At 39.7% G+C, this 72,089-nt stretch overlaps 1 long non-coding RNA gene across 1 annotated transcript; it reads right to left on the minus strand.

Moving 5' to 3' along the window:
* Positions 1 to 1,797: 1,797 nt before the first annotated feature.
* On the minus strand, positions 1,798 to 58,415 carry LOC110344862 (uncharacterized). Its single transcript, XR_002387782.2, has 6 exons — positions 57,903 to 58,415; positions 39,743 to 39,867; positions 27,006 to 27,118; positions 22,284 to 23,736; positions 5,744 to 6,005; positions 1,798 to 5,270 (listed from the first exon to the last, which is right to left on the minus strand). It is a non-coding gene; the product is annotated as an uncharacterized LOC110344862 (long non-coding RNA).
* Between the last annotated feature and the right edge of the window lie 13,674 nt (positions 58,416 to 72,089).

The raw sequence follows: 72,089 nt of genomic DNA on the forward strand, positions 1-72,089 counted from the left end.
AGCTCTAAATATCTCAAGTTTATCCTCAAAGCTTTTGTAAATACGGAGGGAAAGGAGGATTGAAGAGAGGGGAGGACAATGAGGAAAAAAGAGGAATCAAGATACGTACAGGAACAAATTCCCTATGATGACTGTGATCGTTATGTATATCTAAATTGTACCAGTAAAATTAATTTTAAAATAACTAAAAGGGAAAAGAGAAGGAAAGGAAAGGAACTACTTGAACACTTATCACATTCCTAGGAGTGTAACAATCTGAATAGATCATTTTGTCTTCACAGTAATCATGCGAGGCTGGTGTATTTAATCCTCCTTTTACAGATGAAGAAACAAAATGTTGGAGAGTTCAATTAACTGTCTACGATCACACAGTTCCTAAAAGATGTAGCCTGGATTTGAACCAGATTCTCCTGAGTCTTTCACCCATGCTTCTCCAAGGAGAGTTCGAATAATCTCAGGTTAGTGGGGTGTGGAGGGGATACCTGGAGACAATTTTCTTAAAGCTGTTGGAGGAAATACTAGTTGCGTCTACAAAACAAAACCGAAAAATTAAATACATGTATTGTATAAATATTTAAGATAACGAAAGACCTAAAACCAGATGTTTTCCAATCCAGGACTGGCTGCTTTGGGAGGAGGCCCAGGTTTCTAGGTTCTAACCACTTTTGCTCTGGGGTTCAGCATCGCTATGAGGAAGTCTGGGGGCGCTCTGGAAAGGCGTCCAGAGAGCAGCAGATGTGAGCCGAGGATGAGGAGGAGTTGGATGACATCGTTGCTGACAGACTGTGGGATGGCAGCAAAAGGGGCTCCAGCTGTGGCTCACAGAGTCCAGGGTGGGAGAACGAAGTAGCAGGAGCTCACCTGGCCGTTCAGCAACTCAGATGAGTTCAACAAGACATTTCTAAGCCCCGAACCCAGACATCTCCCTTTCTCACCCTGAGCTCAGGGATACAGTGACTTGCCAAGGAGACTGAGCAAAGCCAGTGTCATCCGGACCACCCAGAATGAGAAACTATGTGATGCTTAAGGTTATGTGTCTGCTTTATTTCTCTTAACATTACGAGGCACTTATTTATATTACTCTAATAATTGCATAGTATTTCATTGTAAAACATACACAGTTTATTTAGTCAATATTCTTTTACTGGAAATTTTGGCTACTATCCAATATTTACATTCATGTATAAAACTCTAGTGAATAACTTGTGTACACTTTTATTATTTTCAAAGAATAAATTCCTAAAAGAATTGCTGGGTCAAAGATTAGAAGAATATCATTAAATATCTTTGTTTTTGTTTGTTTGTTGAGACAGGGCCTCATTATGTAGCCCAGGCTGGCCTTGAACTCACAATGAGCCTCCTGTCTCAGCCTTCTGAGTGCTGGGATTATAGGCAAGTGCACCATGCATGCCTAAGGAATATTCTTATAAACCCATTAATTTATAAGCACATAACTTTTCGGCATTTTCATCTGAAAAAGAGTATGTCAGTGAAATGTTCTACCACCCTGGCAACACCAGCCCAAACTAGAACACCATAAGAAGTAAAATAATAAGATACCAAGGTGCCACTAGAGTAGATCCCATCCAACAAATGGCCAGGGTCTGGATCTCTGAGTGAACTTGGACACACACGGTGCTTCTTTAGTCAGCTGGGCCATTCAAAGAGCCAACAGAGCCAGCTGATCTTTGTATCTTTTCTTTTGCAACCCCCAAACCAGATTCCAACATATTTAAAGTGGGCTGGATATTTAGCTCAGTGGTTCCGCCACCTGCCCTGCAAGCACAAGGATCGGAGTTCGATCCCCGGCACCAAAAAAAAAAACCCAACATATTTAAAGCATCTAGACCCCTAGGGCCCATTTCAAAATGAAAACTTCCAGATACTGCAGAAGCACCCAGATCCAAAGAGAACACAAATCTGGGTCGTAAATTTCCACAAAACTGTATACCTTATGATCCGTTTCTATGTATGGTACTTGTACATGCTCCTTTTCCTGACAGTAGTAGTAACACTTGTAACTGATCTCCTGCTTGTCTTTGTCTCATAATTTATTACACATCTCCCTATGTTCAACTTTTAACAGTCAAATGCCTTTCTTACACATACATAAATAAATTTTTAAAAGTCAACTTGACATGAGGCTGAGGATTTAGCTCAGTGTTTCTGTCACCTGCCTCGCAAGTGCGAGCTCCAGAGTTCAATCCCTGGTACAAAAAAAAAAAAAAAAGTCAACTTGACAGTCTGTATTTGATGGAATAATTGTACTTAATCATATTTAAGTCACTTTATGCCTTCCATATTACTCTATGATATTTATTTTAAGAATTTCCACTTTTCTATTTTGCTAATTTTTTTTGATTTAAATAACTTGATGAACATTTCACTTCACCTTGTAAATTTGAAATTTTTAATATACTTGCCCTTTCCCTTTAATGGTTACCTTTTTTATTCTGCACTTAAAATAAAACTTTTAGTCAGGTTTGGTGGCACATGCCTGTAGTCCTAGCACTCTGGGAAACTAAGACAGAAAGATCCGAAGTTTGAGCCCAGCTTAGGCAATTTATCAACTTAGGAAGACTTTGTCTCAAAATATAAAAAAGCCTGTGTTGTAGTCAGGGTTTGGCAAGGGAATACATTAAGTACATGACACATAATTTCTAAGATTATTTTATGATAATTACTCAAAAAGTCAAATGCAAAGGAGTGCAAGAGATTAACCACACACTAGAAGCCCACAGAATCCAGCCAAGGGTCTGGATCCCAGCAGCATCCCACACAAGTTCAGCTAAAGGCTTAGAGTCCAAGGCAATGTCCTCCTTGAGTCCAGCCAGTGGCCTAGAGCCCACAGCAATGTCTCATGCTTTTCCCTATTGAGGATCTGCACTGGGAAGGCCCAAAGGTCAGTGGTGGAAGCCAGAAAAATCTATGCCGGTGAGATGAAGGATTTGTGCCACCACTCTGAGGGATCCACATTGGAGCCAGGAAGTGATGCTCATGGTGAAGATCCGATCTCCCCTGACGAAAACAGCATCCATTTTGAGCAACAGCAAGGCCCCGAGCTCCTCCTCTGACGAGAACAGCCTGATTTGCATCAGGAAAACCATCCGAAGCAAGCTTCTCCTAGAAAATCAACAGGCCACCATCTGCCCCTCCTGTTCTCTTTTTATGGCTATTGGTAATAATCCTCAGGTGGATCCTCCATGCCCAGACCACGGTGATTCAATTCAGCTGGGTGTTACAAGTTGACCATTAATCAGTCCTCTACAGCCCGGTAACGTAGTTCAGTGCAAAGACCTTGGACTCAATCCCCAAGGTACTCCAAAATTACTTCCACCAAGATGCTGTATTTTGCCCTTTCCTTTATCATAGCCAATTAAATTAGATCTTTAAGCTGTCTTTAGAATACCCTCACTTCCATTACCCTTCCCTCTCACCTCACTGGAAGATGAAACTTTACATTGTTTTCCTCTTGCCCTTCTTTGCCCCAAATTCTGAGATTCTTTCTTCAATTGTCTAGAGTTTTTATACTTAAGACTTTTATTATAATTCCCTTTATTGCTCTTGCAATGTTCCTATACTTTGTGCTTTCTTACATTGCCCACTCATTTCTTAGCACCTAGAAAGATTCCCCAGTCAATACTGCTTTCTTCTTTTTGCCTTACTCATTTAAAGTCTGTATTCATGACTCCTTGCTATTTTGTTAGAGTTTAGTCTTGATTCTTAAATCTTGCTGACATTGGGAATGGGAGCTCTCTAAATCTTATTAAATTTTATTTGAATATGTTTGTGATACATAATACTTACATTCCTCTTGGCGAAGTGGTACACATACATGTTTCATCTTAATCACTTCTCCAACCTCAGGTCTCCTACCATTTCCATAAGGGCTCTTTATATTTTTAAATATCAAAGATTGTTTCAATTGTGCCTTAGCAACTAATGAGGTCCATATAGGTTTACATTGGCTCTTTGCATAACTGCCTTTCACTCTGCAATCTGTCGATGCTACCCCGCTGTCTTCCAGTCTCCAGTGTTACAAAAGGGAAGTCTGGTTTTTCTTCTCTATTGTAGGTAACCCGTGCTTTCTACCTGAAAGATCATAATGTAGTCACATCATCTTACACCTGCCCTGTCCTTGGCCTTCAGTCACTTTCACCTGGACCCATTACTTGTTAAGGAATTAATAAACTCTTTTTTAAAAATCTTTTTTTTAAATATGGGGCTTTTTCACTAAGCTACATCCCCAGCCTTTTTTATTTTTAATTTTTAAACAGAGTCTCACTTAGTCACTAAATCACCCAGGCTGGGCTCAAACTTGCAATCCTCCTGCCTCAGCCTCCCAGAATGCTGGAATTACATGCATGTGTCACCACACCTGGCTTTCTTTTTCAATTTCTGCACCTTGTGTTTTTCACATAGTAAGTCTTTGAGGTCCCTCTCATAAACTTTTCTTTCCCCTTGTAGCTTTTTCCATTATATTTCTTTGCTCTGGGACCTCAGCTACCCCCTAATTTGTCTTCTCAGGACTCATCCCCTCCCTGGATTCATTTGCAAAACTGTTTAACTGGAAGATCCTGAGCTGGCTCCGTGGTGAAGTGCTCGAGAATCCCCCCAGCAGGCTTCTGTAGTTCTGGCTCAGTCTGCCACTGCTGTGTCTGGCAGGCTCCCACGTGATGGGATGAGTCCTCTTAGTGTCTCCTTCTTCTCTAGGCACCAGAATCTCTTCGCTGTGCTTCCATTTCCCTTGTCTGCTTGCTCATGCTCAGACCTGCTCATTGGGGTCCCCCATTTGGTGCCAGTCACACAGATGGTGGGAAAACATTTTGTGCCCCCAAGGAAGTAGCAGCTTAGAAACCAACAGATTCTCTGTCACTGATGAAAGCTCCAAGAGAGGTCTCCATTCTCTGACACAAATCAAGTCCTCCTACGCTGCCACTTCCGGGTGGGCGAGGCCACAGCTCCAGACCCAGCTCCCACCTGGCCTCAAAGGAACCAGAAACATTGGGCGCTCTCCAGCAGATGTGGCCACGGATCTCAGAATGAGCATTTTTTTTCCCAGGATCCCAGCCTTTCTTTCCTATATGCAGGAGCAGCTCCAGGTCAGCATTGGTCTGGAGGATGAAAGCCTGCACTCAGCCCTCATCTCCTTCTCTCCCAGCTCTGAAAGTGAGGAATTGGGAGCTGGGATCCAAGGAGAAAAAAGCTGCCGTCAGGCGGCCATCTTCCCCAAATCCTTGCTCCTCTGTGTCTTAGAAACAGTCTCGTGCCTATTTATGAATAAGAGGAAGAAAAACAAAATAAGGCAAGAAGGAGAGAATGAAATTAAATCATTGAAATAATGAAAAATAATCATTGTCATATAGGGGGAAAAGTTCATCCCTGGAAACCAGACAGCTGCTGCCCTCTGGCTTGGGGGCCCTGGTAGAAGAATGTACAGTCCCACACTTCAATTTTCCCTTCTTTTCAATGAAGATGCCAGACCTAGTCATCCCCAGGGCCCATGCCCACGCAGCCTCCCTCTGTCTTGTGATTCCCTGAAATGAGTCACAGTGGCCAAGGAAAGTATTACTGGTTACAACAAAATAGTACAGAAATTTTTGTAATAAATTATAACGTGGGTTTGAGAAGTGGTTATATCTTATGAGCCTTATAATTCACTTCTGAAGCATTGCTCCTTTATGCTGCAGCCTGTGCCACAGAATCTCAGGATGTCAGCTACCCAACCAGTCATTGAGCATACCAGTCAAATCCAGGAGGAAGAAAGATTGCCTCGTTGGCTCATTTTCGGGACTCAGAGTCATAAGCGTCGAAGCTGAACTCCTTGGAAGCCAAGTCAAGCTCCCTTAGGATGCAGAAGTTGGTCTCCTGATTCACACTCAGCTCAGTCTAAGCTGACTCAGAAATTAGAAGTGCAACAGAGCAAGAGTCAGGAGAAGCAGAATCTGACTTTCTCAAAAACTGAAGAATCAGGTCTTCCATCTGCTCAGCTGTTCAGGAAACCACTGCAGCAAACAGATACAAAGAGTATGGTCTGGAGTTGTTTGTGCCTGTGGTCACACAGAATAAACACAGAAAAGAACAGAGAGTCACAAGGATTAGGTCACTGGGCTCTGTGGTCCTTGTGTCCCTCCCTCCCTGCCAATCACAGATACTGTGGAATCTGATCATAGCGTGCTACACTACTGTTCTACAGAAGGTTAGGAGCCCAGCCCAAACCAGCTAGCCATCATATGTAAGTGGACTCCTCACACTAGTTAGGTTCAAGATGAGAATCTCACCCCTTTTACCCACTTGTCTCCTTCCAGACTTGTTCCCAGTCTCCTTAACTCCAAAGTTCTCATCTGTGTTTATGTCATCCATCAGGTCTGAAGCTTGGCCCAGGATTTCTAGAATGGGCCTCCAACCTCCTCACACACTGGGTTGGGATCTGTTCCAAGAGATCCCCAAGAGCCCCTCTACTTTATTGAGCCTGACCTCCAAGACCGTATCCTGGAGCAAGCCTGCTAGGGCTGTAGCAGTGGTGAGGGTCTCCTTGAACAAGGTTAAGAGTGGGCTGAGACAGCTCTCAGGGCAATTAGAGCAGAGCCCGATGAGATAGCGGGTTAGAAAAACAGTTGGAAACAACTCGTGAAAAGCCTTGAATGCTGACATTGAATTTCATTCTAAAGAACACTGGGAGCTTTGAAAGGTTTTATAAAAGAAAGCATGCTTGATCAGATCTGCCTACAGCTGTAAAAGGCCCCCCTGGGGACCATGTGGAGAACAGATAGGAGCAACACCATGACAGTGAGGATGGAGAAAAGTGAGCAAAATCTGAGTAGAGTCAGAAAAGCAAGTTCTCTGACAGATACAGCTGCTGGAAAACCTGATAGGAGAGAAGAGCCTGGGCTGGTAGGCACAGTGGGTTGTATATAGTCTCACTATTCACAGCCACTCAGAAACTCAGAATGTAGCCCTGTTTGAAACTAGGGCCTTGGCGGATGTAATTGTTAAGGAACTTGGGATGATGTCATGCTGGATTGGGCCCAAATCCGATGACGGGTGTTTTCACAGGAAGAAGAAGGGACACAGAGACTGAGAGGGGGCCATGTGGACATGGAGGTGGCAGAGATCATGGTGATGCTAGGAGCCGTTATTAACTCGAAGAGGCAAAGAGGGTTCTTCCCTAGAACCTTCAGAAGGAACAGGCCTTTCTGACCAGTAGATCCAAACTTCTACCATCCAGATTTCTTAGACAATAAATTTATGCTGTTTGTGGCATTTTATTACGGGAACCCTCGAAAACCAGTGTCGTAAGAAAGGAAGAGAGAGAAACAGGCACGAGAGAACTGGCATAGACAAGAGCTGTGTGCAGAGAGGGGCGATAAGAACAGGAAGCAGAACACTTGCTCTTTCTGAAGTATTGCACTGAGAGCTTTACAAGGCTAGTTCCTTTAATCTGAAAAAGAACCCTGTTAAGTAGATGTCCTTATTATCCCCTCTTTCTAGATGAGGTGACTGAGAATTAATTGCCTCTCTCAAGGGTACATGGCTAGTGATGCAATTCAATATCCAAGCCTGCCTGTCACAATTACAGATACAAACAGGAGACGGAAATCAGGCTAATCTGATCACATCAGTGAGTCACAAGAAGAATCCTGAGATATTAGATCTGACAGATGTTTCCAAGACATATTGTTCAAAGGAGGAAGCTTTCAAATAAATACAGCCTCTTGGGTCTGGTTTTTTTGTTTTTGCTTTTTAAATGATCATCAAGAAGCCAGTGCAATTTCACACTTACTATTCTATGTTCACTAGTTGGGATTAACAGGCTGCCTCCTATTGTCTTCCTCATCCAGAGCCAACAAGGTGGGTGGGTGAGGCGGGGTCTGTGTATCTGAAGTCGACAGGGGACAGTGTTCTCCCGCAACATGAGCTGCAGGAGCTGGGTTCCAGGAGAAAGACCTCCACCAGACCGAGGGGAGCTGTTCACATCTTTAAACCATCCTCTGCCAAAATTCCAGCCAACTTTTTGCTGTATACATATATACAAAGAAAGATATAATAGAACAAATAAAATAAATTATAAGATTGTTTTGGGGTAAGGAAAAGCAGGCTATGAAGAGGGAAATGAAAAGAGAGAGGCTTGCAGTTCTCTGGCTGTAAGCATTCTACATACATGACACACATATGCACAGATTCACGTATGCCCATTACATGTACATATCAGAACCCCATGCATCAGCACATGCAGCGCCCCCCCCCACATGAGTCTTTCTTCCAAGATAACTCCATGACTTTTATCCTTCCTAGTGGATTTTACTTCTTAGAAGGATGAAATTACTCTTAGCTCAGAACAACAACCCTGGGATACCTGTAGGGCAAGGGAAGAGAGTAGAGGTCAAGCTGAGTCCCTCAGGGCCTGGTGAATTTATGGCCTCAAGTTCAGAACTCTGAGCCCGCTGGGATAGATCTTGTGTGGGAACATTCTCAGCTTAATTCCCACTGGATTGGTATGTGCATTTTCTAGCAGGGATAGAGGGAAGAGCTGGTTATTTTTGAGAAGCAAAAGGAGGGAAGAGGTTGCCTCTTTCCACTGAAAGCTAACCAACAGCTGTAATTTTAGTGGTGGTAATGGACAGTAACAGCTTGGTGGGATCATGTTTAATGGGAAGAGGCCAGCTCACTTCTGCACTGGTTGCTATGTATGAAGATCCAAGGAGCACATAACAAAGGCTGTGAGAGTGACTACTTTGGATAGAAGGAAATAAGGCCTTCCTAAAGAAAGGGACTGTGTTTGTTCCACCCTACTAGAATTTACAAGATCTACCACATGTAGTTTATGGAAGTGACCCATGAGGCACTCAAAACCCCTAGGAATATCTCAGATACCATTTACTCTTATGAAGCTTCTTTAAGTATATTGAACTTAGAACAAGATAATTAAAGAACACAGGCCTCCCACAACCATGTATTTGCCTAGTGGATGACCTTCTGGAATTTTTAACATAGCATCAGTTTCCTTTTATACCCTCAGGCACAATCTGACCCAACAGCAATTGGCTATTCCCTGGAGAGGGATGAGAAATGAGCCACATCATGAGACTGTGAAAACCAAAGGTAAGACCCAGAGTAGCCACGAACCCTGAAGGGAAAATGAATAATATATTTCAAGAATAAATATGTGTGAGTTTTTTTAAAAAATCAGCATGCAGATTTTCACTGTTTCTCACCGCACAACCCCCCTGAGGAGAGAAATTGAGGACACGAGTCGATGAGGCCTCACTGTGAGTGACGCTGGCCACAGTGTCACTTGGTTCACTTCAGAAGTCAGTGCTGCTGATGGAAATGATGGCCAAATATCCAAGGCAGGGGGCTGACAGATCGAGTAGCTCTGAGTCAAGATCTCAGCCTGCAGGAACTCTCCAAGCAAGAGAGCAGGCAAAGGACACGTGTTCTGCCACTAGTGGGGACAGAGTGCTGGTGTGCGGTAATATTAATATACACGAATAAACTATGAACTAATATGAATAATAAAATATGAACTAATAAAGCAGGGCAAAATTTCTCGTTTCCTACCCTATAGTGAGTCACACTTTTCTTTAGTGTCAAATCAGAATTTTCCTTATTCTATGTTGCCGCCAGAAGGAGCCCAGTCTTTGATCAAGTTTCCCACCCCAAGTTTGTTTTTTTTTTGAGACTCCCTCAGGCATGTTAGGCTGTCCCGTAGGTCAATCCTGTCTGTCCCTTGTCACCTCACCCAATCACCTGAGACCTAAAAAACTCTCCTTAACCTGTCATGAGCATCTTCTCAAACTCATCATCCCGGGGAAGGACACTGTTCTTTCCTTCCGTTCCTGAACTATAAGCAAGACCACTTCATTTTATTGAAGCCATTGGGATCTCACAGAAGGGAATTGCAACACACACTCCAGAGGAGTAAAAGCTTGGTCATGGATATGGCCATTCCCAATATGCAGTGAGGTTACCCATCCCTTTTCTTCTACTTCTTCATCATGTTGCAGAAGCCAATACCCTCAATACGAATGTTGTCAACCACATCCCCATTTCTGTTTTTTTTTCTGTACCTTCTGTGCTTTCTCCCTGAGCTATATCCCCTGCCCTTTTATATTTTTTATTTTGAGGTAGGGTGTCACTAAGTTGCTAAATTGCTCAGTCTGAGCTCAAAATTGAGATCCTTCTGCCTCAGCCTCTCAGAGTGCTGGGATTACAAACGTGCCACTACACTGAGCTCAGATCTCCATTCATGAAGCCTATATTCTGAAATCCTCTGAGTAACCAACTACATATACCTAGCCCTAAAGGAAAAGAAACATAATCTCAGTGATGTGATTCTAAACACAATGAAGATAATCTTTTTTGTTACAAGCACAGCAAGATGGCACCCTTTTATCCAGGACATCTCACTGCAGACTGGAGAGGCAGGCTTGGCTCTAGTTCTCTATTACAACAGTAGCAGGAATAATCATACTAGAAGTGATGGTTTGCAGAGTTTCTACTCTATGCTAATAACAGTGCTAACCTTTTTAATACATTATCTCTAATCTTTATAGTGTTAGGTATCAGCCCCATTTTATGGATAAGAAAACAAAGGAGAAATAAAGTCACTTGTCTGAGTGCATAGTCTTGGAAAAATTAGAAGATTAAGGCCAAGATAGTCTAAGACCCTGAACCAGTAGGATAATAATTCCTTTCTCCAAGGAACTGCAGAAGAAAAATCCTGAGAAACTTCCAGGCAATCTGGACTTTGCTATTTTGGTCTGAGGAGTGGAGAAGCTTTGATCTTGAATAAGAACCAGAACTGTACACACTGGGAGGGTACAATATCAGTGGGATTCGCAGTGTTCTGTGCTTGCTGTCCTGTCTCACTGCTTTGGAGAAACAACTTCTGCCCTCATACTTGTGGCTCTGGGATCTGATCCATATGTGCAAGGAATACAGGTAGCACAGAAAGTCTGTACTTAAGAGGCACACACACAAACAAGGGTGGAAACTAAACAACCTTGAGCAGAAATTTTCCATTCCTCCCTTTCTAAACTCTCAGGGCTGACTAATTTGTATAATCTAAAGATGTCACTTTCTGGTGGGGAAATAATGAAGCCCTGACTTAAGGACTAAGTGACTGCTTTTCCTGCACCTGCTTTTTTCCTCCACAAGGTTTAGTGCCCCAGTGTGTGTTAATTAGGGCTGCTGCAGCTTAAAGTCTACCTTTGTCTCACTACATTGTCATTATTTCCAGGGGAAAGTGGCTCTCATGGCAAAAGAAGACAAAAAAAAATATTTCAGATGAGACTGACAGAGATGCATACTATACCAAAGTGGTACTATCAAAACCTAAAATTTAAGTTTACACAATAAAAATATTAACAGACAATAAAAAATAATTGGCAATTTGAAACACATAACATAAATTAAATAAATACCATGAATTAGTTAAAGATGGTTTTGAAATTAGAAAAAAATCAATTGAGAAAATTGAAAAGGCAAGGAAAAATAAAACATCAAAGAAAATATAAAAGATGGGAGTAAAAAATAGAATTAAAACTAATAATGTCGGAATAATACAAATCACAAAAATGAAGCAGCAATGATGAAGAGGTAACATTTGACTAAACAATGATTAATTTCCCTAAGTGAAGGAGAAAAAGGAGAAGAAAGAACCATCATATTGAAAGGGCCAGAGACTTCCAGAGAGATGTAAAGGAAAACCCCACAATAGATATCTCTAATAGGAAACTGTGTGAATATAAAAACAAAAGATAAAATTATGAAAGCTTTTAGAGAGAAAGATTCTGAATTGGTGCTAAAATCAGGTTAATTTTAGCCATTTCAACAGCATATTAGAAATAATTAGCAAAAAGGAAAATTCTTAAAAATAGGTAACATTATTAAAGTATTAGAAGAAAGTATCTATAATCAATAAGTTTACATTCAGCCCAAGTTGTTATTAATATGAGAGGATGCCAAAAATACTGTGAGGCATGAAAATCTTCAGACAGCCACTTGAGGACTCATACTAAAATTAATATTGTATTGAGTGCTTTAATTAGAGGAGAAGATTCTGGAAGATGTTATAACATTTATATGAAGTAATACTGATCAAGTACCTTGGTAGATTTTGATATTTAAAAATTAGCTACACCCAGGCATGGTGGCACATGCCTATAATCCAAGTACTCGGCAGGCTGAGGCAGGAGGATTGCCACAAGTTCCATGCCAGCCTGAACTACATAGTGAGAACCTGTCTCGGAAAACAAACAAATTAACAAATGTAATGATGATGATGAATTTCTTAAACTAATTATGAATATAATAGTTTTTTTTAAAAAAAATACAAATTAGCTACAGAGTGACATCAGCAAGATGGTGGAATAGACCTCACTTCATCAAAACATTGACTTAATAACAATATGTGGTCCAAATGCTCTTATGAGAATGCCAGAAACCAGTTAGGAAGCTGTGGTATCTCAGGCACACTCAAAACCAAGAACATCTCCATCAAACAGGTAATGAGAACATTTCATGGCATCTGCATCAGCCTCTCCCATAAATTGCCACTTCTAGGAGCAGAAGGCAAAGTCCAACACACAGCTCCTCCCTTGGAAAAGTAAGAGAGGACAGGAGGGTAAATCCAGCCTCTTGCCTCTGTCTGAGGTTAGGATTAGAACTCTACTCACAGCTTCACTGGAGAAATACATACTCTTTGGATGCCTGGTGTCCACTGAGAACAGAGACTTCAGCATCTTGTAGTAGCACCAGAGAACTTGCCATACTGCAGATAGAACCAATAGACCACCCAACAGGAACTTGTAGTATTATAAAATGTGAAGTACCATAAACATCCACCAGAGTAATAGATAGAATACAGCAAAAGCTCCTGAACAAGAAAGTAGCAAATCTTTCTGTTTCAGAAACAACACTCAAGTGTGGATCCTCATAAAAAGCTTTAAGAGACTCCCAGAATCTCTAGCCAGGCTGGTTGATGAGAAAGTCTTACCTGTGTACAAAATCTGTCCATAAAGAATGGGAGAGATGCTATTTTCTCAAATGCAAAAATCACAACAATCAAAATAACAAAGCACCCAAAGAAACAAGGAAACACGGCCCATTCAAAGGACGAAAGTAACTCCAGAAACTGACTTTACAGAACAGCAAGTCTGTGAATTGTCTGACAAAGAAACTAAAATTATCTTAAAGAAACTCAGATGGAGAACTCAAATAGACAACTAAAGGAAATTAAGAAAAATTAGTGAACAAAATGAACACTTTGGGAGGTCGAGGCAAAAGAATGGCAAGTCCACACCCAGCCTGAGCAACTCACCAACTTAGCAAGATTCTGTCTCAAAATAAAAAAGGGCTGGAGATATAGCTTAGGGTTCAATCCTGAAAAAAAGAAAAAAAAATCCACATAACATAGAAACTATGAAAATACATTTTGAAAATGTAGAATACAATAACTGAATTTAAAAATTCTCTACAGGGAATCAGTAGCAGCCCTGATCAGTCAGAAGAAAGCATCAGTGAACTCAAAGATTGGTTATTTGAAATTACTGATCAGAAGAACAAAAAGAAGAAAAAATGAAGAAAGCCTAAGTGATTTATGGGACACCATAAAGTGTCATATAGTGTCAAAGAGATTCTGGGAGACTCGAAAGCCCTTTATGAGTACCCATACTGGAGTGTTGTTTCCTAAACAGAAAGATTTGCTACTTTCTTGTCCAGGAGCTTGTACTGTATTCTATTGATTACTACTTGAAATGAAAGAATTAGAAAAGAGAGAATGAGTCAGACAGCTTTTCAAAAAAAATAATGGCTATTTTCCATGAGGATGGAAATGCAGATTCAAATAACAATAAGTTTCAAAGTCCCAGCTAGGATGAGCTTAAAGAGTCCTACCAGATACATTAAATAAAAGTATTGTTAGGGTTTATGTCTAGATGTCTCCTAAAGCCTCATGTGATCACAGAGGGTGATTTTGGAAGGTGATTGCTTTATGGAGGCCTTTTAGCTGACTTGCTGTTAGAAGATGAGGTCCACTTGCATGAGGCAGGTGACTTGGAGCATGACCTGAATGTGTTTATCTCCCTCCCTGGCTCTGCCTTTTCCTCTCTGCTTCCTGTCTACCATGAAGTGAGCAGCTGTTCCTCCACCATACACCTGTGTCATGTTGTCCTGCCTTGGAGCCAGCCTTCTATGGACTGAAATGTGAGCCAAAATTAACCTCTCCTCTTTTTAATTGCACATGTTGGGTACTTTGTCCCAGCGATAAGAAAAGTGACTAAGACAAGTATAAAATGTCAGACGATCTGGAAAGCATCAAGAAAATGTTTTTCATATATAAGTAAGCTCTAAAGAGGCTAAAAGCAGATTTCTCAGCAGAGATATTCTAGGCCAGAATGGAGTAGCATCGTATGTTCTAATTCTTGAAAGGTTGGGGGAACTATTGTGAATATCATGTCCAACAAAACTGTCCTTCAAAAATGAAGGGAAAATGAAGACTTTTCTATATAAGCAAATGCCCAGGGGTTTCATCTCCGTAGACCAACTTCACAAAAATTACTAAATAGACTTCTTCACATTGGAATGAAAGGACACCAATAGTTAACAGCAACAATGAAGCATATGAAAAACAAAGCCACGTTATCAAGGTAAAAATATAGACAAATACAGAATCCTGTAAGGTTTCAATTGTGGTTTATGAATCACCTTTAATTCAGATACAGAATTCAAAAGAGAAATCATAAAAACAACTAAAACTATATAACTACATTAATAGAAAAACTATAAAAATTTGTAGTTTGTGACATCAATAACATTAATAGAGAGGTGGGGGTGTAAAGGAGTAGAGTTTTGTCTGTAATTGAAGTTTTGGTTTTTTTTGTGGTACCGGGGATTGAACTTGGGACCTTGCTGTTTTGAGGCAGGTGCCAGAACCACTGAGCTAAATCCCTGGCCCTTGAAGTTGTTATTATTTTAAATAGATTGTATAAACAGATGTTTTATGTAATCTTCTTGATAACTAAAATGAAATACAGTACCTGAGAAGATACTTTTAAAATGAAGGAGAAAAGAAAGCATGTCATTGGAAAAAAAATCCCAATCAATGAAATATAAAGGCAGCAATACAGAAAAATGGAGTAAAAATAACGACAAGAAATAAACAATTGATAAAGGGTCAATAGGAAGACCATCCTTATTAGTAGTTACTTTAAGTGTGAATGGATTTAACTCCTCATTCAAAAAACGTATTGTGGCTGAGTGGCTTAAACACAGCAAGATCCAATTATATGCTATCCATTAGAAACTCATCTTTGGATAAGATGACATACACAGGGTGAAAGAAAAAAGACAGAAAAAGACATTCCATGAAAATGGTAACCCTAAGAAAGTAGAATTGGCCATTCTTATATCAGAAAAAAATAGACCGGTAGGGGACAGAGGAGAACGTTATATAGTAATAATGGTTATAATCACCAGAAATATATTAAAGTATAAATATATATGCACCTAAACTCAGAGCACTCACATATATGAAGCAAACATTAACATAATTGAATGGAGAAATTAACAGTAACACAATAATACCAAGAAAATTAATATCTGACTTCAAATGAGAGATAAATCAAACAGACAAAAACACAACAAGCAAAGTAAAAAACTTGGACAACATTACAGCCCAAATAGACCTAACAGACATATATAGAACATTCTGTACAACAGCAGTGGAGTACACGTTCTTTTCAAAAGCATATTGGAAATTCTACAGAATAAATGATATTTGGGACTATAAACATAGACTTATCAAATTTAAGGTTGAAATCATGTCAAGTATCTTTTCCAACCACATTAAAATGAAACTCAAAATCAATAGAAAAGTAGAAAAACTCAAAAATATGCAGAACATAGGAAATCCATCCTTGAACAGTGAAGCAAAAAAGCAAAACAAAATCACAATTGAAACTGAAAGTATCTTAATAAAAATGAAAAAGAAAACACAATATCCAATAACTAAAGAGATGCAAACAAAACATGATCCAGAAGGAATTTTTAATTGTAAACACATATATTAAAACAGAAGAGGGCCAGGGATGTTGCTCAGCAGTGCTGCACCTGCCTGGCAACCACAAGGTCCTGAGTTCAATTCCCAGTATCAAAAGAAAGAAAGAAAGAAAGAAAGGTCTCAAATCAACAGCTCAATTTTATACCTTAAGAAATGAAAAAGAAGAAAAAATTAAGCCCAAAGCTTGTAGAAAAATGAAATAATAAAGATTAGAGCAACATAAGTAAACTAGAAAGAAAATAGAAAAAAATCAGTGAAACTTAGGAGTTGGTTCTTTGGAAAAGTCAGCAAACTCCAAGTTAAACTAAGAAAAACAGAAATGACTTAAATAACAAAAATCTGAAATTAAAGAAGAGGTATTACAATTGATGTCAAGAAAATTTAAAAGACCATAAGAGACTACTGAGAACCATTATATACTAGCAAATTGAATAACCTAAAAAAATGGATAAATTTTTGTAAACGTAACAATCTACCAAGTCTAAGTCATGAGTAAATAAAGAAATATTGAGTACATCTGTAACTGGTAAGGAGACTGAATTAGTAATCAAATACTTCCAACAAAGAAAAGCTCAGTACTACATGATTTCACTGAGGAATTCTTCCACTTAGAAAATTAACACCTATTTTTCTCTTCCAGAAAAACTAAAGAGGAAAGATGCTTCCAAAATCATTATATGTGTTATCCTGATACTAAATTAAAGATAATTTAAGATAGGAAAACTGCAGACCAATACTCCTTGATGACTATTCATGCAAAACCCTCAATAAAATACAAGTTGAGTATCCTTTATGAGAATTATGGTGGACCAGAAGTTTTTCTAATTATAGAAATTTTCAGATTTGAGGATATTTGCATAGAATTTACAGGTTGAACATCCCTAATCCAAAAATCCAAAATCTGACCACCGTTTTTGACCACCATGTCAGCACTGAAAATGTATCAAATTTCAGAGCACTTAGAATTTCAGATTTTCTGTTTGGGAATACTAAACCAGTACTAGCAAATCAAATTCAACAGCACAGGAAGAGGATTATACATGATGATCAAGTAGAATATATTCTAAGAATGCAAGGACAGTTCGACATATGAAAATAATGTAATAATTATAGTAAAAGAGTGAAAGACAAAAAACCATGTGATCATATCAAATTGATGCAGAAAAAAATAAAATTCAATACCCTCTCATGAAAACCCACAAACAAACTAGGAAGAGAAGAAAATTATCTCAACATAATAAAAGAAGTTTGTAAAAACCCTCCAGTCAACATTATAATCCAGGATGAAAAACTTGTATGTAGAAAATTTTAGAGATAACACACACCCACACCCGCACCACACACACACACACACACACACGCACCTGTCAGAACTAGAAAACAAATTCATCAAAGTTGCAGGATACAAATTCAACACAAAAAGTTAATTTGTTTATATACACTAATAATGAACCATCCATACAGAAAATTAATAAAACAATCCCATTAACAGTAGCATCAACAAGAATAAAATACTTAGGAATAAACATACCAAAGAAGCAAAGGGTTTGTATCCTGAAAACTACAAATCCTTGCTAAAAGAAATTAAGACACAAAAAAATGGGGAAACATCTTGAGTTTTTGGATTTTAAATAGCTTAAAGCACCCATACTGTTCAAAATGATCTAAAGATTTAATGATATCCCTGTCAAAATATCAATGGAATTTTTGCAGAAATAGGAAAAAGGGCATGCTAAAATTCAAATGGAGTCACAAAGGACACTGCATGACCAAAACAAGCTTGAGAAAGAAAACTAAGTCCTACACCTCCTGACTTTGAAGTCCATGTATTACAAAGTTGCAGTAATCCAACAGTATGTACTAGCATAAAACTGGCAAAGACGAAAAGAACAGAATAGAGAACTCGGAGCTAAGCCCACAGATAAATGGTCAAATAATTTTCAGAGGTGAAAGACTATGACATGGAGAAAGGATAGTCTCTTCAACAAATGATTTTGGAAAAACATGTATCCACAGTGTAGCAGAATAAAAATGGGATCTTACTTTACACTACATACAAATAATAATTCAAAATAGACTGAAGACCTAAATATGAGATGGGACACTATAAAATTCTTAGAAGACAACAGAGAAAAAGACTTTCCTGACACTGGACGTAGCAATGGTTTCTTGTATACAACATTGAAAACAAGCAACAAAAGCAAAAGGACCAATGACTCATTCATAAAACTTCTGCTCAGCAAAAGCAAAGATCAATAAAATGAAAACATAAGGTATGAAATGGAGGAAAATATTTTCAAACTATATATCTTTATAATCAGTTGAATCCAAAATATATAAAGAACTCTTACAACCCTAACAATTAAAACACAAATAATCTCACTTAAAACATAGGTAAAAAGCCAGGCATTTAGCTCAGTGATTCCATCGGCTGCCTCGCAAGCGCAAGGTCCCGAGTTCAATCCCTGGTATCAAAAATGAAATAAAATAAAATATAGGTAAAGGACTTGAATAGACATTTCTCCAAAGATATACAAAGACCCAAGGAACATAGGAAAAGATGCTCAGTGTTGTGAATCATTAAGAAATGTAAATTAAAAGTACAATGAGACATCACTTCAGACCATAATAAGATGCCATTCTCCAAAAAAAGAAAAGAAAAGAAGTTTTGAAGAGGATGTGGACAAACAAATCCTTGTGCATTGCTGGTGAGAATGCACAATGGTATAGCTGCTATGGAAAACAGTATGGAAATTTCTTTAAAATATTAAACAGAATTCTTCTTTAATCTGATAAAGAAATAAAAAGAGCAAACAGCTATACACAAGAGGACTTGATATAAAGTGCTTCCTAATGTTCTGCAGTTTGGCACTGGGAGGCAGGTGAGACTCACTTTTGGCCAGCGGTTTTTCTGGTCTCCCTTTTCATTTCATTGATTTATACCCCTTCAGAGAGCCAGAGGACGAGTGGCTCCCTGGATGGAAGGTCAAGTGACCTGTTCATCTTTATAGGCCCAAGTGTCAGGACCATCTTTTGCATAGTAGGCACATCATAAATACTTATTAGAGACAATATTCAAGGAACCAAATCCCTAAAGCAGCATTAGTGTGTTTTATTATTCTTTCCCACCCTATTGCTGGTATGGAATGTTATTTGCAAGTGAGAGTTAAATCTCTCATCTGAGGGAGAATGTGTTGACTCCATTCTTCCCTGTACTGTTGAATTAACTTAGTAATAATTTCCTGGTGGGGGAAGCAATCCGATAACTTCTCTTTCCCAGGTTTCCTCTCTCTGTTTTGTTGTGTTCATTTTGTGTTTTGTTCTTTCCCTTCTCCTCCTCCTCTTGTCCCTCTATCTGATTTGGCTGGGAATTATTTTTATCTTTGCCATCATTCTCTTAACTACCTCCTTGGATAGATCAGTTAATACAAGACTAATTCCATGATTTGAAAATGTTCACATTCTTAAAGTATTATGCCCAATGCTGAAATTACATTTAAAGCAAAATAACAAAGAATTTGAAATTAAAAGTGTAATCTTAACGTCCCGATCAACCATAACTATGGAAAAATATACATATTTTGTTTTTGATTAAAAAATATGAATTTCCTACAGTGTTCCCAGCTTCATAAATTCACAGCTTCCTTGGGAAAATCCCATAACACTAGGAAGCCACTTTGTCCTATTTTGGTAAATGTTGGTCTTAAGGAAGCTGCTTAGGAAAATGGGAACAGAATATTCAAGGACTGTTTAACACTGTTATTTTGCATAATTTCAATTATATTTATAAATATCATATAATTATATTACATAATTTGTGACTTTACATAATTATGAATGTGGAATAACTCTGAAACATTTAATCCACTTAGCCTTTCACTGTGCTGAAATGGAGGTCTAATCACCCAGAGAGAGGCAGTCATTTGAAAATGCCTGTGGACGTCTTTTCCAGAGGGAAGCAGGAAAGGTTTCATCCCAGGAAGAAATCACCTCTTCCAGTTCCCTTAGACAATGGTCAGACAAGGAGACTTCTCACCATCCCAACTCCACTAACAAAAGTGATAACAAGCCAATTTCTTGTGGCCTCCTGCCTTTAGGTTGCTGAAAGTCCTGGAAATCATCCATTAATACCCCCTAAAGACAATCACTTCCTGGTTGTTTAGAGCAACCACAACATGGTAGCATCTCTCCTTTATGTGCTTTGCACTCTACATAATTACAGTCAGATTCCTTGAGGAGAAGGACAAAGAAGTCATGCAATAGGTACCTGGACCCAAATCAGATAGATCGATGCTTCCTTGGCGGGCTTCATTTCTTCCTCTCTTGGGAATTTTGCTAAAACTCCAGTCCTCTTTCTTTAAAACAGAAGCCTAGTATGGACTGTAAGCTTTTCAAAATGTGAGTAGCTCTGCCTTAGGCACATGCTGTTATCTTCTAGGGAAAGGATAGACTAATTAATCCCAGCTGGTGGCCCCTGTGAGGTCTCTGTGGGTCTCACATTACAGGACTAGTTTAGGTTTGGGGAACCCAGGGCTGATCACTCCAAGTGTGGAGGGGAGGGAAGTTTGATTTTCACGTACTAAGCGCAGAGGGAATATGGAAGTCTCGAGCTTTTGTTCAGCTGCTGTGTAACAGACAGTACACTTGCTTTGCAGCAAAGGGATTTAGGGCCTTCCAAAGGGTCCAGAGATCTTGGAACATGTCTCCACTGCAGGCTACGTAATCATGTTGTCTAGAATCTTGAAATAATATAAACAATGTGATAGAATTCCCATGCTGCTTGGAAAAGTGATGTGGTAAGGAGAAAATGAGATAATATCGGGTGAAGCACTTAGGAGGTAACGGGCATGTTAAGGGCCTGGAGTGGCAGCAGTCATTTTTCCTATTGTGTTGAGCTAAATGTTTATTTTCCTACGCTGTTCTTCATCAGTGAGAACAAAGCCTTGCTATTTTGTTAATACTAACTCTTCCAAAGTCATTAAGAAACATAACTTCTATTACATCATCATCCCCAGGTTCATTAATTCATCTGATAAACATTTATTAATACATATTGTATATTAGACTCAGAACTAAATGCTGGAAGCTCAAAGATGGGCACGATAGTCCCTATTCTTACAGGCCTTAAAATGGAGTTAAAGAAAGAGACATGCCAACTCTTGACTGGAGAAGAGAGGGAGAAGTAAACAGACCATTGTTGGGAAGCGCAAGACTGGAGTCCCTAAACCTCAGTGCAGGAGAGCTGTGGAGAGATCAGCCAATTTTGACAGGGAGGGCAGACGATGCTTTGTGGAGTAGGGGAGCTTGCATCACCCTTAGAACCAAATGAGGACTCTGTGTCCACCGAGTCCGAAGGGAAAAGGGGGAAGACATTCCAGCAGCCTGAGCAGAATGGGCAAAGCCACAGAGCCATGAATCACCAGAAGTTGCTGGAATAACTGCAAATAGCATACAACTAAGGAAAGCTAGGACAGGAAGAAAGTTGGGCAGGAGTGGAGGAGTAGCCTGGAGCGGGCTCAGAAGGACCTGTTTTCTTTGTCCTACACCCACCTCTACCCCCAGACAAAGAGGAGCGGAGCGGCCAGCCAGATGCTAGGAGCAGCTGGAGGTGTGAGATAACAAGCTCTTAAAGACAGAAGCCCCATTATACAAGCCTCCAGGGGGGACACTAAGAAGCCCAGGGGGACTCCAGCCCACAAGCCCAGTTCCAAGACTGGGGAGCGTGGACTTTTGTTTTTGCTGCAGGCCTGTATTCAGAAAGCACACAATACCCAGTGTTGAAACTCCCTTTTTGGAAGGAAGAATGGTTGCACATCTGGGAAAGGTTAGGGTCAAACATATAAATGAGGGGAGTGGAGCACATTACTCTGAGACACTCCGTCTGTGACGTCAATGGCTGCCGGCTTTGGACAGAAGTTGTTCTCTTGTACAGCAGGCAGGGACCCATTAACTTTGCCCAGCACTCGAGTGTTTATGTGGAAAATGTGAGGCCAGGAAATTTCTCCTCATTATGATTTGGAGGTTGTCAAGTAACTATTCTTTAGTAGTTGGTTTCTGTCTTTCCCACCTTACCACTGCCACTCTGTTCTGCTTTCTCTTTTGTCCTAGACCAATTTCCCTCTCTCGTCTGCTCTTTTAAGAGAAAGTTAGAAGGAAAGAAGAAAGAAAGAAAGAAAGAAAGAAAGAAAGAAAGAAAGAAAGAAAGAAAGAAAATGCTTACTTCTGTGCAGCCTTCTCTGAATTGCTTCCTCTCTCTCCACTATAGATCCCTGTTGCTTTCCCCTCCTCCTCTCCTCTCCATGGCTGCAGGCCCAGCTTGGCAACTGAGTTTCCCAGAGCACAGAGCCCCATGTAACATAGTGAGTGTTTTGACTACTGATGACTCTTTTTCAAAGTTCAGGGAGCAAGCTGTCCTCTGCTCAGGCCCCATCATGGCCTGTCCCCAGCGCCAAGTCACAGAGAGACAGGAAACTGAGCCAAGACCCTTCTCCCCTTGGGTGTCAATCAGATCTAAAGAAAAAGATGGTGAATGCCAAAATCTGCGTGTAGGAAAATGTTTAAAGACTGGATTTTCCCATTTCTCACACTACTACATACGTAATACTCTGAAATCCATTGTCATCCACTCAGACAATAACTTGGGAACTAGAGAGATGTTTCTCTACAATACTTCATCCAATGTGACTCTGAATTAGTAGGAGACACAGTGGGTATCCACGGCCAACTGTAGGGAAAATATCACCACAGCCTGTTATAATGATGATAGAGATGATCCACTTTACGAACTACAAACAGTACATTTTAAGAACATGACTACTTTTGTGTTTGCTCAAATACTTTCCCCACCACCTTCTCCTTCATAAGTGATTCTGTGAAGTGTGAGAAAAGAAAGGAAGAGCAAAGAAATACTTAGAAAATACAGGCATGTTTTAGTACCTGGTTCATTGAGCCATGGAGTAAAAGACAGAGATAAGAGAAGAAAGTGAGGGGTAGAAATGGAGAGATAGAAATTTATTACTTAAGTTTTTGAAATTTGCATTTCATTGATGTAAAAGTTATTTTGAATATTGTACACACATCATCAATAAACACCTGGATAAGTTTTTACATGTTTGTGAATATATCTTAGTTGTGATTTAAAAGTAATGGTTTAAAAAATTTATTCCAGTAAAAGACACATTGCCATTATTCTCTCTCAAAATAGTCTCCCTCACTTCAAATACAATTACCCCATCATTCTTGCCACTTTCTGAAGCAGTTTTGGAAGTCCTCTACCATGAGTGTCTTTAGTTGTGCTGTTGTGGCTGCCTTGATGTCCTGAATCAACACAAAACTTTGACCATTCATGGTCATTTTGGTTTTGGAGGAAAAGTCAGAAGTCACATGGTGCTAGGCCCGGTGAATAAGGTGGATGAATACACATTGTAATGTTTTTGCAAACCATTTCACTGGATGGCACTCGTCTGTAGCATCCACTGTGTTTTTTTATCGTATCTCCTAAGGACGCTAAGAAGTGTCCAAGGTTCACAGAGTAAGTTGTGTTGCCACAGTGCTAAGTCAGGTCTATCTGTCTGTAAAGTCCCTGCTCTTTATATTGCATCATGATGAAAAGAGCTGAAGGTTGGAACAGGTGGAGATTCCATAGACTCTGTTATCCACGCAGCAAGAATGCCCTGGAAGGTAGGAGGAAAATAGAATTTGTGATGATATTAAACCGACACCACAAGAACCCTGAGCACTCATGATGTGCTAGAGAATTTAGTAATGATTTTCCATGCATCATCTCATTAATCCTCACAATAACCTCTGAGGAAAGAACTACTATATTTTTATTTCTGCAATATATTCTAAATTATTATTCACTGAAAGCTAGTAAGGCCAAGTTACTTATACAGCATCACACTGCTATTAAACAGCCAGATTCAAAGTCAACCATTTGGTTTCCAATGGCATGGTCATAACCCCCATGTTGAGCTGTCTCTTGAGGAATACACAAGAGAAAAGAAATAATGTGGGTGGAAACAAAGCCCAGGGGAACAGCCCTAGGATGCTATGTGATAGGTCAAACCTAAGAGAATTGCAGTGATCCAAGCTTAACCAAAGACATGGAGGTCAAATTCATGAAAATGTGGTTATGACCTAAAGCTGAGATGAAGATTTATGGATCAAATGGGAAAAGGTTTTTTTTGCAATCTAGTTTAAAACAAAATGGAAATAGTATGAATATATTTTCACAAAATTTAAGTTGCATGTATTGCAATGACTTTAGAATTTGCAATTAGATGACTTGCTGATATATAAGTTCCAAAAGCAGATAGCAATCCTACCCCAGATGGACTGTCTATTAAGACATGTGGACTTATAAGGGGTATCCTTGACCAGTGACTTCCAGACACTTCCTGGTTGATAATCTTGGGATAGACAATCTTGGCATGTACACTGTTGCCCAATATATATTAAAAGCCTGTATGAGTAAAACAATCTTTCAAGATGACTTTTAGAAATAAAAATAAAATATTTAATTAATCTGATTATAAAACAACACATTTATTGCAGAAAATTCAAATACGGAACAGTATAAAGAAAAACATGGAGGCCACTTGAGAGTTTATCATCCAGAAATGGCAATTGTTAATATTTTAGTAAAGTCCCTAAAATGAGTAAACCTTTCTATGGGAAATATGCATGCATTCAATTGCAGGTGCCAGCTAGGGTCTCCTGTCCTATAAGGATTCTAAAAAGATTGTCATAAATTTTTCCTTCTTGCCTTGAAGAATTCATTATCACCCCTTCAATTTTATAAAACACTACAAGGCTTCCATTCATGTGATTGTCACTGCCTCTGATTGCTACTGTTTTTGAATCTCAGTTCTTTATGGTGTATGATAGTTAACTGTGGTGTCAACTTGAATAAGAAATGCCTAGCAGGTTGGTTTTGCTCAGCTCCGGGTGTGGGTGTGGGTGACACCAACTACTAGGTTTGTTGGCTGAGTGGAATAAAAAGGGAAAGAAGTAGCTCTCGAGTTTGTTTCTTTGAAGGTGCTCCAGTCTTTGCGATTCCCTTGGACATCTGTCTCCAGGCTTCCAGTGCAGACTCTTCAGCCTTCCAACGCAGAGCCCCCAGTCTCCCAGTATGGACTCACACGGGACTCTTCAGTGAGCTCCAGGGCTTTGACTTTTGTCTGATTCATCTGGCTCTCCAGGGGACAGACAGCCCTTTTCGCATCCTTCAACCCAGTCTCTGTAGGCAGCCATTGTAAATCTACCTTGAAAATCTTTTCTGTATAATATTATATATGTGTGTGTGTGTGTGTTTTATATATAATATGAAATCTGTCCCTTTAGTGAACCCTAACTGATACACTTCACATTACAGTTACTCCTCTAACTCCGGTCTAGTGTTGACCAATTCAATAAATTGTTCATGTTCTTCTCATGGAAAATTTTTATGTGTGAAATAGACCACAGTAAGTGGGGATTACATGGTCATAATGCAAAGAGCTAAAGTCACCATGTTACTCAGATACTCTACTTTCTCCTTTCTCCTGCTGTCACTCCTTTCTCTTCTCTACTTTTCTCCCATCTTTAACTCCCTTGCATTTCCAATACATTGTGTTGTAGATGTTTCTTGTCTGGCTTTGTATCTTGCTGATCTAAGTCCTGGGGCCTTACCTATTTTTAGTAGCTTGTAAAAGTATTTTATTAAACAAATATTCTTAAGAGAAAATCTAATGTCTTCTGGTATCTTTTTATTTCAAGGTATTACCTTGCCAATAGACATAAATGTACACTGTTACTCTCTGTGGTGGTTAATTATTGTTGTCAGATTGACTGGGTTAAGGGATGTCTTTTGACTGTGATTACTTTTAAGTATATCTATGGGATATTTCCAGAGAAGATTGGCATGTGGGCCAGCAAGCTGCGTAGGGATGTTCCACTCTGACTGTGGACAGCTCTGTCCAATTGGCTGGAGGCCCAGATGGAATAGGAAAGAAAAGGAAAACACACACTCTGTGGATCTTTCTTCCTGAGCAAGGTGGGTCTTATTGTGTTGCTGCCCTTGGACATCAGCTTTTCAGCTTTGGACTCTGACATCTGCTCCAGTAGTCCTCTGGATGTCCTCAAGCTTTGTCTTCTAAATGGGGGCTGCAACACTGGCTTCCCTTGTGCCAATTTCTTAAACTGAGTCATGTTATTGACCTCCCTAGCCTTCAACTCAAAGATGGTCATTGTGAAAAGTTTCAGCCTCTGTGATTCTGTGATGGTGTAAACTAATCTAATAAATACCTTTGTGCATGTGCACGTGTGTGTGTGGGCACGTGTGTGTACACATAGGAGATGGGGAATGTACACGAGAGATATAAGATATATATCCTATGTATTCTACTCTTTTGCTCTGAATGACTCTAATATAATCTCCAAGACAGGAATCACATGCAGCTATTTGCTTTTTGGCTTTTTGTTCCCCCAGAGGCTCTTTCAGGCCTAGGGTATCCTAGAACACACTTTGGAAAATGTTAAGTAAATTCCATTTAAAAAATAACATGACATATAGACAAAAACAGCAAATTTGTGACAATGGTATGTTATACCTTATGACCAACCTCATAGACAATAGATAATTTGCTCATAGTAGCATGGCTGAGTGAAAAAAGTATCGGACATACTCAATACATTCTTTGAAGTCACATATTGTAGAATGATTTAGTTCTTTAAAAATCATTTTCTGAATGGTTATGAGCTACTTATTTCTAAAAACCTGGAGATACTGGGCTGGGGATTTAGCTCAGTGGTTGTGCCACCTGCTGTGCAAGCACAAGGACCCAAGTTTGATCCCTGGTACCAAAACAAACAAACAAACACACAAAAAACAAAACCTGGAGATACAATTTCCTTTATGAAAATCTCTGCTTCAGAAATGCTAGATGTCATCATTTCTTACCTTCATATTCAGGTAGTACGTGGCTCTCCCAGCCAGTATGGCTCTGAATATATGACAGGGTCTCTCACATTCTGTCCCACATCTGTCCCCACTCCAACTATGAAGAGAGTCCCCTGAGGAAGGAGAGAAAGAGTATGAGGGAAAGAAGGATAGATAATGAATCTCTCCAAGCCAGGGACTGGCAATACCCTGCCATAGATCAAGTACTGTTAAACCAACTTGAATGAAATTGAAAGGACTATTTGTAATTATCTAGGTAAATGAAAGAATAGAAGTTATTTCACAAGTAAAATTTTAAAAACATTTTTAGCTGCCTAAAATGTTCACATCTTTTCAAATTTTCCCTAAGTTCCCAATAAACTTTGTTAAGGAATTTAAAAATTCAGCAACTTTTTTAGAATGCAAATGACAAAGTAAAAATGCCAAGCAGAAATAAAAGGAAGATTTGAATTTTCAAACACGCAAGTATAAACTAAAGGAAATGTATTTAGCAATAGATCAAGTGAAAATAAGAAGTGAGGGAAGTTGGAAATGTTAAAGTGTACAAATTTTAATTACTTCAAGGATTAATTTTATTGAGATGGTACCAAGAGAGCAGGACGACTTCAGCCAAAATCAAGCCCACTGGCCCACCACAAATATCACAGATGTGCATATAAGCCTTAAGAATGTCTCCAAATTCATTCATGAATTTATATAGGCAATACTGTATTTGTTTAGTACCTATACGAACTTGCTTATATTTGCTAGGGAAGTATCATTTTTAAAAAATCCCATCTTGAGGTATTTTGAGTCTACTGGATGAGACAAAATACAAGAAAAGAAAAAATTGAAAATTGTATTATAACATTCCGAGTCATGCTGAAAACATCAAATCAGCCCGCTGCAGACAGGCAGGTCTGCAGACGTGGTCCCAAGGTTGCCAGTCGCGTTGAAAACACCTAATTGGCCCATGCCCCAGCAATCCACTGCCCCCCCATGCTGCTTTGGCCTCATCTCTGTACAGCCACCTGGTTCCACACTACAAAGACACAGAGGACACTGGACAACCAGACCACTGTACTGGAGCTAATCAAGTTCTCAGCATTTAAAGAATTCCTGCCCAGAGGTAGGGGCTTCTGAGCAGCCAGCCCACTGCTCCTGGTCCAGAGGAAGGGGCTGCCCGGCCACCATCCCTCCTGCTGCTCCCAGCCCAGAGGAGAGGGCATTTGGGCTGCCTTCCATCCCAACACTCCCAGCCCAGAGGTAGGGGCTTCTGAGCCACCATCCCACTGTTCCTGGTCCAGAGGAAGGGGCATCTGGGCCATCAAATGTCCCACTGCTCCTGGCCCAGAGGAAGGGGCTTTTAGACCACCATCCCTACCTCCGCTCCCAGCCCTTGGCTCACCTCTCCCAGCTCAGAGGAGGTGAGCCGCCCAGATGTCAACAGCACCACGCCTGCCCCCCAACTCAAAACGAGAAAACATGAAAATAAGTCTCAAAACCAGACTTCCAGATCACCTACAACAACCCCAAAGGGAAATGAGATGGAACACTCTGATACTCAACCACCTGGACTCACTAAACTGGGAAAAAAAAGGGGATCTGGAAAAAATGAAATCAGAAATAATTTCTCAGATAACAGGAGAAATTGTGCTCCTAGTGCAAGATATGATTAATAAATCTAGAGAGGACCTGAGGAACATGATGGAATCCCAACACAGGAAACAAATAGACTCCATAAAACAGATGCAAATAGATTTCCAGGAGATGAAAAATTCCACTGAAAGTCTACACAGCAGAATGAGCCAATGTGAGGACAGAATTTCAGATATAGAAGATAAGATTGCAATTAGTGACCAGGAAAAGAAAAATTGTTTCAAAATTATAAGGGAACACAAGAAATCAATCCAGCAGCTGCTAGATGATGCAAAGAAGAATAACATAAGACTGATTGGAGTCAATGAAGAAACAAGAGAGAGTGCAGATAACATAACAAAACTCTTCACAGAAGTAATGGCAGAAAAATTTCCAAGCAGGGGAAAAGAACTTGACATACAGATAAGTGAGGCATATAGGACTCCAAATAGCCTTGATCAAAAAAAATCCACACATAGGCATACGATTGTTAAGATTCCAGAAACTCAACAGAACAACAAAGTCCTACAAGCAGTTAGAGAAAAGAAACAAATCACATACAAAAGAAAGCCCATCAGAATCACAGCAGACTTCTCAACACAAACCATCAAGGCAAGAAGAGCTTGGAGTGACATATTCCAAGCTCTAAAAGAAAACAGCCCCCAACCCAGATTAATGTACCCTGCAAAACTATCTAAGATACTTTCATGACAAACAGCACCTTAGGAACTTCGTGAATACCAAAACCAGCACTCCAAAGAATTTTACACAATATCCTAGGAACAGACATTGAGGATCACAACCCCAGGAAGCAAAGCAGAATGAACCCATGTGGCACGACAAGAAATTAAATGTAAAGGGGGAGAACCCAACAAAAAGAAAAAGTCATGGCAAGGATAAGTCAATATGTTTCAGTTATAACCATCAATGTTAATGGTCTCAATTCACCAATCAAAAGAAATAGACTGGCAGAAGGGGTCAAGAAGCAAAATCCAACAATATGCTGTATACAAGAAACACACTTAATTCAAAAGGAAACTCATACACTGAAAGTTAAAGGGTGGAAAACAATACTCCATGTGACAGGAACCCGAAAAAAAAGCAGGAGAAGCTATCCTCTTTGCAGATCAAGTAGATTTCAAACCAACACTGATTAAGAGAGATGAAGAAGGGCACTACATTCTTGTAAAGGGAAGAATCCAAGAGGAAGAGATGACAATCATAAATATCTATGCACCAAACACTAGTGCGCCCAACTATATAAAACAAATACTATCAGACATGAAAAGTTATATCTGCACTAATACAATTGTAGTGGGGGACCTCAACACCCCACTGTCACAAGTAGATAGATCAACTAGACAAAAAATAAGTAATGAAATACTAGAACTCAACCAAACTCTTGAACAAATGAATTTAACAGATGTTTAGAGTCTTCCACCACACAAAATCAGAATACACATTCTTTTCAGATGCACATGGGTCATTCTCCAAAATAGACCACATACTCACACATAGAACATGTTTAAGTAAGTGCAAAGGATTTGAAGTTATCCCCTGTATATTATCAGACCATAGTGCACTGAAATTGGAGATCCATAGCAAAAGAAACTCAAAAAAATTCATAAACACATGGAAATTGAACAACACACTTATGAATAACCAATGGGTCACAGAGGAAATGAAAGAAGAAATCAGACAGTTCCTTCAATTAAATGACAATGACAATACAACATCAGAATCTATGGGACACAATGAAAGCAGTCTTAGGAGGGAAATTCATAGCAGTGAATAATCATATTAGGAAAACAGAGTGAGCCCAATTAAACAACCTAATGCTGAACCTCAAGCTTCTAGAAAAAGAAGAGCAGAACAACCCCAGAGCTCATACAAGGGAGGAAATTATAAAAATCAGAGGAGATATCAATGCAATGGAGACTAAGAGAACAATACAAAAAATCAATGAAGCCAAGAGTTGGTTCTTCGAAAGAATCAACAAAATTGACAAACCGTTAGCCAACCTTGTCAGAAAAAGGAAAGAAAAGGCCCACATCCATGCAATAAGGAATGAAAAGGGTGAAATTACAACAGACCCAGCAGAAATCCAGAGGATCATCAATACCTACTTCCAGAACCTATATGCCAATAAGATGGACAACACAGAAGAAATGGACAGATTCCTAGATACATATGAATTACCAAAGTTGAATGAAGAAGACCTAAAAATTCTGAACAACCCAATATCAACCAATGAAATTGAAAATGTAATTAAAAACTTATCAACTAAGAAAAGCCTGGGCCCTGATGGCTTCACTGCTGAATTCTACAAGACATTTAGAGAGGAACTGCTGCCATTACTGTTTAAACTCTTCAATGAAATTGAAAGGGAAGCAATACTCCCAAATTCATTCCTGGAAGCAAGCATCACCTTGATCCCCAAAGCAGAGAAAGACCCAACTGAAAAAGAGAACTATAGGCCGATCTCACTAATGAACATAGATGCAAAAATCCTTAATAAGATAATGGCAAACAGAATTCAGAAGATCATCAAGAAGATCATACACCCTGATCAAGTGGGATTCATCCCAGGGATGCAGGGTGGTTCAATATACACAAATCAATCAATGTAATATACTATATCAATAGAGCCAAGGACAAAAACCATATGATTATCTCCATAGACACAGAAAAAGCATTTGACAAAATCCAACATGCATTTATGATACAAACCCTACAACAAATTGGAATAGATGGTCTCTACCTCAAACTGATAGAAGCCATCTATGAAAAACCAACAGCCAATATCATACTAAATGGTCAAAAACTGAAATCCTTCACACTCAAATCAGGAACAAGACAAGGATGTCCACTGTCACCACTCTTGTTCAACATGGTTCTGGAAACATTAGCCACGGCAATTAGACAGGAGAAAGAAATAAAAGGATTAAAGATAGGTAATGAAGAAGTCAAATTGTCATTGTTTGCAGATGACATGATACTCTATATAGAAGACCCCAAGAACTCCACCAAAAGTCTTCTAGATTTAATAACCAAATTCAGTCAAGTAGCTGGTTACAAGGTCAACACACAAAAATTAATAGCTTTCCTCTACACAAATGACAGACTCACTGAGAGAGAAATAGGGCAAATAATTCCTTTCACAATAGCATCCAAAAAACTGAAATACCTGGGAATCAACCTAATGAAAGAAATCAAAGACCTCTTCTCTGAAAACTATGGCACTCTGAAAAGAGAGATTGAAGGTGATATCAGAAAATGGACAGACATCCCCTGCTCCTGGGTAGGAAGGATCAATATAGTGAAAATGGGCATACTTCCAAAACTGCTATATAGATTCAATGCAATTCCAATTGAGATGCCAGCAGCATACTTCACGGACCTTGAGAAAACAATCCAAAAATTCATTTGGAACAAGAAGAGACCCAGAATAGCAAAAGCAATTCTAGGTAACAGAGACATGGCAGGGGGTATCACAATCCCCAACCTGCAACTCTACTACAAAGCTACTGTGATAAAAACAGCATGGTACTGACAAAGAAACAGACCTGAGGACCAGTGGAACAGATTAGAAGATACATAAACAATGCCAGACACACTCAGCCATCTCATCTTTGATAAAGGAGTCAAACACCCTCACTGGAGGAAAGATAGCCTCTTTAATAAATGGTGCTGGAAAAATTGGGCTTCAACTTCCCAAAGATTAAAACTAGACCTATATCTCTCACCATGCACTAAACTAAAATCAAAATGGATTAAAGATCTAAATATTAAAATAGAAACTCTGAACCAGTTGGAACAGAGGTTAGGCAGAACCCTTGAAGACATTGGTGTAGGAGAAGATTTTATGAACAAAACCTCAGTTGCCCATGAACTAGCACAAACAATCAACAAATGGGATCTCTTCTTCTTAAAAGGCTTCTGCACAGCAAGAGAAACCACCAGTAGTGTGAAGAGACAACCCACAATGTGGGAAAAATTCTTCACCTGCTCTTCCTCAGACAAAGGTCTACTATCTCATGTCTATAAAGAACTTAAAAAGATCAGACCTCCCAAATTTAAAGACCCAATCCAAAAATGAGCATCTGAAATGAACAGATTTTTCTCACACAAAGAAGTAGAAATAGCAAATAAATACATGAAAAAATGTTCAACATCACTGGTCATTCGAGAGATGCAAATGGAAACAACACTGAGATTCCACTTCACTCCAGAAAGAATGGCTGCTATCATGAAAACAACCAATAACAAATGCTAGCGGGGCTGTGGGGAAAGAGGAACCCTGCTCCATTGCTGGTGGGAGTGTAGACTGGTGCAAGCACTGTGGAAATCAGTATGGAGATACCTCAAAGAACTAGGACTGGAAGTCCCATTTGACCCCGCTATTCCACTGCTGGGGATCTTCCCCAAAGAATTAAAAGAATCATACCACAGTGATATATGTGCACCCATGTTCATAGCAGCACAGTTTGTAATAGCTAAAACCTGGAAACAGCCCAAATGCCCATCAACTGGAGACTAGATAAAGAAAATGTGGTTTTTTATAAAATGGAGTACTACTCAGCCATAAAAAATGAGAAATTAGAGACATTTATTGCTAAATGGATGCACATTGAGGTGATACTCTTAAGTGAAATAAATAGGACACATGTGTAAATACCAAATAGTTTCTCTGGTGTGAGAAACTGAAAGTGTAAATAAGGACTAAATGTATAATAGGTAATGTGAAATAGGAAGAAAAGGGGCAAAGGGGAAGGAAGTGGGAGGGCTAGGGGAAAGGATAGAAGGGAATGGGATTAATATGAGAAAATGGAAAAATAGGAGCAAAATCTTTGTAAATAGGGAGGAATGGAGGGGTTGAAGGGAGGGCTGGGCAAGGGTGAAAAATAAGAACCAAGAGAGATTATTTAAAAGTGCAAATTTCCAATGATGAATGTCATTATATTTTATACCTAAAATGTACCAATGATTAGAATGAATAATCAATAATGTAAAATAGGAAGAAAAGGTTCAAAGGGGTAGGGGTAGTGGGAGGGGCAGGAGAAAGGAAAGAAGGGAAAGGAAAAATGATGGGAAATGGAAAAAACGGAAATAAAGTCTTTGTAAATAGGGTAGGGTGGAGGGGGTGAAGGAAGGGCTAGGAATGGGGAAAAAATAAGAACCAAGATGCATTATGTAAAGGTACAATTCCCAATGAGAAATGTAATTGTGTTGTATACCTACAATGTACCAATAAAAGAATTTAATAAAGTAAAAAAATCAATAGCTCTATGAAGTATGCTTTAATATTAGACTCATTATATTGATAAAGAAGTTAAGATTCAGTAAGCTGTTCTATATTACAGAGCGAGTGAACTTTACTGAACAAATATATCTCCCCAGATGTTCTTCTAACCATCAAGTTTTGGCATTTTTCCTTTTTATAAATAGTTTGTTTACTGAGTAATTTTTTCCATTAGACAGTGATCTCCTATAAAGTAAAAATAATCCCTTAACTTTTCAATTTTATTGAGTTATAATTGTCAAACTGCACAATTTGACTACATGTACAATTCAATAGTTTTTGGTGTATTACATTACTAATATTTTTAAGTTGTGAAATATATATAAGTAAAATTCATCATTTCTCTGTTTTTAATTGTCAGATTCAGTGGCATTAATTAGATTCATTCATTTTGTGTGAATAATGAAACCACTCCCTTTGTGATAATAATTCTGTCTGTTGTACAAAAATCCTTTGTATCTTACCAATTTTCGACCAGTTCAGGATTAACTCTACAGAGTCTGTACCCTAATCAAAGGTCAGTAGTACACCAAATGGTAACCAGTTGACCTGCTGATAGACTTATTACACAGCGCTCTATGCACGAAAGAACACATGGTCATTCTTTCTACCTTATTTCCAAGTTTTGGGGTAATCTTTCCTAACCACACAATCATCACATTACCGATCACACATCTATATAGATTTCGACTGTACTGAGTGCTATGAAGGAGAAGTACGTGATAGCTACAAGCATTACAAGAGAGATTTATCCACCAAGGGATTGGGAAGGCATTCATAATAAGGAGTCATCAGGGAAATATGAATGATGAGAAGCAGCTAATCAGGCAGGCCGCCTTCTCTTCCCCATCCACACATCTCCCCATGACCGAACATCACGGATAGATCCCCAGTTCCCCCAAACATGGGCATCCAGCCCAGCCTCTCCTCGAATATCCAGACTTGAGAATCCACTCAGATGGTAAATCAGCGTCTCACATTGACACATCCACCCAGAGTAGAGTTCTCAACAGATCCCGTAAACATCAACTCCTCCCCCAGCCTTTCCCATCTGCACCACCACCTGATACAATCGATCACACCAAAAGTTGAGGATGATTCTTCTCTCTCTCTCACATCCGGTTTCTCAAAGCAGTTCCTCAGTTATCACTGCCGTTACACCCACAGACCCCAGGAAGGTCAGGATTCCAACCCTTTCCCATCACCCTCCATAGCGGCTCCCTCTCTCTCCTCCCTGTCTCTGCCTCCCTCTGCCTCTTCCTGGGCCTCCCTCCCCTCCTTTCCAACTTCTATCTTATGAACGGTCTCACTCTTACTTCCTACACTCAACTTTCCACGGAGCAGTCCTAGGGATCCATGCAAAAGGTAAATCACATCACGTCAATCTTCTGAAAAACCTTCAGTGTCGGTTGGAAAAGAATTCAAACTCCTCCCACTGGCTGAGGCAGCCCTACAAGACCTGGCACTGTCTCTGGCCTCATCTGTTCCTATTTCCATTCTCACCACTAATCCCACCCCTAACTTTTATTTGGTCACCTACTCTTTATTTCAGTTTTTTAAGCATTCCATTCTTATTCTCAGTTCATGACCTTTGGAGATTTTAGTTCCCTCTGCCTGGAATTTTAAAATTAATTTTATTGGCACATTGTAGGTATACATCATGATCACATTCATCATAGAGAATTTGTCCCTGTTCATGATATATCTTGATTCTCATTTTTTCCCATTCCCCTGCCTTCAACCCCTCTTTTCCTCCTTATTTACAAAAGCTGTTACCATTTTTTCCCTTCTTTTCTCATTATTTTCCTTTCCCTTCCTTCCTTTCCTCTGCACCCCTCCCTAGTTTCCTTACCCATTGAACATGTTCTTCCTATTTCACAATATCTATTATACATTTTGCTCCTCACTTACACTTTCAGTTTCTCAGGAGGCTGAGGCAGGAGGATTGCTGCAAGTTTGAGGCCAGCCTGAACTACATAGCAAGACTTTGTCTCAAAAAAAAGTTCCTTCTGCCTGGATTATTCTTCTCTGTTAATTCTGCCAGTCTGGCTCTTCTTATCATTCAGGTCTCAGTTTAAAGGCCTTCCTTAACCACCAGTCAAAAGTACACCAAGGTTTTCTCCACTAGCTTCCTTGACTTTAGTTAGCTGTTACCCTGAGCTGATTTCTTCTTCTTCTCCCTGTCCTCTCCTCTCCCCTACTCTTTCCCCCTTTTCTCCTCTCCCACTTCCTCCTTCCTTCCTCTTCTTCCATTCCCCTTTCTCCTCTTCCTCCTCTTCGTCTTTTCTACTTACTTCTTCCTTCGAACACATCTTTAATTTCAGCTGTCATTAAAGGACTTCGAAGAGTACTTGATGCATCATAGATGCTGGAGAATAATTCTGAATACATGAATGAACAAAGAGGGAAAGGATAATTTTACAGGCAGAAAGAGACAGAAGGAGCATGAAGGACTGAAAAAGAAATATTTTGCCTGGTGCGACATTTGGAGCATGGAGAGCAGATTAGAGGGGAGGGAAAAGGACAGCCAGAGAACAAGAAGGCCCCAACCCACACAGAGCTTGGGGGTTCTCTTAAGGAGTTTCATCTTCATCCAAAGAAGAATAAGAAGGCAGATAGATTTTTTTCTTTTTGGCAGATAGAATTTTTAAGCAGGGGAGTGAGAAAGGGATGATATGCTTAGTGATCTTGAGCTCAGAACCTGGGCTGTGTTGCTTATGAGCCTCGGATCCAAAGTCAGCTAGTGTCTTGATTCTGCATCACTTCCTTCGTGTTTATATGGTGTTTTGTCTGTGTTGCTGTTTACAGTAAATAAACTGTTTATATATATAAAAAGAGGCTTAATTTTAAAAAATAAGCCAAAGTGATAGATGCACCCTAGCACAGTCAGAGGAGAAATCCACTAAACCAGACCAGTCCATTTCTCTCCCCAGGGCGCTGGTTCCCATGACACAAAAAGGCAGCATCACTTCCAACCTCATGACCATAAAATGAACAACGTCCCATGCTGTGAACTTCCTCTCATTCCTTCAAGTGCTGTATGCTCCCTTCCAGCTCAGGCCCCCTCATAGGCTGCGTCCTTCCCAAGTGGAGCCATTCCAGTACCCAACCCATTTGCCTTATTAGCCCTCTCTTCCCTTCTTATCTCAGCTCAAACTCCATTTTCTCATGGAAGCCTTCTTTAACTTCACCTGTCCACACTACAATGAAGCTGACTGTCATGTGGCTCAATGTATTGCTACGATTTCTTTCATAGCAATAATCAGTGCAACACACAGTGGAAAATGGAGGCTGATAGCCAGTCTGCATACTTGACATCCAGATTTCCTACTTATTATTGATGTGAACATAGGCAAGTTACAAAAGCTCTGCGAATTCAGGGTTACCACCTGGAAAACAGTAATGATAATCCCTACTTTAATGTGTTTTGTTCTTTGTTGTTGTTGCTGTTGTTGCTTTGGTACCAGGGATTGAACTCGGAACCTTGTGCTTGTGAGGCAGGCTGTGGAACCACTGAGCTAAATCCCTGGCCCTACTTTAATGTGTTTTTAAAGCAGCTCTCTCCCCAGTTATGTGTTCATCACTATCATTATCATGCATAATGTATATTGTACCTTTATCTCTTTGATGATTAATGGCTTTCATTTCCACCACCCTGAAATCTCTCTTAGGGTCAGAGCAGTGAGTACTTGCTTCCTCAAGCAGGGTAGTTTGCTTACTTAGAGTAACACCTCAATTAATGTTAGTTGAATGAATAGATTTACAAGCTACTTCAATGCAAGATAAATTGTCTTATATTTCTTTGCTGGGATTTACCTGGCAAAATATGGTTTTGTAGGTTGGATACTGCAGACATAACCTAGAGTAAAACTTAGGGTGATGACTGTCTTCATTTGTTCTGGCTACTGGGTAGCTTATAAACAACAGAAAGTCATTTCTCACAGGTGTTTTGTTTCATTTTGTTCTGAGGCAGGGCCTCACTATGTAGTTCATGCTGGCCTTAAATTCACTCTGTTGCTAAGGCTGGCCTCTAACTCATGATAATCCTCCTGCCTCAGCCTCTGGAGTGCTAGGATTACAGGTATGTGCCACCACACCTGACCTCTCTGGGAAGTCCAAGCTCAAGGCAGCAGCGGGTTCCATGTCTGGCAAGGACCTTTCTTCTCCTGAACTGCTCTCTTCTTCCTCTAGCCTCACAAGGTGGTGGGGAAAAGAGTCTCACTTGGGCCTCTTCTATATGGTCATTAAAATTTTATTCCTGAAGACTTTGCCTCTGTGACCTAAACACATGCCAAAGATGCCACTCCCAATACCATGCCCTTGCCTCACATAATTTCAACACATGAGATTTTCTTTGAGTGAGCACTCAGGCCATAGCAGAATCGCTGGCCTCCTGTCTGGTTATCTTACGAGCAGCCACCCCCGTCCTCACTGGTCCCTTTTTGGAATTCTTTCTGGTTCAGGTACCTTTTGCAAGAGAACAGATTGTTCTAGTGCCATTCACAGTAATCAGTGGGTCATAGTTGGGTTTTGTAACTCAGAATGAAAAAAGAATTTTGAGCCCTGGCCAAAAGAGCCAAGAAGAAAGTAATTGTGTATAGAGTAGCTATCATGACATCTATTCCCACTTGTTGGGAAAATGTTACAGGACCAGCAGAGAAAAAGAAACTGATACTGCTGTTCTCCATGAAGGAAAGTGAGATTCTAAGCAGGGATTGATGCTCAGAAGCCCATTGAATTATTCAAGAAAATACTCGAGGCTCTGAGCAGAGGCAGGACCGTGTTGTGTCTCAGGTGCAGCAACACTGCCCTTCAGGGAAAAGCTTTCTTCCTTCTGCACAGAACCAAGCAGTGAGCAGCCAACTGAGAACGAAGGATCAGCATCCAGGCAGCACTCGGCATGCACACTGGCGCTTGCCCAAGCATCACAGCAGTGCTGAAGCTCTGAGAGAGCCACACATCTGCCAGGGGAGGGCGGAACGGAAAACGCCACAGGCAGGGTGAGAACTTTGGGCAGAGCTGGGAAATAGGCTAGGAGTTGCTATGGTTGGGGACAGAACCCAGGAGAAGTATGTGCACTCAAATTGTATTTTGTTCTCGAGGCTTGTGAGTTCCTTAACATCTTAATTATACATAAACTATTTTGCTGAATTCCCACAGTAACCAATGAGGCATTTTTATTCCTATTTTAAAGATGAGGTTACTGACTTTCAGAGGGACCAATCAGTTTATCCAGTTACACAAGGTGAGACTAAACCTGGATCTCCAAATGCCTGGAGTTTATCCCACTAGGCTAAACCACGAGGGTCAGAGACTCAAAGGAACAAATTAGAATCCAGGAGGGTAAGGGTAGATGCCCCCAAATAACAAGATGGTAAAATTACAATTTAGCCTTGAAACAAGATACAGGAAGACAACACAAATACAGCAGAAGAAATACAACTGTCTGAGGCCATTTAGTAGAGGAACAAAGAGACATATATCTTATCTGAGGACAGTTATCCTGTTCATATGATGGTGTAATTGTGTTAGTATCGGGCTCTGAGTCACCAATTTAAACTGTTTAGCCTCTTATCTTTAGGGTACCAATGAAAATTATAAGGAAGTTAGGAAACATTTCTAACAGGTTCTTAATGTAAGAGAAGCATTGACATTGGAATAGATGAAGTCATTCAATTTAATTTTGTGGAGTACCTAATATGTGCAATATGAACAGGCAGGATTTTAGCCATTAGAGAGGCAGCAAATAATAATACCCTGACCTATAAAATTGCTCTTGCGTGTCAGACACTGAACCTGGTTGTGGTGGTGTACTCACTTTGTGAGACTGAGGAAGGAGGTTTGAAAGTTCAAGCCCATCCAGGGAAAGCAGTGACTTAGCAAGTGCGTTCTTTAAGAAGGGCTTGGAATGTAGCTCAGTGCAAATGTCCTGAGTTCAATTCCCTGTACAAAAAAAGAAAAAAAAAAAAAGAAAGTGTCACTGAGATTACATTGTCCCATGTACTTGTACTCTTAGTGATCTGAATACCTGCATAAGTCTAAACTAAACCATCTGGAGACCAGTCTTTGTGTCCTTCCCCACCTGTTAGATGGCGAATCATGTCTTCATCACTTTCAACAACCACCACAGCTCTCAGCTCACTGTGGGGCCCCCACGTACACATAATCTGAACCCAATCAGTGTTGCTGTACCGGCCTCTGTGACGATTAAAAGAAAAAAGAGAGATGGTGTTCCACCAAGATGGATCCGGGACAAATCAACCCAGGGGACATTTGGACCAAGGGATGGAAACCCAGAGAGGCGCCAACAATGCCTTGATGTCTCCAGCTGACATGAGGAAGTTACATAACTGTTCCTTCTTATTCTTTGGCACAGCTGTGCTTGAGATGAAGCAGCAGATGCTCATCCTTGCCTTTGTGCACCCATCCCTGCTTCGGAATTACCCGTCCTGCTGCTCTTGGAGGAAATGAAAACTCTGGGTTAACATGGAGCCTCTTCCTCCAGGTCCAGGCATCTCTCAGCTGGAAGGCAAGGTCTCACTTTCTTCTTAGAGACCTGCCACTTCCCTCTTCCAGCTGGCAAAGAAGCAGACTTTGCCTGCCAGGTTGCAGAAACGACAGTCATTTGATGGTGCAAGAACTCAGGCTGTGTTTTGGTACAAGCTGCTGAAAGCTTGAGGGATCCTGCTCTGGAGGAAGTGGGCTAGGAGGCATGGGGAGGACTGATCATGTGATCCAATGTCCAATCCCACCCCTGCCTCCTTTGAACCAGGCTATCAAAGGAAGCCAGATTCCACCTACCTGCTGCCTCTTAATTCAAGACAAGCTCTCTGGGTGCAGCAAGAAAACAGCTAAGGGTGTGAGGAGTTTTTTCTGAGCTGGGTGATTTAGTGAAGCAGCTGTGGGGATGAAAGGGGTGGGTGTGGAAGAAGGAGCCAGTGAACTGCAGGACTCCTCATCCCTGTGTGTGCAATGCTGGGAAGAGTAACATTGCCACAGTGGAGGAAAGAGGGCTGCTCTTTCCAAGGCTTTGAGCTCTCTGCCATAGAATCAGCGGGGAGCCCCAGACACAAGATCCGCCACCCCTTCCCCTCTGGGGGCTGAGGAAGAACTTACACTGACTCCCACAGTGATCTGGAACAGCCAAAACCCCACTGCTGTTTGGCTCTCTAGTTCCAGGGAAATGTGAGCTGTCTGTTTTTTATTACTTTGCTCTTATCGCATCAGGCTGTTTCTCTTGGGGAAGCGGTTTCATTTCCAAGAACCCTGTTTTGCTTCTCCTCCCTTGCAGCCTTCCCAGCCTTTGCCCCCTCCCAGCCTCTCCCTCCTCAGCTCACCCCTAACCCAATCCACTACCACATCAGTTGTTTCCCCATCTAGAAGATAAGCTGCTATGGGACTCTGATACCAGACCTCTAAAGTCGAGATGAAAGTTTGGTCAGAGACTGCACCATATATAGTGCAAAATAGTACTCTCCAGCCTTTGTCTTTTCTAGGTCACTGCCTCCTTCCAGACCTCAGGCCATCTTGTGGTCATAAGTTGGCAACTTGGTGAAAGTTCCCAATGCATTTGTAAGTGGGACTTCTTCTAAAGTTCCTGGAGGCCCACCGTCTGAAAGGCAGATAAAGCAAGGATCCGGTCCAGTCTGGCTTCCACTGTCCAATACCCTCACCCTCAGAACTCACACATGGTATGGAAGGTTGAGCACCTCCCATTGTGCAATGAGTGTCCTGCTGTTTTAGACACTTCCATCATTTCTGAAACACAATACCCAACACCCACATCTTAAGGGAGGACAGATTTATTTTGGCTTACTTTTAAAAAAGTTAATTAATTAATTTATTTTTGGTAATAGGGATCGAACTCTGGGCCTTGGGCTTGTGAGGCAGGCAGCGGAACCACTGAGCTAAATCCCCGGCCCTGGCTTACATTTTTTTAGAGGATTAGGTCCACTGTTGCCTGACTGGCTACAAGACAGGAAGTGCATGGTGGAAGGTTTGCCAGAGGAGCTCTGCTCATGTCATGGTGGCCAGGAAGCAGAGGCAAAAGGGAGGAGCCACAGAGGGAAATGTTCCCTCCTCGGCCACGCATTTATGACCTATCTCCAACCAGGCCCCACCTCCTAACAGAAAGTCAGCTCTAGCTCCTCTCTGATTCAATCACCTTCCACACACATGAGAATCTGGGGGACGTTTTAGATCCAGACTGTAACACACAGAGAGCAGGGAGCCAGCCCCATCTGCCTCTATAAGGTCCCATAGTATGAACTTTCCTCTAGTTTTGCTTCCTTCTTTCTGGCTCTCTCACATTTTCCTCCCCAACTTTTTTCTAATTTCCTCATCTTGCCTAGAGTCTGACTCATAATGACTGTGGTCCAAGGACTTACTGTGTCCCACCTCACCAACAGGGGGAATAATTTCGCCCATAGACCAATGAGGTCTCCCTGCTCTGATGCTTTCAAAAAGGTTGCCTCAATTCCACTCACTCTTCTGCCTGGCCCTGTGGAAATCCTTCTCCAGTTTTCTATGAATTCTTCAAGACACAGATCCCAACACCTGATTCCAGGGAGCAAACTAACTGTTAGGGTGGCAGGGTGTTGGCTGTCTGCCTTGCTAATTCCTTCTGTATAAGCATCACCCACATATGAAGCTGGCACCTTCTTTGGTTTAGAAACCAACTCTTACTGGATGCACGCATGCACATGGATAGAGAGGTTTGCAGCACAGCAACACACAGCACTGCAAATCGCATGCAGAGAGCCTTTCCGTGCAACTGCCAAACCATACTCCGAGTTGTTTGCAGACCCCATGAAGCCAGGGGCCCCAGCCTCAGTGTGTCTCACTGCTCTCTCTTTCTCATTCCGTGTCCCTTGAGGGATGCATATTTGTAAGCATGGAAGGCCCATCCATTTTAACAGGCACATCTTCCTTGGAGGCTGCTGTAGGATCTTTTAAATTTTATTTTCTAAATTATAAAGCAACAAATTATAGTTGTATATATAGAAGTGCCATTTTGTTTTAATGTTTAATCATAAAATATTTGAAATATTTAGAAAAATATTAAAATATTTTAAAAATATCACTGATATCATTTTGAGAGTTAGCAAATTTAAATATCTCTCTTTGTTTCTCTCTCTGTCTCTCTCTTGTCTCTCTCTGTCTCTCTGTTTCGCTTTGTCTCTCTCTGTCTCTGTCTCTCTGTCTCTCTGTCTCTGTCTCTCTGTCTCTGTCTCTCTCTCTGTCTCTCTTTCTGTCTCTCTCTGTCTCTCTGTCTCTCTGTCTCTCTCTCTCTGTCTCTCTCTCTCTCTGTCTCAGATAAAATGTTTATGATGCAGCTAAAGCCCAGGCCCATCCCTTTCCTTCCCTCCTACCCTCCCTAGGATTGTTTGCATCATTCCTGTGGATGTTTTTGTAATTTTATTGCATATGAACATTTCCATAAACAATACACAGTATTGTTTGGGTCGTTTAAAAATATCTGCCTAAATGGTATATTGTAGTAGCTTCTGAGACTGAGTTTATGGGCAGCAACAACATTCTCTTACTCTGGTTCCTATTTTCACCATCATAGCCTTGTACTCATGGCCCAGCATCTGGAAGATACTCAACAAATATCTTCTGAACTAATTGCATGAGAAAATAAGAAACACCAAGTCAAAACAAGCCAAGTGAAGACATAACCCAAGATCGGTGGTATCTTAAACACTTTTAAAAAATTTTTGGTGTAAGGGACTTCAGTGACCCAAGTTACTCTTCCAATCAACATAAGTATTTTTTTTCTAGAAGAAATGGAGCTTCATAAATACCTCATTTAAGAGCACTCTAGCCACAAGGTACAATGTGTCTTCCTTCATATGGCTCGGCCCATGACCCCAATTTTACTGGGACCCCTTAATATTAAATTCCTAGCCCACACCCTCCCTTTCCCAAGACTGCTGGCCTCATGGTGAGTCTAGCCTCTTTTACCACCATTAGTTCATCCTCTCCAATGCCAAGAAGGGTCCCTGCCCTCATTATCTCTGGAGCAGCCGAAACACTAGCAGTCATTCAGTTTAATGGGCGGAGGCCATATCTCTGAGGCACTATCCATCCAGTCCGATGGAGAAGGAGCAGAATTAGAGACTCCAATGACCTGAACTCCAGGCTGCAGCTCCCTGTAAGCCCGAAACCTCACCCACCATGATGGTGGTGGAAGCTGCTCCAACATCTTTCACTACCCTGACCTCCAGGAGAGGGGTCATCTGATTTGTCACCCTAACTTATAGCTCAAGAGTAAATACTGTGCTACTAATAGCTCTGCCACATTAACAGGCATAAAGACCACTCTTGACAAGCCAGCTTATATGATCACCTTAAATCAGTAACCCTGTGTAAAGCCAACCTCAGAATCCCTTCTATAGCCTTGAGTAATAGATCGCTCAGAACTTCGGAGGATGAGCCCCTTCATCCCTCTCCCAGTAGAATGATGGAATAGCCCGGTCCTCACAGCAGTTGGTGAAAACCCAACCTTTGTATAGTAAACTTCTCAATAGTAACTTACCATCTCCTTTTATTTTTTTCTCCTAGAGTAAAATTTGGGCCCGCTGCTTCCTCATAATTCTCTGAAAATTTCAGGGAAATGACAACATATATAAAACCTATGTAATTCGGAGGAGAAATAAAATATTGCCAGTGGATAGAATGGCAGCTCTGAAGTCAAGCCCATTTGGCCTACACAATAGTGTTTGCTGGATAAACATGCAGAAAGAATAAGAGCATAGGCTTCCAATTAGACAAACTTCAGTTTCAGTCTCAGCTTTATGGAAGGTCTCCACTAGAGACCATAGAACACTCCACTCTCCATAGAATACTAGCTCAGTTACTTCTCTAGGCCTCAGTTTATCTTTCTGTAAAATGAGGGTAAGGATAACATCACTCTCATGGGTTAGTTAGAAGATGCCAGTGAGACAGTGAGTGTAAAGCTCCACAGACAGAACTCGGTGCCTTTTAAGTGGTTAGGAAATATTCACTGTATTAATACTATTTAAATCCTCATTGTGTTTTTCAACATTATCTCTTCTGACTCAACATTATAGTGTCCGTCCAAACTTGTCATTTAACTTCTCCAAAAAATGCTTTGCTTTTGCACCTGCTCTGCTTCCTACCTAGAATGCTTGCTTCTTTCCTCTCTACTTTGACCTTCTTGACCCAGCATGGCCACATCTTAATCCTTTGCAAAGCCCATTTTGACTGTCATACTCTCCAGGCAGTCTTCCAAAATGTGAGAGCTCCATCCCTGAGTCCATTGCTTTCCTATTATTTCCACTGTGCACTAGAAGACATTAGTATTTTCCTAGTACACTATAATGTTTCAAGGACCCATTCTATGTCTGATAAAGATTTCTCTTCTCCACAGTGTTATCATATTGCTAGTAAAGTTGCATCAGAAGTATTTCTTGATCACGGAAAATAAAACATAATGGCTAACAGCTGGAATCAAACAGACCTGTGGTTCAATCATAACTTGTTACTTAAAGCAAATTATTTAAACTTCAAATCTTTACTCTCTCCTCTTCAAAATGGCATAAATGTTGCCCAGTCAGGACCAAGGACCACAGGTCTTGCTATATTTGAGCTGCTAACAAATATTCAGAAAAAAGAGGCCTCCTTCTGGGTTTATTGCTTCAGTTGCTGTTGCAATCAACTTTAATATCAGTGATGCACTCTCAGAATGATGCAATGTATTCTCACGATTTCTGGTAATTTTCTGCTATTCAAATCGGTTCCAGCCAATGTCAGAGACCTGTGTCACAAAGGTCTATCCTATCCCCTCTACTCAGGGTCAAATCTACCTTCCCCCAAGATCTCCATTCCAATAGCTCCAGTAGTCACATATTTCTGTGCATTTTTCATGATGAGCAGCACGAACCATTAATCTCTCCCACTCCATCAGCTCTTAAACTCAACAACTCAGAGAGATTTTCTCTTATCTGGCACAGTGAAACAAACACAGAAGCCTGATCTTAGTCTTTTACAAATAATTCCTGGCTCCCATGCCCAATTCCTTACTGTCACCTCTGAGCCTGAGTGCATCCAAGCCCTTCTCTGGGCAAATGGACCAGCGGAGTGTGGTACAGACAACGGGCTCTGGAAGCTAACAGAACCGGATTCTATTTCTGTCTTTAACCCTGGCTGGCTGGAAATGTTGGACAATATGCTTACCCTTTCTAGGCTTTAATTTCTTCATCTATTAAATGGAGCTAATTTGATAAAGAGTGACTTCTGTTAACATGGAAAACTGCGTGTGTGGAAAATCAACCCTTCTACATTCAATGCACAGAGAAAATCTAGAGAAAATTTCATGAAAAGAAAAATTTAAATGCATAACCAGATAAATAATAATAAAAGGAAAATCCTGAGGCCCTAGAAACAAAGTGGGAACTCAAAGGCAAATTAGCGAATCCTGGTGGTCAGGGTGGAATTTCAACTTGATTGATTTGGGGATCCACCCTGAGGACTGGTGAAGCACTTCTAGGTGTGTCTGGGTGGGTCATGGAGGCATGGACATGGGGTGTCTGTGCGGTCTCTCACCCCTTCTGCTCTGGCTCCTCCCCTGCTCTGTTCCCCATGCCATGAACTAAGCAATTGTGCTGCAGCAAGCTCTTCTGTCAAGATGCCACTGCCAAGGAGCCAGCTGACCACAAACTGAAACCGAAATTTAAATCTGTCCTCCTTTATATTGTGCATGCTGGGTATTGTGTCTCAGCAAAGAGAAAGCTGACTCACACAGGAGTGGTGAGAAAAGTCACTGAATTCCCAGAAGGATCAGAAATTGATAAAGGCCTTGGAGCCAGGAGGCTATATTTCAGATCTCTGCAAGGCAAAATGCTAAATTTGAATTCTCTATTTAAATCTAGGGACACAAAGTGCCATCTGACTAGGAAACTAGAGTTGAAATATTCCTTCCATTGTCCTGAATACATAAGAAAGCTACCCACCAGCCATGTGATATGGTCAGAAATTAAGAAACACAAAAATTACGAACTCCAAATTGACACATTCCACCAAGTGGAGCAATCTAAGCTAAGAATTTATCACGAAAACTGATTAAAAATTGTTAAAAATCCACTGGCCTCTAGAAGCAAGTCCATCACTCTACAAGGGAGCTAATAATATATATCATGGTATTGGGATTCATTTCTCACTAAGGATGAGTTTACTACAAAAAATAATTTCTCAACCACACAATACGCCACATGCACAAAAGTTGACAGATACAACAAATGGAAGGAATCTGCAATAGAAAACGGGACATTAAAAACATGAAAATCATTCTAAAATAAATGTATTAATATTCAAAGAGAAGTAACAAACACAAGGCATTGTAAAATATTTTAAAGACTTTTAAGAAAAAAATTTTTAACTGAATTGATAACAAACATATAGTCATTGAAATACACACAGACACATATATACATTTGATGGATGGCTCAAAACCAGATTACTTATAGCTGAAGAAATAACTCATGAATAAAAACATGGAGTTGATAAAGACACTCAGATGTATCATTTGGGGCAACACAATGGAAAATATGAAAGATAAGAGAACTGAAGGGTGGAGAGACAACCACAAAGGTCTAACAGAGATTCTAAAGGAACACAGAAAGTCGAGGCAAAAGGAATATTGCAATAAAGATTGAATGAAAATTTATCCAGAATATTGGAAACACTGAAGCCCTCAGATTAAAGGAATGTTCCTAGGACTGCAAAGAACAAGAATAAACATTATCCAGATATACTATGGTGTAATAATTCTTCTACATACTCTATAATTTGTTGTATGGTATAAAATGTGTAAAGTAAATATTTTAGGATGAAAATTTCAAATTCCCCTCAAAGAAAACAAATTATTCACAAAGAAATGTCCATCATATAAAGAAATCTCTCCATTTAGAATTATTGAAGTGGGGCCAGGGATTTACTTCAGTGGTTCCACTGCCTGCCTCCCAAGTGCAAGGTCCCAGGTTCGATCCCTGGTACCAAAAAGAAAAAAAAAAAAAAAGGAGAATCATGGAGGTGAGCAAACAATAGAATAGTATCTTCAAAGAGCTAACAGAAGTGTTTGCCCATCTCAGTTTCTGTGTGCAACTGAATTCTTATGCAAGAAGGACAAAGGAAATATGTCTTTAGCTTCAAAAAGACTGAGTTTCTTATTCACAGATCTCATGTAAACTACTTCTAAAGAATATAATTCAACCAAAAGAATCTTAAACCCATCTGGAAACAGAGATGAAAAAAGACAAAAGAATTCGGCAAACATGTTGGTAAAGCTAAAAGTATGGATTATAAAAAGAATAACATTGACCAATATTGATGGAGATAATTAAAAGCAAGTTGAAAGTAGGGAACAAAGACATGGAAATAGAGATTGGAATAAAGCTAAAAATATCTTTTTGTTTAGGACATAACTGATTCATTTTAAATTTTTAAATGGATACATTGAAAGTGTAAAATAAATATTAAAAGAATAGAAATAGATTGTGGAACTTTTATAAAGAAGCAAAAAGGAATAAAGAAAGCATAATTCATCAAATAGAAGACAAAAAGAGGGGAAGAAGGAAAAAGACAAAGAAATAGAAAATACAAATAAAATGATTTTCTAAATTACATATATCTCAACCACTTCTCGGCCTTTTGGCTAAGATCAAGTGTAAATTGCATATATCTAGAATAAATGTGATTAGAGCCACTCTCCTCTGGAAAGAAAAAACTATTAAATTTTACTGTATTTTCATGGAAGTATATGCTATTTACAAAAGACACACTCAAAGGGCTGGGAATTTAGCTCAGTGGTTCTGCTGCCTGCCTTGCAAGCAGAAGGACCCGAGTTCGATCCCTGGTACCAAAAAAAAAAAAAAAAAAAAAGACACACTTAAAGATAAGAACAGAGAAATGTTATAAGTGAACGAATAAAAAAATTACATACCACATAAATGCTAGTACAAAAATTTGCTTCATGGGTTGAAAAGCTAGCTCTAAACTATATTTAGTAGAATAAAGGGCAAAGAAGAGCCAAGTATATTGTGAAAAAGATAGAGAGATCTTGTCTTATTAAGCATCAAGACTTATTTTAAATAATAATGAAAACATTGCAGTACTGGGATGAAAATAGACCAATGAAATAGAATATTCAGCCTACACATATGTGGAGACATGGTGACATTACAGATCAGTGAGGAAAAAAATAGAAAAAGGAGTCGGTATTGTGGTATGCAACATTCGGCTATCCACTGGAAAACTAATAAAAGTAAATAGATCTCTACACTGGTCCATATGGAAAAACTGAAGAGAGAGGGGCCGGGGGATTTAGCTCAGAAGTTTTGCTGCCTGCTGCGCAAGTGCAGGGACCCGAGTTCAATCCCTGGTACCAAAAAAAAAAAGGACAAAACTGAAGTTAGATTAAAACTTTTAATCTGAAAAGCAGACTTTTATAAAATATTTTAAACTAACGAAAATATCTTTGTGACATTAGAAGAAAAAACAAAAATCAAAACCCATATAGATGTTTGATGTATTTATGTCAAAAAATAAAAATGTTAAAATGATAAAAAGAATTCATAAAATTAACATGTGAGCAGCCGACCAGAAGAAAAGATGGATTAGTATCCAAAATATAAAACATGATACTTGTTTTAGTGAGAAGTCTTTTTTTTTTATTCAATTCTTTTATTGGTACATTGTAGGTATACAACACAATTACATTTCTCACTGGGAATTGTACCTTTACATGATGCATCTTGGTTCTTATTTTTTCCCCATTCCTAGCCCTCCCTTCACCCTCTCCACCCTTCCCTATTTACAAAGACTTTATTTCCATTTTTTCCATTTCTCATCATTTTTTCCTTTCTCTTCTTTCCTTTCCCTTGCCCCTCCCACTACCCCTACCCCTTTGGACCTTTTCTTCCTATTTTACATTATGGATTATTTATTCTAATCATTGGTACATTCTGGGTATACAATATAATGACATTCATCATTGGAAATTTGCACCTTTACATAGTCTCTCTTGGTTCTTGTTTTCCACCGTTGCCCAGCCCTCCCTTCAACCCCTCAATTCCTCCCTATTTACAAAGATTTTGTTCCTATTTTTCCATTTTCTCATATAGATCCCGTTCCCTTCTATCCTTTCCCCTACCCCTCCTACTTCCTTCCCCTTTACTCCTTTTCTTCCTATTTCATATTACCTATTATACATTTAGTCCTTATTTACATTTTCAGTTTCTCACACCAGAGAAACTATTTCGTATTTATACATGTGTGTCCTATTTATTTCACTTAAGAGTATCGCCTCAATATGCATCCATTTAGCTGTAAATGTCTCTAATTTCTCAATTTTTATGGCTGAGTAGTACTCCATTTTATTAAAAAACCACATTTTCTTTATCCAATCTCCAGTTGATGGGCATTTGGGCTGTTTCCAAGTTTTAGCCATTACAAACTGTGCTGCTATGAACATAGGTGCACATATATCACTGTGGTATGATTCTTTTAATTCTTTGGGGAAGATCCCCAGCAGTGGAATAGCGGGGTCAAATGGGACTTCCAGTCCTAGTTCTTTGAGGTATCTCCATACTGATTTCCACAGTGCTTGCACCAGTCTACACTCCCACCAGCAGTGGAGCAGGGTTCCTCTTTCCCCACAGCCCTGCCAGCATTTGTTATTGGTTGTTTTCATGATAGCAGCCATTCTTTCTGGAGTGAAGTGGAATCTCAGTGTTGTTTCCATTTGCATCTCTCGAATGACCAGTGATGTTGAACATTTTTTCATGTATTTATCTGCTATTTCTACTTCTTTGTGTGAGAAATGTCTGTTCATTTCAGATGCCCATTTTCGGATTGGGTCTTTAAATTTGGGAGGTCTGATCTTTTTAAATTCTTTATAGACATGAGATAGTAGACCTTTGTCTGAGGAAGAGCAGGTGAAGATTTTTTCCCACATTGTGGGTTGTCTCTTCACACTGCTGGTGGTTTCTCTTGCTGTGCAGAAGCCTTTTAAGAAGAAGAGATCCCATTTGTTGATTGTTTGTGCTAGTTCATGGGCAACTGAGGTTTTGTTCATAAAATCTTCTCCTACACCAATGTCTTCAAGGGTTCTGCCTAACCTCTGTTCCAACTGGTTCAGAGTTTCTATTTTAATATTTAGATCTTTAATCCATTTCAATTTTAGTTTAGTGCATGGTGAGAGATATAGGTCTGGTTTTAATCTTTGAGAAGTTGAAGCCCAATTTTTCCAGCACCATTTATTAAAGAGGCTATCTTTCCTCCAGTGAGGGTCTTTGGCTCCTTTATCGAAGATGAGATGGCTGAGAGGCGTTGTTTCTGCATCTTCTAATCTATTCCACTGGTCCTCAGGTCTGTTTCTTTGTCAGTACCATGGTGTTTTTATCACAGTAGCTTTGTAGTAGAGTTGCCGGATGGGGATTGTGATACCCCCTGCCATGTCTCTGTTACCTAGAATTGCTTTTGCTATTCTGGGTCTCTTCTTGTTCCAAATGAATTTTTGGATTGTTTCTCAAGGTCCGTGAAGTATGCTGCTGGCATCTCAATTGGAATTGCATTGAATCTATATAGCAGTTTTGGAAGTATGGCCATTTTCACTATATTAATCCTTCCTACCCAGGAGCAGGGGATGTCTGTCCATTTTCTGATATCACCTTCGATCTCTCTTTTCAGAGTGCCATAGTTTTCAGAGAAGAGGTCTTTGATTTCTTTCATTAGGTTGATTCCCAGGTATTTCAGTTTTTTTGGATGCTATTGTGAAAGGAATTATTTGCCCTATTTCTCTCTCAGTGAGTCTGTCATTTGTGTAGAGGAAAGCTATTAATTTTTGTGTGTTGACCTTGTAACCAGCTACTTGACTGAATTTGGTTATTAAATCTAGAAGACTTTTGGTGGAGTTCTTGGGCTCTTCTATATAGAGTATCATGTCATCTGCAAATAATGACATTTTGACTTCTTTATTACCTATCTTTATTCCTTTTATTTCTTTCTCTTGTCTAATTGCCGTGGCTAATGTTTCCAGAACTATATTGAACAAGAGTGGTGATAGTGGACATCCTTGTCTTGTTCCTGATTTGAGTGTGAAGGATTTCAGCTTTTGACCATTTAGTATGATATTGGCTGTTGGTTTTTCATAGATGGCTTCTATCAGTTTGAGGTAGAGACCATCTATTCCAATTTGTTGTAGGGTTTGTATCATAAATGCATGTTGGATTTTGTCAAATGCTTTTTCTGTGTCTATGGAGATAATCATATGGTTTTTGTCCTTGGCTCTATTGATATAGTATATTACATTGATTGATTTGTGTATATTGAACCACCCTGCATCCCTGGGATGAATTCCACTTGATCAGGGTGTATGATCTTCTTGATGATCTTCTGAATTCTGTTTGCCATTATCTTATTAAGGATTTTTGCATCTATGTTCATTAGTGAGATCGGCCTATAGTTCTCTTTTTCAGTTGGGTCTTTCTCTGCTTTGGGGATCAAGGTGATGCTTGCTTCCAGGAATGAATTTGGGAGTATTGCTTCCCTTTCAATTTCATTGAAGAGTTTAAACAGTAGTGGTAGCAGTTCCTCTCTAAATGTCTTCTAGAATTCAGCAGTGAAGCCATCAGGGCCCAGGCTTTTCTTAGTTGATAAGTTTTTAATTACATTTTTCAACTTCATTGGTTGATACTGGGTTGTTCAGAATTTTTAGTTCTTCTTCTTTCAACTTTGGTAATTCATATGTATCTAGGAATCTTTCCATTTCTTCTGTGTTGTCCATCTTATTGGTGTATAGGTTCTGGAAGTAGGTATTGATGATCCTCTGGATTTCTGCTGGGTCTGTTGTGATTTCACCCTTTTCATTACTAATTGCATGGATTTGGGCCTTTTCTTTCCTTTTTCTGATAAGATTGGCTAACGGTTTGTCAATTTTGTTGATTCTTTCGAAGAACCAACTCTTGGCTTCATTAATTTTTGTATCGTTCTCTTAGTCTCCATTGCATTGATTTCTCCTCTGATCTTTATAATTTCCTCCCTTGTATGAGCTCTGGGGTTGTCCTGCTCTTCTTTTTCTAGAAGCTTGAGGTTCAGCATCAGCTTGTTTAATTGGGCTCACTCTGTTTTCCTAATATGATTATTCACTGCTATGAATTTCCCTCCTAAGACTGCTTTCATTGTGTCCCATAGATTCTGATATGTTGTATTGTCATTGTCATTTAATTGAAGGAACTGTCTGATTTCTTCTTTCATTTCCTCTGTGACCCATTGGTTATTCAGAAGTGTGTTGTTCAATTTCCATGTGTTTATGAAATTTTTTGAGTTTCTTTTGCTATGGATCTCCAATTTCATTGCACTATGGTCTGATAATATACAGGGGATAACTTCAGTTCCTTTGCACTTCCTTAAACATGTTCTATGTGTGAGTATGTGGTCTATTTTTGAGAATGACCCATGTGCAGCTGAGAAGAATGTGTATTCTGATTTTGTGGGGTGGAAGAGTCTGTAAACATCTGTTAAGTTCATTTTTTCAAGAGTTCGATTGAATTCTAGTATTTCATTACTTATTTTTAGTCTAGTTGATCTATCTATTTGTGACAGTGGGGTGTTGAGGTCCCCCACTACAATTGTATTAGTGCAGATATAACTTTTCATGTCTGTTAGTATTTGTTTTATATAGTTGGGCGCACTAGTGTTTGGTGCATAGATATTTATGATTGTCATCGCTTCCTCTTGGATTCTTCCCTTTACAAGAATGTAGTGCCCTTCTTCATCTCTCTTAATCAGTGTTGGTTTGAAATCTACTTGATCTGCAAAGAGGATAGCTTCTCCTGCTTTTTTTCGGGTTCCTGTCACATGAAGTATTGTTTTCCACCCTTTAACTTTCAGTGTATGAGTTTCCTTTTGAATTAAGTGTGTTTCTTGTATACAGCATATTGTTGGATTTTGCTTCTTGACCCCTTCTGCCAGTCTATTTCTTTTGATTGGTGAATTGAGACCATTAATATTGATGGTTATAACTGATACATATTGACTTGTCATTGCCATGACTTTTTCTTTTTGTTGGGTTCTCCCCCTTTACATTTAATTTCTTGTCATGCCAGATGGATTCATTCTGCTTTGCTTCCTGGGGTTGTGATCCTCAATGTCTGTTCCTAGGATATTGTGTAAAATTCTTTGGAGTGCTGGTTTTGGTATTCACGAAGTTCCTAAGGTGCTGTTTGTCATGAAAGTATCTTAGATAGTTTTGCAGGGTACATTAATCTGGGTTGGGGGCTGTTTTCTTTTAGGGCTTGGAATATGTCACTCCAAGCTCTTCTTGCCTTGATGGTTTGTGTTGAGAAGTCTGCTGTGATTCTGATGGGCTTTCTTTTGTATGTGATTTGTTTCTTTTCTCTAACTGCTTGTAGGACTTTGTTGTTCTGTTGAGTTTCTGGAATCTTAACAATCGTATGCCTATGTGTGGATTTTTTTTGATCAAGGCTATTTGGAGTCCTATATGCCTCACTTATCTGTATGTCAAGTTCTTTTCCCCTGCTTGGGAAGTTTTCTGCCATTATTTCTGTGAAGAGATTTTTTATGTCATCTACACTCTCTCCTGCTTCTTCATTGACTCCAATCCGTCTTATGTTATTCTTCTTTGCATCATCTAGCAGCTGCTGGATTGATTTCTCATGTTCCCTTATAATTTTGAAGCAATTTTTCTTTTCCTGGTCACTAATTGCAATCTTATCTTCTATATCTGAAATTCTGTCCTCACATTGGCTCATTCTGCTGTGGAGACTTTCAATGGAGCTTTTCATGTCCTGGAAATGTATTTGCATCTGTTTTATGGATTCCATTTGTTTCCTATGTTGGGATTCCATCATGTTCTTGAGCTCCTCTCTAGACTGATTAATCATGTCTTGCACTAGGGGCACAATTTCTCCTGTTATCTGAGAAATTATTTCTGATTTCATTTTTTCCAGATCTCCTTTGGTTGCCAGTTCAGTGGGTCCAGGTGGTTGAGTATCAGAGTGTTCCATCTCATTTCCCTTTGGGGTTGCTGTAGTTGATCTGGAAGTCTGGTTTTGAGACTTATTTACGTGTTTTCTCATTTCAACTGGGGTGGGGGGCTGTTAGCGCCTGCACCGATTACCTCCTCTGAGCTGGGAGAGGTGGGACAGGGGCTGGGAGCAGCGGTAGGGATGGTGTCCCAAAAGCCCTTTCCTGTGGGCTGGGAGCAGTGGGAGGGATGGTGGCCAGGAAGCCCCTTCCTCTGGACCAGGAGCAGTGGGATGGCAGCTCAGAAGCCCCTACCTCTGGGCTAGGAGTGATCAGAGGGATGGTGGCCCGGAAGCCCCTTCCTCTGGGCTAGGAGCAGCGGGACAGAAGGTGGCCCAAAAGTCCTTTCCTCTGGGCTGGGTGCAGCAGGAGGGATGGTGACCGGGAAGCCCCTTCCTCTGGACCAGGAGCAGTGGGATGGCGGCTCAGAAGCCCCTACCTCTGGGCTGGGAGCAGCGGGACTCAGTACCGTGGTCTGGTGGTCTGGTGTCCTCTGTGTCTTTGTAGTGTGGAACCAGGTGGCTGTACAGAGGAGCGGGGTGGGGGTGGTGTCCAGTGGATTGTTGCTGGGGTGCAGGCTGATTCGGCCTGTTCCACACAACTGAGGACCTCGGTAGGCCGTGGGCAGACCTGCCTGTCTGCAGCGGGCTGATTCGGAGTTTTCCTTGCAACTCCGGACCTCGGTACGGTGTGCACAGACCTGCCTGTCTACGGGCTGATTTGGCATGTTCTGCAGGACTCGGGACCTCGGTAGGGCATGCACAGCAAAAAGTCTTAATTCACATGAAATAAATATAAAGCTGTCTCCCTAACACCATGACCTCGGAAGTAAGATTTCAACATACGGAGTTAAGAACAACTCAGTGTCTAAAAGCACAACTGTCTACTTAATCTGTGATTTATAGAATAATATTAGAGCTTAATATATGCTTATTAGGTGCAGTTTGAAGTACCTTACAGGTTGTACCCGCCTGCAAAATTTACATGTTAAATCCTAAGTCCTAAATTGATGGCATTAAGGAGTAGGGCCTTGCGAAGGTGATTAGTCTTGAGGATGGAGCCAGGTGTATAGACTTAGTGTCCCTGTAAATGAAGTCCCATAAAAAAGCTCCCTTGCCTTGTGTCATGCGAGGTTACAATACGAAGGTGCTGTGTGTGACCCAAGCAACAGGTCCTTACTGGAAGCAAAATCTGCCAACACCTGGACGTTGGGCTTTCTTGTCTCCAGCACTGTGAGAAATGAATTTCAGTTGTTTATCTACTCGGTCTGTGGTATTTTGTAATAATGTACCTAATGGAATACGACAAATAACTTCTTATGTGTATTTTGCCACAAGAAAGGAAAATTATCTTTCTGAAATTCACACAGAATAAAAACATTTGAATGTAAGACATTTAATGAAGTTTTCTCAAGCCAAAATCATCTTTAAATTATAAATTTTAAAATATATGTTTTGGGGGTTTTTTTGTTTGTTTGCAGTACCAGGGATCAAACTCAGGACCTTGCACTTGTGAGGCAGGCACAGCACCACTGAGCTAAATCCCCGGCCCTAAAATATATGTTTAAAATCTGACTTTTAAAATATTATATTTTAGCCAGGCAGGGTGGTGCTTGCCTATAATCCCAGCACTGAAGGAGGCTGAGACAGAATTGCAAATTCAAGTCCCGCTACCTGTCAACTTAGGAAGACACTGTCTCAAAATAAATGTTTTTTAAAAGGGGTGGGGATGTACCTCAGTGGTAGAATGCCCCTGGGTTTGATCCTCTGTGCTGAGAAAGAAAAAAAAATTGTCCTTTGTAATTGAATTATAAAGGAAAAAATCTGGTAAAATAAGTGAAAAAATAAAAAGATAGTGCAATGTAACTAGTACTCCATTACATTTGTTATCTGATTTAAAGACCTGTCCCTTACGAATGAAAAGGCTGACATCTGGAAAAACAGTGCCACCAGTCTGATGCCAGATGTGCTGGACAGGGAGCTGTACCAGCCACATCTCCCTTTGAGGAGTAGCTTGTTGCTCAGCTGTAGCAGACAGGTTAATGGCGAGCTGTCAGCACCTCCAGAGTGTGCTCAGCTGCAGGCAGCCACCTTCCACAAGGTCACATCGTCCCCAAGCATCTCGTACCCAATGAGGGATCAATATCTTCATCAATTCCCCACCATTTTTACTGCACAAGGGACAACTTAGGTGAACCATAGTTCCTCCAAAGCTCGTGAGGTTAATCGAGCTTGACAGGCTTGTCTCTCATCTCCACACCTTCCTCTAACCAGTCCAGTTTTCTCTCTTTCTTTCTTTCATGTGTATGAATCTCCAATGAACATTTAGAGAACCCAGCCTGCAGCACAGGGATTCTGTCTTGGCTGCTACGTGCAACCTCTCACTGTAATATGCCAGAACTGCTTAAGACTTCAACACTTCTTGCTCTTGCCAGATACTTTTCCAGAAGTGGGAGCAGAGAAGAGAGTCATTTTCACTCCTGACTGAGAAATGAATTGAATCCAGGGCAGACTTTTGGACATATTTTCTGTGTACTTGATGTTGGCTACTTCACCTTGGGTAGCAAAGCAAGTCCCTCCCTTGCCACTGTGTCTACACAACCAGGAATACTGATTTCACATGACCACACACCTCAAATAGACTCTCAACATCATCCAGCATTCCTGATGTTGTCATATCCACCCTCCGATCTCATTCTATTCCATCCTCTGAACCTATGCAGGTCCAGAGTAGCTTGTGACCTCACAACTTTAGCCCAGACCCCATCTCCAACACCACTAAGAGTTCTCATCCTATGATAGTTCCTTCATTTTCCCATTAGTAAGTCCACAGATCTAACTGCACCCTTTGTTCCTTTCTGCCTGTCTCCACCTAGGCATCCCATTCCATCTTGAAGTTCAGTGTCTTACCCCGTATTCTGGGTCCCAGCCCTTGAAGTTCTTTGATTAAATGATCTTTTCCTTCCTCTTCAGGACCGTAAATCACTCTCTTCATACTGGATTATTTCCTTCAACTCAAACAAACATGCTGTCGTGGCTCCCATTAAGGGCAAAAACAAAAACTCCCTTGAACTCTCATGACCCTCCAGCTGCTGCTCCTCTTTCTGTACTTTTTGTTTGTTTGAGTCTTGATTACAAATGTCAGGTCTGCTTATTCATTCTCCACTTGGACCTTAGTCCAGACTTGCTACAATGTGTGTTTCACTGCTACCACTACACAGAAGTGGTTCTTATTTAGGTCACTGGTCACCCAATTCATTTCATCACATTTCAGTGTTCATCTCAGTTGATTTTACAGTGGCACTCAAAACAATTAACCATTCCTACCTTATTGGAATGCCCTCATACACTGGATTTTGAGACATTCTTTGGACCTGGTTTTCATTCTGTTCCACTACCTACTTACCTGTCATCTTTGCTCTTTGCTCCTTTCCTCCATTCCTTTTCTAGCCAATCTTTAAATGTTGACACTCTCAAAACCCAGCTGCCACATTCTCATCTTCTCTCTGGATAAATTCTCCTTAAATAAACCAGTGGTTCTCAACAGCATATGGTTTTGCCCCTAGAGGATGTTTATCAATGACCAGAGATATTTTTGATTGCCACAACTAGCAGAATATTACTAGAATCTAGAGGATAAAGAATGGAGATGCTGTTGAACACTGGTGGTTAGTACACAACCCTACAATGCAACACAGCAACCCTCCCATACCAGAGAATTGTCTAGTTCAAAATGTTGTCTAAATACTGACTTTGAGAAAGCATGTACTTGCAGTCTTTTGGCTTTTTATATTGTCTGTGACAGAAAATATGTATTTTTGTCTGGTATCCAGCCTCCTTTCCTTTCTGATAATGGAATTTATACTTCATCAGGTGGTACATGCCCTTCCACTTTATAGACTCTATGTTATCGCCTCTAGTGCGCCTCAGGAGAATGTGCAACTTCTGAGTCAGTTGCTTAAAAGAAAGTGCTGTTTTTTCCCCTTTTTCTGAATTATGTGACACATTTCTGGTGCTAATGAGTCAATTTCAACCATACAGAAAAAAAAAATATTCAAGGAGTGTGACAAAGAAATAAGATAAAATAACCTGAATCCCTGAATGATCTTGTGGAGTGAAACTGTCTGCCTAATCTAGATCACTCCCCAACCTCTGGACCATTATGTGAATGAAAAATAAATTTCTATCATGTTGGATCTACTGTATTTGGGAGCAAATTTTTTACATCTTCATTAGTTTCCTAGCAGATACACTGATAGTGTTTTAATTTGTAATTATAGCCATGGGCTTCTCTCTAACCCCAGATCTATAAATTAACCACCTACTTGATATGTATTGTTGTGTATCTCCCATGATCTCAAACCTAACATGTTCAAAGTTGAACTCTTTATTTAGCCACCAGATCATTCCTCTCTTAGCCATTCCTCCCTTTGATAAGTGGCTCTCTCAGCCTTAATCCTTTATTTCATTTCTGTTTCCAAAACAAACATAACATATACCCACTTTTTATTTTTCTATTGCTACCGTCCTAGTTCAAGCCATCACTTGGATCTGGGCCATTGTGGTTGCTTATCCACTGTGCTTCCTACATCCTCCCTTGCTCTCTAGCCCATAGTCTACCTAGAATCCAGGGGAAGTCTTTACTAAATAAGAATCAGATAATCTCGTGCCTTCCACAAAATTTTCAATCTTCCTAAAGCATTTACATGGAATTCATGCTTCCTACCTGGAGCCCACCATGATCAACATAATCTAATCCTTGGTCCACACTTAGCTATACAACATCATCTTGGTTCATTCTGTCTTTATACCTGATACTCAAGCTACACTGATGTCCTTCCAGCTCCTAACACTCACAAATACTTTCCTGCCTCAGGAACTGCACTTGAATGAATGCTGCCCTGCTCTTTGCATGGCTAGCACATCTCAGCCTGCAATTTCTCATCTTCTGGGGTTATGCTACATAAGATTCCTCCCTCTCCCTTTATTATTCTCTGTTAATGTGCTCTCTTAATTTCCTTTATGGAACCTATCACCATTTGTTATTATAATTGTGCTTGTGTGTGGTTTTTGTCTGTCTCTCCCATGAGTGCAGGGATTCTGGTTACTTTATTCACCAATGAGTACTTAGTATTAATATTGCTGGGTACATAGTATGCATTCAAAATTATGTGAGTATGAGAGTGTGTATGCATGCTTTTTTATATTTAATTGAATGAAATGATGTCTCAACAAGCCAAGATTTACTCTGGATATTTTTTTTTACTAATCCTAACCAGTGGAAAGAAGGCTGCAATGCACATTAAGGAGAGCCTCAAGGGGTGGGGAACAAGTTTACGTTCAGAACCGGAAGCTTAGAAGATGATTAGACACAGCAAAAGGGGGTGTGTGGGAGGGTAAAATATGATTCTGGCTCCGGAGCATGGATGTCTATCTGCTCAAACCATTGCTCACTTTCACTAATAGGAAAATGTAAAGCAGGTCCAACTCTTAGAGGCTAATTGTTTAAGGTGCAAGTTAGGAGAAAAGGAAATAAAGAAGAAAGGCCAGAGAAGAGATGGAAAGAGAAGGAAAAGAAGGGCACAGGGCACAGACTGTTCTGGATGTTTCTATTCTGTGCAGTCAAGAGCAACGTATTACTGGGGAGGAGAGAAATCTAATGAAATACTTGGAAATTTTATTGCTGGAACTAAAGTGATTTGTACTGATTTTTGAGAAAGATCTTATTGAGTAGTTGGCCGCCAGTCCCAGGCCCTGATGACAAGTACTGTCTGTGCATATAAATTATTCATGTCTATTCATCAAGAATGGGTCACACCACTTTCTTCTTTCCCTTCAGCTGCCTCTGGACCCTTTTTAGACCTGTGGTCTCACCCTCCTTGCTCAGGATTTCTTAAGCCTGTGGCTCACAGCTCAGCAGCATGCTGGGCAGGATCCTGAGGAAGAATTATGAGACATTAATATCATTCCAAATTCTGTTATGTGTCCAGTGTTTTACATAAAATAAACCACTCAATCCTTCCAAAAATATCAACAAGAAATGCATTTCTGCCCCCATTTTACACATGAGGAAAATAAAGCTAAAAGAAGTTATGTACTTTTACTCAGTCACAGAGCTAATAAAAGTCTGTGCTGGTTTATTTGATCCCAAAGCACATACTCTCTTCTCTACACATGGAAACCGTCAGCAACAAAGCAGGGGATTTTACACAAATGAAACCACCTCCCTCCAGCCAGAGTAATCTTTATCAAAATATAGACCTAATTGTGTTGGGCTTCTGCTAAAACCACTTCCTGAAAAGGTTCCTTTCTACAGAGACATGTGTCAGCCCGTCTTTTGGAAATGCTAGTCCCTTAGCTCTAGATCCACACACGAACTCACATGCACACATATGAATGAGTGTACATACACACACAAACACACTGTTTAGAGTTTCATTTAAGTCATTAGTTCTTTTCAGTCTTTACTACACTCAAACCAATAGTTCGCCAACTTCACAGTATGTATGAATTATCTGGAAACATAGTTAAAGGTCTAATTCCCAAACCGCATTCTAAAAGTTCCATACTGGTAGATATGGGAAAGGAATCCAAACTCTGCATGTTCTACAGTCACCTGAAATGACTGATTCTGATGTGAGTGGTTTCAAAGACCACGTTCTGGGATACATTCCAGATAGTGAGATTTTATTGTACCCTTGTCTTCCTCCTGTACCACTCTCCTTCAATGTTCACCCATCTGACAAACATTTGTTAGGTATTCACTACATTCCAGGCATTTTTTCTAGATACTGGTGATATGGCAGTAGAGAAAATGAAGTCTCTGTTATCATGGAGCTTACAATCGCATTGAAATAAAACAAAAAGTAAATGAGCATACAATATTGTATTAGGGTTCTCTAGAAAACAGAATCGGACCACCCCCAGGGCCGAGGAGTAGAGCCGCCCCCAGCTCGGGGGGGTGAACCTTCCTGGCCATCATACCACCGCCCCCAGTGCTGAGGAGCAGATCTGCCCCCAGCACAGAGGAGGTGAACCTTCTGGCTCACCATACCACTGCCCCCAGTGATGAAGAGGTGAGCCTTGCAGGTGCCAGCAGCACACTGCCCCCTGTTAAAATGAGAAGACATGTAAACAAGTCTCAAAACCAGACTCCCAGATCACCTAAAGCAACCCCAAAGGAAAACGAGATAGAACAATCTGATACTCAACCACTTGGACTCCCTGAACTGGCAACAAAAGAGGATCTGGAAAAAATGAAATCAGAAATAACTTTTCAGATAACAGCAGAGATTGTGCCCATAGTGCAAGACTGATTAATAAGTCTAGAGAGGACACAGATTAAAAAAAAATAGAGGAGCTCAGGAACTTGATGGAATCTCAACGTAGGAAACAAATGGAATCCATAAAACAGATGTAAACAGATTTTCAGGAGATTAAAAACTCCATTGAAAGTTTATGTGGCAGAATGAGCCAATGTGAGGGCAGAATGAGCCAATGTGAGGACAGAATTTCAGATATAGAAGATAAGATTGCAATTAGTGACCAGGAAAAGAAAAATTTCTTTAAAATACTAAGGGACCACGAGAAATCAGTCCACCAGCTGCTAAATGATGCAAAGAAGAATAACCTAAGACTGATCGGAGTCAATGAAGAAACAGGACAGGGTGCAGATAACATAGAAAAATAGAATCAGTAGAACATATATAAAATTATGCAATGAGATCTATTAGGTAGGCTTACAGGATCAGTGGCAGAAGAGTCCACAGTGGCGGTCTGCACACTAGAAAGCCAGAGAATCCAGTATCTGCTTAGCCCAAAGAATGGAAGCCACAGAACAAAAAGGACCAAGGATGAAGTGCCAGTTTTAGGTCAAAGGCCTAGAAGTTCAATTAAGGGTCTCTGGTGCAAGTCTGCACTGGAAGAGTGAAAAAACTGGAGACCTGGAGAACAATGTCCACAAGTAATGGCAGCAATGGATGGGCCTGCCAAGAAGACTCTTCAAAACAGCAACACTTCCCTCCTCTTTCCCTTTTTCACATCCAGGCTACAAACCAGACACAGCCAGAATGGTCCTTTACTAATTTACTAGGCATTTCTTAAGCTATTAGAGTTGACACGTCAATATTAGCAGTCACAGGTATGTCAGATGGGGCACAGAGCAAAAGAGTAAGGAGACAGTGCTGGGAAACTATTGTATTACTATTTATTTAATATTTTCTCCTTAAAGGAAAGAGCTTTCTCTGTCTTCTTCACCTCCGTATCCCAAGTATCAGAGACCCAGCATTCAGTAAACATCTCCTGAGGTAGAACTACAACTACCTTACTGATGCTAGAAATCAAGCTCTTCATCATGGGTTTTATAAAGCCAAGAATGATGACACGATGCCTAATGCTGCCACCTAGAGCAGCCCATGTGCACATCCCAAAGTAGAACTGAGGGGTACGGAGGCAGGAGTGGTACGGCTCTTTGCACTGACAAAAAGCTTGCCCGTTAAACACTAATCACTACACCCATCTTCATTTTCATTTTCAGGGTGAAGATAAATCGATTTGCTCCCTCTTTTACTTAATAACCCTTCAAATATTTTAGAACTATTAGGTTATCCTTTCTCCAGGCTGTCTATAGTGGAATTAACCCATTCCTCATGGGACATGCTTCCAGAAGTTACCACCATCCTGAATGCTTTAGTTTGGACATACATTTTAAAATCTTACCTTTAAAACTGGGCCAGGGATTTAGCTCAGTGGCACCATGCCTGCCTCACAAGTGCAAGGTCATGAGTTTGATACTGTTACCAAAAAGACCCACAAAAAAACAAAAAAACCAGGGTACTCAGAAGTGAACACAAAACTGTAGGCTTGATCAGATCTTTTGAAACTTAAATAATATACTTGTAGAATATCACCTATAAACATATTGCTTTCTTAATAACACTGACAATAATATATATAGCTTTTAAATAATCAACTTATTTTCCTGGGAACTACTAAGAGTTCACATCCCATACTTCTATAATCAGCTTTTCGAACCTCACTGCAATATTTTTATCTAATGAGATTAAATGCTTTCTTATGTGCACAGTTCCACTTCATATGTTTTTATTTTAATTCTTTTAAAAATTCATTAAGGAGGGCTGGGGATTTAGCTCAGTGGTTCTGCCGACTGCCTCACAAGCATAAGGTCCCAAGTTCGATCTCCGGTACCAAAAAAAAAAGGAAGTGGTAGGTTTTGGGGCCAGGGATTTAGCTCAGTGGTTCTGCTGCCTGCTCTACAGGTGCAAGGAGCCAAGTTCGATCCCTGATACCAAAAAAAAAAAATTGATTAAGTTTATTGGTACATTTTAGGTATACAATATGATGACATTTATCATTGAGAATTTGTGTCTTTACATGATATATCTTGGTTCTTATTTTTTCCCCATTCCCTGCCCTTCCTTCAACCCCTCCAACCCTCCCTACTTACAAAGACTTTGTTTCATTTTTTTTCATTTTCTCATATTTATTCTTTTCCCTTCTTTCCTTTCCCCTACCCCTCCCATTTTAATTGAATTCTTGAGTCTATCTTCCAATGTCCTGTCTTTCCTAATTTTGCATTTTTGTGACAACCTGCAAGAAACAAGAGAAATTACAAAGAATTTGAATTAGAAAAACAAGTTCAGCAGCCAGGTACAATATTTCTATCAATAGCTGTTTGACATTACACTGTGAGGTTAACATCAGTGATTAGCCTGCCAAACTAAGTCACTGAAATCAAAGGTAAAATGAACATCCTTGAGCAGGTGAGGGCCAGGACTTAATTTCCTTGAAGAATAAATATGGTGAAAAAACATATATAGTTGTATCCTCTCCCACAAAAGAAAAAAAGGAATTAACTTGCTCTGAATTAAAATGATATAAATGCACAAGAATTAAGAGAACGATAGAAATGATAAAAGATATCAGCAAAGTATGAGAATTTGCAAAGAAGGATACTTAAGGGGTAATTGACTTAAAAGGTCTGGTATAGGCCAGGGATTTAGCTCAGTGGTTTCGCCAACTGCTGCACAAGTGCAAGGACCCAAGTTCGATACCCGGTACAAAAAAAAAGGTCTGGTATAAGTCTAGATAACAGAAGGGAAGAAACAGGTGAAATCTCCTCATTCCACAGAACCCCAGAGAGGCTCAGAATACTGTGGCAGGTTTCTCAGAGGGTGAAAGTGAAGGGTGGGGTTGCAGGAATAATTAAGGAGGGGTTAAACATCCGGAATCCCTCCACCATTCAGCAAACTATCTCAGTTAAGCAAAAACTAGGAAGTGTATCGTGTGGAGAAATGTAGCCAGTTCTCAACTTTCTCCTTCCAATTGGCTCTCCAACACTGGCAGTTTATAACCAGTTTATAACCAGTTTATAACCAGTCAGGAGCCTGGAGGACTCCTCTCTGGAGAAGACAAGAGGCTTGGGGCCTTTGGAAACTACCCCCAAATCAGTCAAGTCCATGATTCCAAGCTCATTCTTCCTAAAATGAAGTTAACAACCTACCTCCACCCATAGAAATTTAAATCATCTTGGAGGAAAGACGTTTATCTGAAAAATAAGAAAAAAAAATAACCCTGGCACTGACAAATAGAAGTCTCCAGATAAAAATATACCATTGAGTGCCCAGCACAATGGATTTTGGGGTGGGGAGGCAGTACCGAGGATTGAAGCCAGGGCCTTTTCACTGAGCTACATCCCAGGCCTTTTTATTTTTTATTCTGAGATATAAACTCCAGCTTGAACTTGTGATCTTCCTGCCTCTGTGTCCCAGACAGCTGGGATTACAAGCGTGTGACACCATGCCCACTATCAATAATTTTTTTAAAGACTAACATTATTGTGAAATTCAAATGTATGTAAAATATGGTGAATCATAGGCTTCATTGTAGGAATACTTGAGGTTAAAGACAAAGAAGCAATGTGTTCAAGATTCACAGAAATAAGAAAACTCCACAGAATTCTATACACACACACACACACACACACACACACACGCACGCACATATTCGCTCATCAACCTTGTAAGAGAGTAGTATAAAAATGTTTTCAGATAAATAAAATACTGTCCCCAAATTTTTAACTTTTAAAATATCCTTTCTCAACAAATAACTTAAAAGTATACCTTACAAAATGAGAAAGTTGACCAAGAAAGAGGTTCCAGGAATAAGAATCCCATACAGGAAAAGAAAAGATTTTCCAGTATGAAAATAAAGAGAAATCTCATAAGGTTAGCCGGGTTATCAAGCCTAGAAACTTGTTAAGATTGTTTCCAGGGTATGGAAACTTCCAACAAGGGTGACACCAAGGGGAAAAAGAAAGACAAAACAGAACTGATAGACTAAGATGTTTGTACTAAGAAGAGATATTATTCAACTCCAGCAATGTGTCAGAATGTATCAATGAAAGATACATGAAAAAAATGGCAAACCAAAAATCAAAGCAATAATTAATGCTGAGAAAAATAAAACATTTGTTCCAAAGATTAACAGGCAACAGTATTTCTTTGATTTAAAAAAACATATATTTTAGGGTTAGGAATGTAGCTTAGCAGTCATACTTACCTTATTACTTCATCCTCTGATGATGGAAGAAGAGGGTTTAGGTCTTTTGTTTTCTAATATCTCTATGATATGCATACACACAATTCTGCTACCCCTACCTTCCTGAGATCACAATTTTTGGATAAACCAAAATTTACCATTAACTATATTATGCCCATGCAAATATTGTGATAGCTGTAGCTCCAGGGGTTTTAAAAAGAGCTATCTACAGAAGGTCCAACAAAAGGTCTAAAATTGAAAAACAAGACATTTTCAATATATTTAGATATATGAGGCAAAGTTAGAAGAATCATGCAAGAAATGAAAGTTTCTACTTCTGGGAGCATATCTCCATGTAAGAAAATAGGCCCTTTGTAGCTCTGTTTGATTTCTTTACAATATAATTATTTTTTCTTTGATAACAATTTTAATTAAAGTATAAAAGAATTATAATTACCAGGGGCTGCCTTCTCTAAAAATTCTTTAATTTTAGAAACTTGTTCTTGAAATTAAAAGTAAAGCTCCACTGGCAAAATCAAACAATTTATTCTGACAAAAAGCAAATTAATGTAATATATATTTAGAACTCAGGCAAGTTACAATCCAGGAATTTAGAACTCTAACCCTAGGCCATTTGGCCAAAAGAGATTGGCACATTACACTTACCCTACACTTTTCCATTTTTCTGTTTACAATCATGCCTTCATTTCTCAAATTATTTGGAATTGAGAATGCATATTGGAATTTACAATAGCCATTTTTGGATCAGTAAAATCTAGTAAGTAATATTTCCTCTTCGTCGGTTGTGAACAATGAAAAATGACAGATTAAAAGAATATTGTGTGCATGTAAATCTATAAACTACATTTATTATTTTTTATTGTTTTATTTATTTTCTAATCTAAAGCACAGTTTTGAGAATCTGCCTTCACTAAGTAGGGGAACAAAGATCAAAAGCATTTAAGGTCTTGTATTTTCAGGTTTCAACACAAAATATTATAACTATGGAAATTTGTTCTTATAGATTCTTTAACAATTTGAAGTGAAGAACAAACTTATTCCACATTACAAATCATACATTTGCTGTTTTTCAGTCTGCAATTAAGAAGACATGAACCTATTTCTCTGCAAAAATAATAGCAAAAATTTTTTTCTATACTACTTAATTGTATATGCTGTTATTGCTATGGGTAAGTTGAATTAGCCAGAGAATTATCCAAAGAATCTATACTCAGGAGCTGAAAAAAAATTAGACTAAAGAAGTTTAGATATTGGGAAAAAGCAATCTAAAAATTAATGAAAGTATAATTACCTAGCAATGGCATTATATGTTTTGTGAATCCTGCTATTAACAATAGGACATAATAAAGAGAAGACTGGAAACTAGGATTTTAGTTCTGGACATGCGGGTTATGTGTCACTGGACAATGAACTAGCCACTTTCTTTGTTTCCTTTTTCATCTGTAAAATGAAAAGATTAGACTGGACGACTGCTCAAGTTTCTTTCAAATCTTAGGAGAATATAAAATATATATTAGGAACATAGCAAGAATTATCTCATCTCTGCTCATGAATCCTCCAGACTGATTTATATAATTATATGCAGGCATTTGAAAGCCCTACAGTCTCTGAGCATCTAACCATCAATTACAGCAGAAAATATGGTAGTCTAATTTAAGCTAACTCTTAAATGTCATCAGCAAGACTAAAAAGTTGGATGCATCTCCGTTATCCCTACAAATTAAGGGTGTGGTGTCAAAAATAATCCAAAATACTTCCACTTGGCTTTGGGATCTGTTATATGTGTTGGTTTACAAAAGATTCAAATTAACATTTGGGTTAATTCAGGCTGACTTTAAAATTTGTTGCCCTAATTACATACTCCAATGATCTAGTCTTTAAATACGTCTAGCTAAATAGAAGGAACACTGTTCTTGAATTCAACATAGTCCTTGAATTTCTAAGAGCTGGTTTAAACAGAGACCTAGTTACATGGGAATAGAAGAGGCCTTTGTGATGTTTGCCCAGCCCACAATTCCCTCTTCTCTGAAAATAGCTCCCCTCTCTGATCCCCTGGACCACAGGAATAGACTCTAGCAGCCATGTTTCAGTTACCTAACAATGTTGGCTAGGGCTCTGCTGATTGGATAGTGGCTGAGCAACAGAACTAAACTGAGCCAATCAGAGCCTCTCTTTGGAAATTTACAACTTCGATTAAGAGAGTGAAATCTTAAGATGGGTTCACTTCTATGGGAACTATATAAACTTAGGAAGTGGGCCACAGCCTAGTGTTTGGAGGAGATGAGTAAAAAATAGCTGACTTCCAAAGACTGCAAAATGAAAAACATTTGCAAAGATCAATGGAAACAGAAAGTGGAGAAAGCCTGTTTTCTGGGCTGCTCATGGCTTTCCATTTCTGGTCCTTTTTGGGTCACAGCTGCATTTCTATCAATTTCTAATATCATCAAAAAAATTTTTGATGTTAAAATGACTCTTTTGAGCCCAACAGAAAACCGTAATAGAGTAATCTTTTCAATTTCTTTTTCTCCCCTTCTTCTGAATTAGCTCATCACTTGACCAGATAGACAAGTAGCATGCCATCCGAGAGCTTTGGATAACTAAAAGATTATTTCATAAGGAGAAATTTTGTCTTATTTCAGGGGTGGTCTCTACTCGATAAAGCTTATTCTTGTCTGTACAAGTAGAATGATTTACTGCACCATAAAGCTCAAGAGGGGTATCTACAGTAGAGATTTTTATTGTAATGTCCAATTACATTACTGAATCAAGCACAAGTTAATACATAATAATTATTTTCTGAAAACAATGGCAAAACGTTCCCAGAAAAACACTAATCAGAGCTGTCAGAGTATCATGGCTGCCCTTTGTGGATTTCCTCCAGAGAGCTGCAAAATGTACCCTATTATGCAAAAACTGAATCTAAAATCTTAGAGAAAAGGGGAAGCAGGTGTTCCATCAAATGAGAGTCAGTTGATGAGAGTCCCAGTCTTTAACAGTGTCTTAGCTTCTTTCTGAACTTTTCATCCTTCTCATATTATTTGAAAAAGGGAAAATCCAGCAGGAACCCATAGGCAAAAAGTAGCCCCATAGACCCCATGCTACCCCACAAACTATGTGCTACAGTGCTGCTCCTTTCTCGGGACATGTTGTTAGGCTTTTTGTGACTGTACAATGGGGCAGCTAAGTGTGCCTTCCTCATAAGGCTGTGGTAAACCAGTTATTACACAGCGCTTAGAAGAGTACTTGGTACGTAGGAATATTCAGTTAATGATAGCTGTTATCACTTTTGTCATTCCTGAAGATTTTTCAACAGGCAATTCTAAGTGTCCCTCCATATTTGACCACTACCAACCATATATTTCAAGTGGTTTTTTGGACAGATCTATATTGTAATCAAAGCCAAATATATGGAATGATTAAACATTCAAGTTTAATTCCACTAAAAACAAATCATTCAACTGGGATAATTTACATTATTATTAAAGGAAGAATGGTGCCGCCTAAAGGCTTTTTTGGACCATGGCCAGTATTCATCCTACTAGAATAGTTTACTACGAAGCTTTCACCTATGTGGAGTTCACATTGTGAGGGTAAGCTGTTGAAAATGTATCCCCAGAAGAGAAAGGAAGAAAACATGTGGACATGTTTTATTCATCTCAACTCTGATATTGCTTGCAGGTCAGACATTCTGAGCTGCCACATGTTGAGCTCCAGAAAATTCTAAGCCTAGGAAGCAACTCTAAATGGAAAAAGAAAACTGCTACCTACCCCACTGCAGGATATGAAAAGTTTTTAAAGTGAATTGCTCTGCATGGTTAAGTGAATCTCAGCAAGCAACCATATCCAGATGATGTGAAGTGAACTGAAATAAGAAGATATGAACTACAAAAAAGGAAGCCCAGGCCTTCATAAAACCAGGCCTTCATAAAACCACAAAGATATTCCCTGCATAGGGAATGGCTGATGAATTTAAAGATAATAATAACTAATACTCAGTTTTAAGGTGCTATCTTTATCATGCTGTGCTAAATAATTCCTCAGTTAGAGCAAAGCTTCAGTAAAAGAGAAAAAAGAAACTAATAAGACCAACCAAAAGCAGTACTTAGGAAGCAGTCTGGGACACGGACAAAGTCATATAAACTCCATGAAAACTCACAGGCGTAGCATTTCCAAATATCTTATGTGAATTTTAAAATTTAGGCTGACCCTGGAAGAGAGGACTTGGGCTCACTCACAGAACTGACAATCAGTTACACATGAATAATCTATTCCCACACAAGAAATGTTTTCTTCTACACGATGGTAAATCTCCCCAGGAATGTTATCTCCTTATCTTTCACTTCATCTTTCCATTGTCCAGTTTGTTTAGCTCCAACTTGGATCCTGTTCCGGACTATTGTGTCTTCTTCATTCTTTATTATGGTCACATTCCTTTTGTTAAACAATTATATCTACTACAGCTCCATGTTTATGGAAAACGATGGCTGTGTATTAATGATAAAATGGAGCAAAAGTAGCCTATACAAAATAAATAAGAACTGGGTGTAGTAGCATATCCCTGTAATCCCAGAATCCCAGGCAGGAGACTGAAGCAGAAGAATCACAAATTCAAGCTCAAATTGGGGAATTTAGCAACTTAGCGAGACATTGTCTCAAAATAAAACATTTTTAAAATGGACTGGGGATGTAACTTAGTACTCAATACCTCCCGCCAAAGAAGAGTTGGGTTTCAAGTGAAAACAGTAATTTAAGGGTTTTTTTTTTCTTGACAGTTATTTCTTTCAATGGAGCGAACAATATGTAATAATATTCTCATTTTATCAAAGCCAAATGTGAAGTAACAAGAGATCATCAAGTCCACCAATATTTCTTTTAAAATACAGGTCTGGTGCTGCCAGAAATCAGGACCACATGGAGGAATAATGAATTTAGTTAGAAAAAGAGGAGTGCAAATAAAAATGGAGGCCAGTGAATATAAAAGGCTAAGATCATATGGGGAGGTATCAAAAGCCTTTGGATTGGGAAGATGTAAAAACTTCAAAAGACAGTGACAACTGGAGCAAGTTGTGGAGAATTCCTAGGTGTTCACCTGGCTGAGAGGAGGGAAGGACATACAGAGAAACTAAGGGAATGAATCTCCAAGCAACCGTCACCTGAGCAGAGAGCCCCGAGAAGCTCAGGCATAGGGGAAATGAGGAGGAGAAAAGGGCAAGGCCAGCAGCATTGGGATCAAGCAGGTCCTTGAATGACCTGTTTGGCCTTCATCTGTGAACTACAGAGATGCAGCACAAGCTGATAAAAGTAGGAATGATTAAGAAGATACTGTATTAGAAAGGTGAGTTGGAAGGAGATAGAAATGAAATCTGCAAGTCCAAAAGATCTAAACTACAGTAATGGTGGGGAGCAGAGAAATTAGATCATTATCTATTAGAGATGAATAGGATATCTCTGCTTTATTCCCCATGCCTGGCTGCCTAACTCTGATGCTGAACTTGCCTAACAAAAAAGGATCGAAAA

This window comes from Heterocephalus glaber, unplaced genomic scaffold (genome assembly GCF_053883595.1).
Source record: "Heterocephalus glaber isolate CG9 unplaced genomic scaffold, H.glaber_assembly_v1.0 deba00001773, whole genome shotgun sequence".
Lineage (NCBI taxonomy): Eukaryota > Metazoa > Chordata > Mammalia > Rodentia > Bathyergidae > Heterocephalus > Heterocephalus glaber.